Source organism: Lissotriton helveticus, chromosome 1_1 (assembly GCF_964261635.1).
Source record: "Lissotriton helveticus chromosome 1_1, aLisHel1.1, whole genome shotgun sequence".
In the NCBI taxonomy this organism is placed as follows: domain Eukaryota; kingdom Metazoa; phylum Chordata; class Amphibia; order Caudata; family Salamandridae; genus Lissotriton; species Lissotriton helveticus.
The window spans coordinates 312,960,144-313,032,232 of NC_136057.1; the positions used below are offsets into that span (position 1 = coordinate 312,960,144).

At 45.3% G+C, this 72,089-nt stretch overlaps 1 pseudogene; it reads right to left on the bottom strand.

Moving 5' to 3' along the window:
* Nucleotides 1–16,995: 16,995 nt before the first annotated feature.
* LOC144762156 (uncharacterized) lies at nucleotides 16,996–24,116 on the bottom strand (annotated as a pseudogene).
* Between the last annotated feature and the right edge of the window lie 47,973 nt (nucleotides 24,117–72,089).

Genomic DNA, 72,089 nt, shown 5'->3' on the forward strand with positions numbered 1-72,089 from the left:
AGAGGGTAAGTGCCCCCCCCCCCCAGCTATTTTTGGCCTTGGGGACCCGATTCCCTTGGGCCCACCTCTGTATTTATGGGGAGGGGAGCACGCAGCCCTCCTGCCGGGCCGATTTTATCCCCGGGTACCCATCCTCTGGGACCTAGCACATTTTGTGGGGGAGGGAGGTACGTGTACCCAAGGCCGATTTTGGTCCCAGGGACCCCACCCCTGGCTCACCAGGGTCTCAGGGCAGGTGACAGTAATCCCTTTCACTGGTGAGGGCCTTGGTTGAGCCACCATATAAGAACGAACAGTTGTGCATGAAACTGAAAGTTGTCCACTTCCACATGGCCACGTTGCTGGATATTTTCATAGAAATTTGAAATGATTGGTAATAGTTGGTAAAGCTAAAGCTTTAAATATTGAACTTATTAATAATTCCCTGCTGATATCGAGTCATTCATAGCTGAAATGTCTTGTGGATGCCTGTGTGGAAGCTTTCGAGACCTAACATTCCTTGCACAGTAAACAGGCAGGCTCCTCTCAACAAACTTTGAACACACACGCAGCACATTCCTACTGCTCTACTGAGCTTGTTGACTTGTTCCATGCCAGAAATTATGCTTAATTGGCCGCCTGCAAGTAAGATAAATTGGAAGTATAACTTCAGAGATGCGGAAATTAAGCTGACACAGTTATACAAAGTCTCTCACAGACTTAACGACACAGACCAACATACACATACATACACACACATCACAGAAACAAACAGGCACACAGACTCTCTTTCTCTGTCGATCTCTCTCTGCCTTTCCCCCCTCTCGATCTGAAGGAGGATACTTCTTGCTGTCACCCATAGATTTCTATGACGGAAAACAAACCATTTCTAACTACAGTTGACGGGCTAATATATTTAGAGAGTGTGCAAGGTGGCAGGCTTCCCACACATAAATTCCAACATCAAAGTGACATTGCAGTTCTTGAATGTGTTTTTGTAACTGCTGTAGCAACATTGCGACTCCTTGGTAGTTATAAACATGGCCACTGGAATAATGGGTTGGAGGACCACATTATGCGACAGGTTTGACTAAATTATGCAGCAAGAAAGGCAAATTTTGCGACATAATGCAGCACATTTTGTGATAGAGATGCTTCTTTATTTTGTCATTTTTACACAGGTAAATGCTATAAGGCATATTTACAAGGAGCTAGAGCCACCACAGTGTCATTTTGTTTTTTACACAGCGGTGGCGCAATCATTGCTCCACACAGGGCCATATTTACAAACTGACGCATTGGGCCAAATGTGTCAGTTTGTAGAGGCCTGGCGTCACGTTATGCCTGCGCCAGGTACAATGTATGCAGGCATTCCCAAGACAAATTGAAATTTACAAGTTTTCACTGTGTCACTCTGAGACTTGATTGTGTAAAAATGCCTTCACCTTCTCAATCTAGGTGTAAAGATAGACCTAGGGCTTTTATCATGGGACTCAACTCTGTGTTCTGATGCATTGCTGGAGTTGCGTCAGTCATACAACCAACTCCAGCAATGAGTCAAAAGATGCATCAGAATTTTTGATGCATCCATGAATCCTTGCGCCATGAAGCACTGTATTGTAAGTACAATGCATCCATCTGATGCATCAATGCCAGTACGTCAGTTCTTGTAAATATGCCTCTTTCTGGACAATGATTTCACCTCAGTACCGGTAACACCCAAAAACAGCAATAGGCATGAGAAAGGGGAGCACTCAACCTTTGCAAAGGGCCTTTAACTGTGCAGCAAGCAATACCTGCTGCTGCATTGTTAGTAACTTTTGATCTGTTTGAGCTAGAAACATTTTTTTGTTAACACCTTCAGCTTATGCAGCAGATGGTGGATTGTGTGGCAAATGTGGCAAAATCCATAATTATGCAGAAAATGCTGTGACCACAAAGTCACATATTTCCAGCGGCTCTGCTTACAAGGCTAAGAGTCCAGTAAAATAGCATCTGTATTTTTCTCACGAAACACTGAAAGATCACCAACTCCAAAGAGCAGCCACCAACGTCACTGTCGATGACAGCTTCCACTGTGCGAGTGCCAGCATAAGAAAAGAGCAGTCAGTGAACCCAATAATTGACGCATGCATCTTGATTGTCCCATTAACAAGGGGCCATTTCCTTTGGCAGTGATACCCCTATTCACTGCCAGCAAATTACAGAATGCAGAAATGTAAGCCTGTTGTAACTCACAGACCACCATGACAGTTTCAATGTTTTGCAAATTCAGTAAATTCCACTGCATTAATATTTATGAGACAGGAGTCCTGCAACTACTAGTCAATAGCTCTCACCATGTCCTAACGTTCTTACTTATGTCTACTACCCTGCAGTTAATCTTGAGGCCTCAGTGCCAGGTGTTTTTGCCTGTTTTTCCTGTTTCCTTGAGGGTTCCAGGTCAGGTCTTGCCTGGTGGTGTTTGATGGGCCTATCCAGCCCCAGTGTATTTTCATGATTTCTTCATGGGTAGGCAGTTGGAAAGTCTGCTGCCTTAGGTCGTTGATGCTGAAGGTGTTTGGACAATGATTTCGAGAATTTTCTTAGACAGGTGTTGATGAAGGTCTGGACTTTGATGGTGGGGGTCACTATAGTCCCACAAGTTTTTGCTCCAGACAGAAGGACAGATTTTACATTGATGTTAAAAAGCCTGGCCTTGGTTTTCAGCATTATGTACTAGGAACTTTGGATCTTCTTTAGCTGAATGAAGGCAGCCGTTGCTTTGCCGATTCGTGCCTTGACATCGGTGTCTGTGCTGCCTTGCTTGTCGATGACACTGCCCAGATAGGTGAAGGCAGCAAGAGTGACTGCAGTTGTGCTAGCCGTGTTAGCCTTCAAGATCTTATTTTTTCCCCTGTGGATGTTGAGGCCAGGATGTGCTGATGTGGCTGTCACATTGTCCGTCTTCTCTTGCAACTTCAAATGCGTATGGGAGAGTAGGGACAGTTTGTCTGCAAAGTCCAGGTAGTCGAGCTACATCCAAAGTGTCCACTGGATACCATTTTTAGGTCTCGTAGGCGTTAGCCGCGCGAAGCGCGGTCTCGCCAGAGACCCTATTGTCAGCGAGTCTTCGTTCCAGGAGAGGAGACAGGAGCTGGCCGCGCGCTCGCAATTGAGCGAGCCACGCGCACGTGAACGCGCTCGCTGTGGCCAGCTCCTGTCTCCTCTCCTGGAAAGCCGTACCACACAGCCACACCTCCCCTTGCTTACGCATGCGCAAAAACAGAGACACACACACAAGCACACCTACAAACACGCACGCACACACACATACAGAGACCCCCGCCCACCCCCGCCGCACACACACAGAGACACACACACGAGCGCACCTACACGCACGCACACACACATACAGAGACCCCCCCGCCGCACAAACGAGCGCGTACGCACACACACACACACAAGCGCACCCCCCACAAGTAAGGCCCACTTACCGCTACTCCGGAATTCAGCCGCCACCGCGGGGCTCTCCCTCGGGCATGGGAGCCCTGCGTCACCAGCACTGCTTCTCTCCATGGCACTCCGTGGGCGCGAGTGCGGGCTTCCGAAGACGGAAGTCCCGCCCCACGGAAGGTTTCGGTTTCGCTCACATGTTGTTGCAACTGTCACTGCTCCATGTGGTGGTGGGACAGCTCAGCGGGCGGCTTTGGGAGAACAGCTTTAAGGGTGTTTTTCTGCCGTGGGAAAGCTGCTCGCAGAGCGCGATGAATCGCGGAGATGCCGGTGCAGGGTCGTCTTCTGCTGACCATTTCACTGCTGAGCAACAGGCCAACAAACTAATGAGGAAGGCTGAGCTGAAAGTTCCTCTGGACTTTCCCTTAGAGGAGGCAGCTGCCTTTGACGGTAAGGGAAAACGTTCAGTGTTTTATGTCCCGACATGTCCGGCTTTCGCCGTGGGCGTGCCTAAATGTGCCTGCTTTGCACACTCGGACTGGTTTTTTTTTGCCTACGTTTCTTCCAAATACAACGATTTCACTTACCTTGTCTATGTGTGTGTGTTTCCTGTGTAACAACTGACACAACGCACACATGTAAATTGTCAATAGTAGAAGGAGACTGCAACTAATCCAATTGTCAATAGTAGAAGGAGACTGCAACTAATCCCTTTTCAGTCGGCATCTGTCACTTTTCCAAGTACAGTTGAAATGCCTGTGAATCCGTTGCCGGTGGCTTGTGAAGTGAAGTGTCTCATGGGTGCAGTTGATCACGTATGGAATTGTTGACCCATATAACTACTATTAAGAACGTTTAGTTGCTACCAGTTACTTTTTGTAACTGCCTATTTATGTTTATTATAATGCCTTTCACTCAGTTACATTAATTGTTTTTTTAGCCAGTAGAGTGTATATTGTTAATTGTGCAGCTGAGCATGTAGCCTAGTATAATAATAATAATAAAAACATAAAATACTTCAGAATGTCGTTGTACTGAGTTGGATAGTTTTAGCAATTACATTTGTTGAAAGTAGGGTCACCACACGTCCCAGGTTTACCCCAACAGTTCCGTTTTTTTGTTGACTGTCTCATCCTCCACACAGTTTTTTAAATTACACGTGATAAATATCCCTATTCCCAGTACATTGTTATCCTGGGTTCTTATGTCAACAAAAGCGGTCACTTGTAGTTTTTTTGTGCGCCTGTGTCTATTGTTCTACAATGCCATGTTAAGGCTGATTGTTTCTGCCCATACATGTCTAACAGCCTTCATCACGAGCCAAGATGATCACTAGGGTCTCTCCTTCCTTTTTTATTTATTTAAGAAATCTGCTCGAGGTTCTGATATCTGCATATAGTATCTACTTCATTCATGCATACAAACTGCAGTAGTTTTAGTAATTAGAACTGCCAGAGCCTGAACTTGATTCACATTGATAATGGTATCGATCTGCTAACCATACATACCCCTGGGCATTTCTGTATTAGTGTCAGCGTGTGTCAGTATTCGGACGTTTCTTCTCCTCCCCTAGGACATTTCTAGAGAGAATCCTTATACTACCCAGTATGTTGCTCAAGGCCCTCTGCGGATCAGTACCGAGTAGCTGAAGCATGGCTGCCTGTGTAGGGCTGAATATGAATTTCACGGCAACCTGTTTTTCAGTATTTAGATCTTTATGTGTTCTACTGATGTTAAGTGTTTTTGTAGTACCTTAACTGCTTGAGAACGGTTTTCTGAATTTTATACTCATATTGTTGGCATTGGATGCATGTGTTTTTGTTTCCGGCGTAAGTGCTCTGAGATTAAACATGTGGGAGTTTTCTAGGGGTCTTCATTCATTTTGACTTTCTATTTTTTAAATTGTTTCCATGAAACTCGGCGGATTTTTTTTTTTTCATTACAAAGAAGCTCTAACTTTACTAAAACAGTAACATGCAATTTAAAAGCACCTGCTGCAGAGTTCCTTGTAAATCCAGGTTTCAGGCAGCAATAAAAATGTCATGATAACTTGTGATTAATGTTCCTGATAGAGAGAGATCCGAGGTTTGTCTAATAGCAGGTTTGACCCACCATAAAGTAGTGCAGAGGGTTAATCTGCTGCAAAGAACAGATCGGTGTTTGGATGGATATCTGAGCGGATTCGTAAAGCCAGCCTTTACCAGCAATATAAAGCAAATGAAATGTATGTGAGAGAGGGCCTAAGGGAAGCTGAGGTCCACTTTTTACACGGTGGTAATGATGGAATCAGAGGAGGAGGTGGGGGAAGAGGGACGCGGGGGTGTCCAAAAAGTATGTCGCACCGGGCAGCACCACTGCTAAAACTGGCCCTGTTTCTAGCTCAAGCGGCACCAGCACCTGTAGTCTAAAGATAATACCTCTGCCTCAAGTGAAGTACTCTGGTACCCAAGGATGACTAGCAAACAATATTATTCACAACGTTGCTTACTATTCAGCAACATTTGACAGTTTGCAAATCATCTTTATACACCAATTCAGAGTTTGATAACAAATTAATGCAACACATTGTAATATACAATGCCAATAGCTCAAACTTTAATGCTGCGAGACCTATTGCATTGTAAATGCTTGTTTCTCTTTGCTAAGGATGTCTTCATGATCCTGTCTATGGCCATCAGGAAGAGAAAAGGTGAGAGCAAACAACCCAGGTGGACTCCGGTCCTCATTTCGAAGGTATCCATGTGTTGTCCTCCTTGGACTATCTTGTTTGTCATTCTGACATAAGAGTTCATCATGACACTTATGAGCTTATCTGGCACACCATAATGGCAGAGGACTTTCCAAAGGGTCTCTCTGCCCACGCTGTTGAATGTCTTCTCATGGTCGATGAAGTTGACATAGGGAGGAAAGTTCCAGTCTATCAATTGCTCAATGATTATGCACAGTGTTGCAATATGGTCTCTGCAGAATCTATCTTAGTGGATGCCAGCTTGCTGGTCTGGCAACTGAGCAGCAAATTGTTCCTACCTTCTGTTCAGGATGACTCTGATGAAAGTTTTCTCTGGGGTTGATAGAAGAGTTATGCCTCTGCAGTTTCTGCAGTTAGTCAGGTCCCCTTTCTCGGGGATCTTGATGATATATCCCTCCTTCCAGTCCAACGTCACCTTTTTCTCTTCCCACATGCTTCCAAACATGGGATAGAGTATGTCTACTGATGTTTCAATACCATTCATCACAAATAGTGAACCACAATGTCAATGCTCCAAAAGGTTCATAGAAGACTTTCTTGAAGACCCTCATCCACGTGTTCAACCTCAATGTGGTATTTTATCTCTGCTGGGGTGGTATGGTGGATAGCATCATCATAGGATCACTTTCACTTGAGTGTCCCAGTCTCCAAAATAAAAACTCTCCTCCTTTCTGAAGGCGAGCTGCCCAAGTGAAGACAGTGGTGACTTGTGACTGTGTTAAAATTATCTCCCATCCCAGAGAGAATATTTATTTGAATGATGATTTAAAAAGGGATCAAGATAAGGTTAAAAGAAAAGGCGATTTTGTAAGGAGGAATTACTGGTCCTGCGCATCTGGTGATAAGGTCAACATGTTTCAGCCATGTGCATCACTTACGGCTCTAAGGCTTACGTCAGGACCGAGTTGTTAGAAGGTGGCATATTATATGCTGTCCACTAATTAAAGTGGGCACCTTGTACCAGTCCACATGGCCCTTATGATGTATGAGGGTAAAGATAACCTTTATTGAAAGTTATCCTGGTGGTAGCTATGGAGAGCAGCATTCGGGCTTAATCTTGTAGGAATGTAAAGCAGCTTGTTTTACCAGAACATCAACTCCTAATTTACTAAATGAAAGGAGAACCACACAGTGTTTATATAAAAATATGTATTTATTAATATAACACTCTCTACTAGTCTCTATACGAGACTAGGGCACAAAGCACACAATACTGAATCAATAGAACATTAGTAAATAGCAAAATACACAGCAGGCTCCATGGCGAGACCGAACCATATACTAAAAAAATGGTATAACAACAACGACTTGGCTAGACACAGTGCCTAGAGCACGTAGAATTGCCGGGACGTGTGTAGTGATGAAACACAGATGCGTGCTCCATACAACTCTATGGGAAAGTCGCGGTTGAAAATGTACACGTTAAGGATGCTTCTAAGAGTACTTCGAGCAAACCCTTTGGAACTTAGGAGGTTCTAAGGCCAACCCACCAGTGAGTACCAAAGTACCAGTGTTACCTATCCCAGAGGAACCGGGTGCATAGGGGTCAAGTGTTGTCTGAAATCTTTGTCGTTTTCAATGAAGAGCTGCAAAGAAGTCCTGCTGCCAGGAGGGCGAAGAGTGTCCGGTGGAATCCAAGCCTGGATTTGAGGTGAGAAGAACCTGAAAGCAGAGGGGACAGAGTCTGGGTCACTTCAGGTGACCAGGGGCTCGGTAGTCGAATGACCACCGATGTCAAGTGCTTCAGGAGTGAAGAAGGGTTGCTTGACTCTGCAGCCATGGGGACCAGGAGATGTTGAGGACAACCAGAGTACAGAGGCGAGCTGTCCCACAAAGGATGTCAAGAGCTGAAGGGTCGATGTCCGGCTGGAGCACCAAGAACACATGGCCCTTATGATGTATGAGGGTAAAGATAACCTTTATTTAAAGTTATCCTAATGGTAGCTATGGAGAGCAGCTTTCGGGCTTAATCTTGTAGGAATGTAAAGCAGCTTGTTTTACCAGAACATCAACTCCTAAATGACTAAATGAAAGGAGAACCACACAGTGTTTATATAAAAATATGTATTTATTAATATAACACTCTCTACTAGTCTCTATACGAGACTAGGGCACAAAGCACACAATACTGAATCAATAGAACATTAGTAAATAGCAAAATACACAGCAGGCTTCATGGCGAGACAGAACCATATACTAAAAAAATGGTATAACAACAACGACTTGACTAGACACAGTGCCTAGAGCACGTAGAATTGCTGGGACGTGTGTAGTGATGAAACACAGACGCGTGCTCCATACAACTCTATGGGAAAGTCACGGTTGGAAATGTACAAGTTAAGGATGCTTCTAAGAGGACTTTGAGCAAACCCTTTGGAACTTAGGAGGTTCTAAGGGCAACCCACCAGTGAGTACCAAAGTACCAGTGTTACCTATCCCAGAGGAGCCGGGTGCATAGGGGTCAAGTGTAGTCGGAAACCTTTGTCGTTTTCATTGGAGAGCTGCAAAGAAGTCCTGCTGCCAGGAGGGCGGAGAGTGTCTAGTGGAATCCAAGCCTGGATTCGAGGTGAGAAGAACCTGAAAGCAGAGGGGACATAGTCTGGGTCACTTCAGGTGACCAGGGGCTCGGTAGTCGAATGCCCACCGATGTCAAGTGCTTCAGGAGTGAAGAAGGGTTGCTTGACTCTACAGCCATGGGGACCAGGAGATGTTGAGGACAACCAGAGTACAGAGGTGAGCATCACACAAAGGATGTCAAGAGCTGAAGGGTCGATGTCCGGCTGGAGCACCAAGAAGCCTTGGCAAATGCAACCCACACAGTCAGAGAAAACAGGTTACTGTGAAGACCAGCAAGGTCCAGAAGACTCTCCAAGGAATGAAGTGTCAGGGCACATCTGGAGCAACCAGGTAAGCCCAAGAATTAACAAGACGACCCTTGCCAGGACCCACAGGCCAACGGCCAGGAATCGCAAGGAGACCTCCAGCAAGTTTGCAAGTTACCAGCCCACAGGACACTACTGGAGTGGAGGCCAGAAATCTTCAGTGCAAATACTGCTTGGGGTCAGGACTACACAAAGTCCAATGCGTAAGCTTGGGAATTATCACTAAGCATATGCAACTGCAACTGTATGCGGTGCATAGGGGTTTGGGTTGCACAGTCCCGACAAGGCATACTGGACTCAGAATCGCTGAGAGGGCAGATCGACCTCAGAGACCTTCGGAAACCCACCTCCTGTGTTGCTGAAATCTTCAGAGTCCTCAGGAGCTTGGGAGAAGCAAACTGGTCAGATGCGTTTATGTGCCTGCTTTTGCAAGGGAGTAATTAATTTACTCCAAGGGAGATTCTTCAGTCGTCCCGCGTCATGCAGGCAGGGGAAGTACTTGGTTTCTTGTAAGCAGAATCTTGTCCAGGTAAAATCTAAAGTGCTGTAGTCAGATAACCCACTTTATGCCCATGGGAAGGGGTTGGAAAGATTGTGTGGACCCATCCTAGGTGAGGGGCAGGACAGAAGGGTGGCTACACCCATGTCCTTTGTCCAGTTTCACACCAGAGCAGGAGCAAATGGCTCCCAGAACTGGTTTGAGGTGGATTATGCACAGGGACACCAAATGTGCCCCCAGTGCTGACTTTCTGGCACTCTCAGAGTGCACCCACCCAGCCCCAACACACTAAACCCTGTCTGGGAGGTGCTCACACCTCCCTGTGACAGGATGCCTATTGTCATGCCTTCCTCTGCTCGAGCTTGGCTCAGCAGCAGGAGAGCAGAATCGGGTCTGTGGCTGGCAGCGTCCATTTTGTGCTGCCCAGGTCGAGAAAGCTGGTACCAGGTAGACCGGTGACCCATTCATGTCCCTTTAGAAGTGTGGAATCATACCTCCCATGCCAGTTACTGGTGTGGAGGTATAATTCCAAGGTGTATGACACCAAACATGACATGTTTCTAAGCAGCCGTTTTAAAGTTAGCATTTACTGCGAGGGTATAATGCACTTAAACATATATGTCTGGCTGCATCACCTACAACCCCGGGGAATGTTATGTTATGTTATGTTATGTTATGTTATGTTATGTTATGTTATGTTATGTTATTTATTGTTTTGTATAGCGCAACGGTTACTCAAAAAGAGTGTCCCGGCGCTTTAGGTAAGGGGAAGTAATACAGAATAACACAACACAGTTTAAAAGAAATGAACAACACACAGACCATAAAAGAAGAACTACCTAGAGGCCTACTGGGAGAACAGCCAGGTTTTGAGCCCTTTCCTAAACTCAAGAAGAGTAGTAGCCCCCCGAAGTGGGAGCGGCAACGAATTCCACATCTGTGGGGCCAATAGACCAAAAGAACGGCCACCCAGGCGGGCCCTCTTAACACGAGGGACCGCCGCCAAGAGTAGAGATTCAGACCTCAACGAACGAGCCGGATGGTAAAAGGCCAGTCTCTTTTGGAGATACTTCGCCCCCACCGCGTGGAGCGCCTTATAGGCCAGGGTCATAGCCTTGAAGGCGATCCGTTTGCGGATGGGTAGCCAATGCAGCGTCATCAGTAGCCCAGAGACGCTGGTACGTCTATTTAGACCAAAAATGGCCCTGGCCGCCGCATTCTGCGCAACTTGAAGCCGCTGTAGCAGGTACTCTGGTAGGCCCAGGTAAAGAATGTTGGCATAATCCAACCTGGAGCCTATCAGAGCCTGCACAGTCAGCCTCCTATGCTCCTCTGACAGAAGAGGCAGAAACCTCCGCAGCATTTTTAATAGGCCGAAGCAGGTGCCGGTCACCCCAAGGATCTGGGCTTTCAGCGTCAAACCCTTGTCCATCTTGACCCCCAATGTTTTAGCCATAGGGGAAGAGCCGGATGGTGGGAACATGTTGACGGGCCACCATGCCTGCCAGCTGGGCTCTGTGTCGCACCCGAAGAAGAGTACCTCCGATTTATCGGAATTGCACTTGAGGCTGTTCAGTTGGAACCATGTGAACACCGCCCCAAGGCAATTCCGGATACTCTCCCCGTCAAAGTCAGCCCCTCTCTCGCAAGAGAAAAGGAGCTGGGTGTCGTCGGCATACAACACGATCCGGGCACCAAATGACTCCGCCACCGCCGCCAAAGGGGTCATAAAGATGTTAAAAAGGGTCGGGCTCAAAATAGAGCCCTGAGGGACCCCGACTCCCAATGGCGGCATCACGGCGGAGTCAGGTGGTGTCCAGACCGTCTGCCGGCGGCCGGCTAAGAAGGACGAAAACCATTTGAGCACCGTCCCCCGAAGACCAATCTCAAAGAGTCTTGTGAGAAGGCCATCATGGGGGACGGTGTCAAAAGCCGCCGACAGATCCAACAACACCAGCATGACTTTGCCCCCGGTATCCAACACCCCTTTGATGGTTTCAAAAACCTCAAGGAGCGCGGTCTCGGTGCTACGATTAGAGCGAAAGCCTGACTGGGAGTCATGCAGAATCTCGTGGGACTCCAAAAAATTGGAGAGCACCGACTGAACGTGCTTCTCTGAAGGCTGCAGAGGAGATCTGCTCATGCAGGGGCACCCTCTCATGTAAAACCCAGCACCCTGCCTTCAGGATTGTTAAGGCCTGCCAAAGGGTGACTGATCTGTATTTAAGTGAAGTGATTTAGATAGATATAGTAAACCTATATCTTAAGTAAGTGGTGCGAGCACCAGCTTACACAGTCTGCTGTAGCAGGCTTATCGTGTCAATTTGGATGGCTTCTCAGGGGTGACACAATACATGCTTCAGCCCATGGGAGGCCCTGGGTACATGGATTAGCATATACTAGGAATTGATAAGAGTACCCCAGAATCCAATCTGGAGTGTACCTAAAGTACATGCATATCAATTTAAGGGAGAAAGCAGATAAACTGGGGTCCTGGATAGCTGGATCCCAGTCAGACTATGCCAAAAACATTGTGACATCAGCAAAAAGTGGGGGTAACCATAAGAAGTAGATACTACTTTCCTACAGGGGTGAGATGGCTAACCTCCGAATTTGAGGGAACCCCTGTGAGTGTAATAACTTACATGTACGTTGTCCAGGTGGCAGGCAGTTCCTCTCTGGACACATCTTTGTTAGAGGCACAATTTCTAGCCTAAAAGTAATAAGACAAAAAAGAATAAAGTGATCATTAAGAGAAAAGAGAGGATGTTATGATTAGCATCCTCCATTACTTTGTCATGGTGTTCTCCTATGAGCCAGTGAGAAGAAGCTAAAAAAAAGGGGCTGATGTATCAAGCTATTTTTTTTCGCAAACGCTGCGATTCGCAAAAATGCAGCATTTGCGACAAAAAAATAGAAGTTTCCGATGTATGTAATTTTTCGCATTGCAAAATAAGAAATCGCAATGTTTGCGAGTTCTTATTTGCGATTGCGTTCAATCTGCAAATTTTTTTGCGATTTCTAATTTTGCATGCTTCTTATTTTGCGATTTTTGCATATGTAGAATTCGCAAAAATAGAAATCGTTAATAGATGTAAGAAAAAATCGCAAATTGCGAAAACATTGAAATCGCAATTTAAGAAATCGCAATTAACACTAACACCAATCAGGTGGTAACCAAGTTTAAATTATATAAAGAACTCCACAAAGCAGTTTCAGCTGTCACAATGGCTGGACTGTTCCTGATTGCCCGGAGGATGCGCATTCAAGCCCTTGCACAGAGGAGACAGAGGCAGGAGAGAATATTCAGACTGCGTATTACGCTGTTTCAGCAAACTGAAGAGAAAATTTATGAGAAATACAGACTGCGTCCACACACAATTTTGGACCTAATTGATGAATTGAAGACTTATTTGGAACATGCAACAGCCTGGACACAATCAATTCCAACACATGTACAGGTATTGTGCTGCCTGCACCTTTTGGCCTCTGGTTAATTTCAAAGGGTCATTGCTGAGGTTGGAGGTGTCTCTCAGAGTGCCTTTTCTCGCTTTTGTAAGGTTTTCCTGGAAGCAATGATGAGTAGGCTTCAACATCATATCTACCTCTCCAGCAATCAGCAAGACATTCAAGAATTAAAATTGGAATTCTATCAAATTGCACATTTTCCACATGTTATAGGTTGTATAGATGGTACCCATGTTTCCATCATTCCACCTGCTGCCACAGAATATGTGTTTAGAAACAGAAAATGATACTATTCTATCAACATCCAATTGATGTGCAGTGCTAAGCATTTAATCACTGATATAGTGGCTAAGTACCCAAGGAGCACACATGACTCGTATATATTTAGGCACAGTGGACTTTACCGACGCTTGAGTGCTGGTGAATTTGGTGAGGGTTTCCTATTAGGTAAATATATTATTTTTAAAACAATTTTTAGCCTATAATTCACTATTGCTATGTTCTAAGCAGGCCTTCATTAATTCTCATTATGCAGGTGACAGTGCCTATGCTGTTCGTGATTTCATCATGACCCCATATCTTAATCCATCAAATGTACATGAAAGAAGATACAAGGCACACCGTTCAACACGTGGGGTAATAGAAAGGACTTTTGGAATTTTAAAAAGCCGGTTTAGAAGGATTCACAAGAGTGGAGGTGCATTACAATATAATCCAGCAATGTGCTGCAAAATTGTGACCTGCTGTGCCATGTTACACAACATGGCAATGAGAAAAGGAACTACTTTAGATGTGAGTGCTTCAGAAACTTCAGATGATGAAGAAATACCCCCCCCCCAAGAAGAGTTGCTGCTGGTTTTGGTGCTGCAGCTGGACGGCAAAGACGTACAGACATAACATATAATTACTTTTAGGTAAGAACTAAAAAGCACAAACAATGATGCATTGCTAAATATCATTTGTTTATTCAGTCTAACAAAAGGCATAATGAAATTCTGAGACATGACATGTTACTTCACTGGTCATTGCACTTAAACAACATAAATAATGCAACAGAGTTTTTTATATTTTAATTCTTATGTGATAGAAAGCATTACTTTCTGCACTGTCTATGTTTAGAGTGCTGTGCTGATTCCCTGCTAGTGCTAGCAGCAGTATGGCCTGCATGCCTTTCACTTCTGCGCTGACTACTGTCTGAAGTAGGAGTTGGATTACTGCTACTTCTACTGGTTAAGTCATCTGGGTCAGTAGCAGTTTAAAAAAATGCCCTTGCTCCAGAATTTACAGTTTGCTGCAATTCAACTGCACTTGTGATTTTGTCCAGTCCTTTTGCAACATTTCTTGTGCAGTCAGAGATCTTGCGCTGCATTGTTACACTTCGCCTGTTTAAATTTGTAGTGACACCACATAGCCTGTTAATGGCCTTACAGTACACAAGCATCCTTGTATGCATGCGGCGTCCAGCCCGGTTTCGTGCATCCTCAGAGCCCCCTATGGCCACTGCAAGTCTATCAACAGATGTTGCAATTTCCCTCATACCTTCAGCCATGCCTGCGTTGTTTCTATTCATTTTAACCAGCTGACTGTTAATGGACCTTAGGGACTTGTGCTGCAGGCGCTGCACGCTTAACATGTCCTTCTCTAAACCAGCAAACACAGTTGTTTGTTCAATTACTCCATCCCTGCTGCCCCTTGCTCTTTCCAATGTGTACGCTCTTCTTCTCTGTGCCTGTGTTTGCCCAGTATGTGATGGTCTAATGTTTTCATCATGTGCACTATCTCTAGAACCTCAGGCTCTACTTCATCTTCATCAAATAAAGGCAGAGGGGCCACACGTCTTCTTTTTTCCCTGACAATGGATTCAACTTCCTCAGAGGCACTGTCTTCAGCTGGTGAAACAAGTGGAATTTGTGCCTCAATAACTTCAGTATCCTCCTGGGAATGACCTGCATGTGCTGTGGATGTAGATTGAGAAATATGAGTTTGTGATGTGCAGTATTGTTTTGTTTCAATAAATTTAACAAATTGAAAAAATTTGAAAAAATATGGTGTCTGCATCTGTAATCAATAACATTGAATGCCAATTTATCTTACAGTTAAACTGGGCTTGGGAACCAAAATGAAATGCACATCAAAGTACTGAAAAAAATCCCCCTTGACTGAGACTCAGGGTTCCTCTCTTGCTTGGATTTACAACGTGCACAGCCACTACATTCTACAACATGCATAACCCAAAACAGCACTAATATAAAAACATTCTTCTTACCTTCTGCTCCTTGTCCATGTTCAGAGCTGTCAATTTGTGCCACACCACTGACACTCTCTGGCAAGATAGTTGACTCCACAAGTTCCTCATGAGGAGTGGGCTGCTCCAATGTGGAAATTCCCCCGCCTGTCTTGTTTGAGTCCTTTATCCTGGCTGCAAGCTTCTCTTTTGACCGGAGGCGCATATCGTACCACCTTTTCTTTAATTCATCAATGGTACGTGGCACAACTCCCACTTTCTCCTGGATTTCCAACCAGATTTTTCTTTTCCTTTCCTCAGGAACTTTAAGGGCTGCCTTTCCAAAAAGCAACTCATGATTGCTAGCCATCAATTCAATAACGGTTTCTTGTTCCTTGTCTTAAAAATTTTGTTTTCTTTTCCATTTTTCTCCAGAGGAACCTCCTGGAACATTTTCTGCCTCCATTCTGCAGCAAAGCAGGTCTTCACAGCTGCAAAACAAGCTTCCAACTGCCACTGGGTGTGGCTCAGGCAAGCAGGTGCAGGTAATCAGCAAGACTTCCTCACTGTGATGTCATCAGCTGGTTCCAGCATCAGCAGATTCACGTTTTTTGCGATTTCTTATTTTGCGAAATTAGCAAAATAAGAAATCGCAAAAAAAACGCAGAATATTCTGTGATTATTAAGGAATCACAGAATATTCGCAAAAAAGTACATACATCGCCTTTTGCGATTCCTTGTTTGAGAAACGCAAAATATCGCAAATAAGAAATCGCAAAAGGGAACAATGATACATCTGTCCCCTAATTTAGGTGCTTACATGTGAAGCAGTAAGGCCTACTATGTGGCATATTGGAAGAGACTATTTGTCAAAACTATAGGGAAGGTAAGAAGAGAGAAGAAGGAGACTTGAGCTAGTACATTTAGATGGTGTGTAGTGTTATCTCTTATCAAATGTATTCTTTAATAAGAGTATAGGGACATTGGATTGGAGAGGACCAGATAAAATCCATTCACTTCTAAATAGAGATGTAGAAAAACATGAGAACGCAAAAACATAACAGAGGAATCAGATCAAGGATAGTTGAAAAGGAAAGTGGAATTTCAAGTTTTCTGTACTGAGGATTATGTCACTTACTTGTGGGAATGCAGTACAGGGTAGCTCTCTGTGTCCTTCCCATCCTGAATGCAGAGTGGAGATGGAAGAGTATATATACAAACTAGCCCGCTTCAACTGGTCACAGGTGTGTCCCCCCACATAGGCATTCCTGATTGGAAAATGCCAGAGGATGTAGAAAGAGGACTCAATGTGAGACCATGATGAAAAAACGACTCCGAAGGTACGGTGTGTATCTTCATAAAGGTCGAGCTCCTGGGGGAAAGACTTTCTTTAGTGAAATAGCATCTTTCAGAAATTCTTTATACAAACATTGAATTTTGAAAATGAATTTTGAACAGCAGTCAGCCTGATGTCCGGTTCTAGATGGCTGTTATTTTCATAGGCAAGAAATAATAAAGATATTGAACGTGTCTTGGTACAAAAGGAAGAGTAAATAGTGGTAAATTTTGGATTGGGGATGGGTTGAGAGAAGAAGTGCTATTCTTTATTGATATAGATGCCTATTGGCATATATAGATGGTATATGGTCGAAGGGCCCATCAGAAGCTCATTGTGTGTTCAAGAAAGTCGTCTAAGAACCTTTTAGAGCATTGAGATTGCGGTTCAGTTTTTGTGATGGCGGGCACCAACGCTGGGAGGTTAAGTGAACCTGCTGACCTTAACTCTATCTCCCTCATTTTTTATTTTTAATACTGATGTTGCAATGTCTGCCTTCAGTACATCTGCAGGAATATTGTCAGTTCCTGATGCATTTCCATTTCTCAGATATTTGATGGCATGCCATATGTCTTCATTGGTTGGTCTGCTTCAATCATCTGGCTGTAAGTCTGGTGAAGACTGCGGCACAGGCTGGTTCAGAAGTTCTTCAAAGTGCTCCACTCCTTGGCCTTTATTACCCAAGAAGGTCTTCCCAGCTTTATCTTTAACAAGTCTTTCTGGCTTGCTGGATCTCCTGGAGAGTTTCTTTGTTATTTTGTCGAGTGCTTTCAAGTTTGCATGGCTTGCTGCTTTCTGGGTTTTTGTGGTAAGACCATCAATGAATCATCGCTTGTCTGCTCTTAAGCTTCTCTTTGCTTCCTTGTTGGTTTTGATGTATTCACCTTGAGCTTTCGCTTTTTCTGCTCTTGTTTAGCTGGTGTTGACTGTAGTTTTCTTTTCCTTCCTCTCTTGTATTTCAAAGAGAGTCTTGGTGAAGATCTATTCTTTATGCTAGTGTTGTTGGGACCCAGTGCCTGCTGGCAGGTTGATGTTATTGTTTCTTTGATCTTCTCCCACTGACATTCTACTGGGTCTCTGTCATCTTCTAGTTCTTGCAGGACTTGAAACTTGTTACTGACGGTGGCTGGGTATTCACTCTGTTTCCGTGCATCTTTGAGGAAGGTGGTGTTATATCACTGGCGTTGGTTTGTTGGTTCCATCCATGCTGTCTTCAGCTTCAGCTTTAGCCTGGCCATGACAAGGTAATGGTCCGGCGCCACATCTGCTCCTGTCATCTTTCTCATATCCTGCAGGGACCTCTGGAACTTCTTAGCAATGCAGACACGGTCGATCTGATTCTCTATTGAATGGTCTAGTGACACCCACGTTTCCTTGTGCATTCTTTTGTGTGAAAATACACTACCGCCTATGACCAGACTGTTCCGGGCACAGAGAACTGCAAGCCTTTCACACTTCTCATTCATATCACCAAGGCCATGGTTGCCCATGACTTCTTTGTGCCCATTGTTGTTGTGTACAATCTTGGTATTGAGGTTCCCCATCAGTATGGTGATGTCTCTCTTAAGGCATGTCTCCAGGATGGATTTGAGTCTGTTGTAAAACTGTTCTTTTTTTCTCTTCTTTGCCATTATTTGTAGGTGCATATAACTCGATAGCATTCATGTTGCTCCTTATTTTCTTTGTGCTGAAGTTTGCTGTGATGATTCTGGAGCTGTGGGCTTAACATCCAATCAGAGCTCTGTTGGCTGCTAGTGTTAGCATCGGTGCTATGCCCTGAGGATGTGGGGCATTCTCTTCCTCGTGTCCAAAATACAAGAGCATTTCCTCCTGGAGCTAGTCATTTCTGTATGGACTGTGCCAATCAGATCTCGCTGATTCCAAGGAGGGCAAGAGTGTAATTTGTCATCTCCGCTGCCACTTGAGTTGTACATGGACCTCATGCTCCATGTGCCGATGGTTTTGGTCAAAAGCAGGTGAATCGGCTTTGTTTCTTCAAGGAATCTCTGACTTTAACCACAAGACGTCATAGCTTTCTCTAAAGGAGATTGCTCTCTCCCCAAATCCGGGATGCCTTTTGGTATTTCTGCGGCTAGAATTTTTTACTTGGTTGGGTAGCTTTCCCCATGCGCAACCCTCCTCTTTTTGCAGCTGGGCTTGGGACCGGCCATAGCAGAGTTGTGTCCTAACATAGATACAGTTCAAAGATTGTCCCAGTGCTGGACTTGCCATTTATCTCATCGGCATTTCCTTGGGGGCTAGAAGCACTGGAAGCCAGTTTAAGATGGTTCACTAGCACCTCTGTCCCTCTCTGGAGCTAACCTGGATTTACTAAAGCAGGCACAGTGGTGTGTATAAGGTAAGAGACATAGGGCCTGATTCACAAAGGTTAACTTATACTTTTATATAAGATTACTTTTTTGGTATTCACAAACTATGAGTTGATAGCAAGTTTACGAATGTGGCGACACCATAGTCAGGGCATATAAGTTTGCTCATAAAAAGATAGACCTGTCCTATCTATTTATGTGCAGAGTTCTCCCCCTCCCTTGACTGCGGGGTCTCTGCTGTCTTGAACTTACCATTAACTCATAGTTTGTGATTACCAACAAACATTAAAGTTACATAAAAGAGTATGTTTTCCATTATGAATCAGTCCCATAAAGCTTGGGCCAGAGAGCAAAAGGGAAGACAGAGGAAGCAGAGAGGTCAGAGTTATTCACTGACTGAGATAGTGCCTTGCCTGAGTGACCTTCACAAAATTGACAATGTGTTCCCTCTGTTATCTGCTGCTGAATAATGGCCTCAAGGGATGAAGACACTCCCAGTGAGCTGGGTTGCAGATGAGACTACACCAGACTAAGTGAACATAAGCCATTCTATCACAAGTATTCACTGAGCTACGCCCATTGTCATGCACAATTCTCACTGTGACTGAAGTTTAGATTAATTTCAGTGTTCATTGTTAGCGTGAACCATGGTTGGTTGAAAAGTCTAGTGAATCTGTAAAATAAATAAAATTGTCCAAAAGGCATTGAAAATCCACCACAGTCCTTGCAATCAAAACCGCATAGTCGGCATACAGTAATGCGGGAATTAGTTTGGATCCAGCCCTAGGTATATTCCTACAAGCGGCTGAAAGCACCTCACACAATTTGTTAACGTTTAAGGTAGATAACAGGAGTGCCAAGATGCACACCTTTCTTACCCTCCTTTGAACTTGCAAGGGCCAGCCAGGCTACCGTCCTCATTGGCTGAGGGATTAGAATGAAGACTATGTAGAAAGGCCACCAAACCGACCTCTATGCCCAGATCTATTAGAAGGGGTCAAAGCTTAGATCTGTTTACTCGGTCAAAGGCCGAGGTGAGGTCCATAAAGGCCATGTGTTGACAGCCCCCCTTAGATATAGTGTATTTGCCCATAATCAACTGCAAATTTATGCCCTGTCCTAATCAATGTCCCTCTCCCCTGCCAAGAACCATATTGAAGCTCAGATATTATGCTTTTGTTATCAGACCAAGATATTAAACGCTCCAGCGCAGCCCTCCCCATGAATTTTGCAGCCAAAACTATAAGGGAGATGGTACATTAGCTTTGCACTCATTCCTTGCACCTTTTTATACACACAGGTCTGTTATTGTGTCAGTTGCATTTTTCTTCGGCCCACAACCAGACTCAGAACATGGAAATGGGTCAGCCACTTCACCAGCTGGCATCACTGTGAAGGATTGCTTTCTGCCCTTTCGATACTAACACTTACGCTCTACCATGTGAATGGGATTTTTTTTCCTCACACAAAGACAGGACTTCTTTGGGCTAAGACCCTTGAGTAAGTGGGAAACACTCGAGTAAGTGTTTTATTGTCTTATATCATAATTTGCTGTTGGAGGTTCTTGTTTAATTTTTTATACACTACATCTCTCTAAATTGTCCTCACTTCACTTTTATTTTTTGTCTACATTTAGGGGGGCAACTTCTACACCAGTGAGCTTTCCCTAAAATTTATAGCATGCTCCTTCTTGTACTCTATCTTTCCTATTAGATATGGCAGAGAAAGAAATTGGAAAAGCCTGGCTCCCCATTAAACACTGGTTTTTCTAGGTATTATTCAGATATTAGTTCATTATTGCTTGCTATTTGTGACTTGCTCCTCATATTCATGACAAATGGATGGAAGTTTTACTTTTCACTCATTTGCATAGGCATACAGACATACTGGGCCCGATTCACAGAATGAACTTAAGACTCAATCCTAAACTTACTACTATTTTGGTATTCACAGAATGCACTTACTACTTTTGGTATTCACAGAAGTTAGGATTTTGTCTTAAGTCTGTCTTAAGTCTGTCTTAAGTCTGTCTTAAGTTTGTCTTAAGACAAACTTAAGACAAAATCCTAACTTCTGTGAATACCAAAAGTAGTAAATTCATTCTGTGAATGCCAAAAGTAGTAAGTGCATTCTGTGAATACTAAAATAGTAGTAAGTTTAGGATTGAGTCTTAAGTTCATTCTGTGAATCGGGCCCACTGTGCCTGGAGGCCCTCAAAGGCCCCCATCCCTTGGTTTGTCCAGATGTTGCACAACTTTGGAAACGCCCAGCATATCACATTTTCTATGCCCTTCCTACCTCTGCAGGTGGGCTAAAGCCAATGTATCCCACATAGAAGTCTCTAGGTCAATTCACCATGCCTCCTGTCAGTTTAGTCTCTCTTTTCCATGTTACTACCACGGGAACTGGTAGGGCACTTGGACTCACCTTTCCATTTATTCATTTGATAAAACCCAGTGGGACCATGGCTCTCCCGTCTGCTATTAATCAGGGTTTTTTGTGGTCTGCAAATGACCAGCCTGTTAGTACCACCAGTTGGCCGGCCAGTAGGAAAGGCACAGGTCCAGTACGGTGAGACCTCCATCAGTGAGTTTTCTGGTTAGCATCCCAGAGCACCCTTTAAGATGCTGCAATTGGCATTGTAGGGTAGACGGCATTTCAACCTCTCTAACTTGAGGTTATCATCATGTCGATGGTTACACGATTCGGTTAAAGTGCTCTGTCAATCAATGAGGAGGGAGAGGTCCAGAGGGATTCTACCATCCACTGCTGATTTAATTTATTTCCACGAGCACTGATTCTCATCCTGCACGCTCGTCCCAGTAGGCGTTGGACCTCCCACCAATGATCACTCCCCAGCATATGATTGCCTTTTAAGCCACGCCGCATCGTGGGTCCCATACGTGGAAAAATCTCCCTCTGGACCTCTCCCTCCTCATTGTTTGACAGAGCTCCTTAACCGAATCGTGTAACCATCGTCCTGATGATGATCAAGTTAGAGAGGTTGAAACGCCATTGACCCTACAACGCCAATTGGGGCATCTTAATGGTCACTCAATAATAATGAATTTTTGTTTGTGAATGTAAATACTTTTGTTTGACCTTCACTGATTACCTCTTTAGTTTTTGCGCTGCCTCTTGTTGTTTCATAATCACGTGTCACTGCGCCGTTCACTCACTTATACACTGCCAGTACACATCTGGTTGTTCTGGGTACTGCAATTTAGTTGTATCTCTGTGCTTCTATATGCAAATAACAACCTATCTACTATCCAATGGTCTCCCCTGTTCTTTTTCCTGTGCTATGTGATTTACACTCGCCTTTGAACAGTCTTCCACATGATATTCTTGTTGAGACGTTGTTTCTTTGTTGCTATTATTACCCGGTCTCAACTGGGTAAACGGTTTTACTCCTGTTTCTTGTTTGTCCTGGTGGACCTGTAAGGCATAAAGCCAGCTCGATCCAGGGCTATGATGTTGTGGATTACCTGCATCAGTTGGTACGTCCAGCGGTGGCTGACACAGGTAAGCGCGGTGGGGTGGTGGTGCAGGCGTGGCAGGGACGAAAGTTGACAGACGACAGAATAGGTATTTTTTATTGATTTAATTATACCTACTCCGTCATCTGTTGACCTGTCCCCCTCTGCCCTTGCACCGGCCCTGCCGCAATGCCCCACCACCCCTCCGCGCTTACCTGTGCCGCCCACCGCTGGGTTCGCCAGTATTTTTTCTAGTAATTTTATTTCAACATTGAGGCGGGAGATGGGACAATATGAGAAGCATAACTCTTTGGGCTGTTGCAAGGATTTCTGCTCATACACAGAACTGTGCAAAGAGACCTAGGACATTGGTGAATTGTGGTGTACCAGAAACTCACCTCAGTACCTAGAAACCCCAACCAGCTAGCAATCAGTGTCACATTAGCTCTTCGTCCTATAGCAAAGTAACCAATTATTAGACGGCCTAGAACATGCGACTTAGGTGAGAACACTCTTTTGTTATACTCTCATACCAGTTCACAACAGGAGTCAAAAAGAGACACAGCAAGGTTAAAATATTTATTTTAATGACGTGATCTCATGCGCAGTATTTTAGTCAACATAAGCAGGCATATGATTAAGAATAATATGGGCAGCATGGTTACAATTCCATAAAATACAAAAGGAGGAATCATATTACAATGGTAGTGCAAACAGGTTATATAACACCTAGTTTTAACACCCTCCCTGTACAGGAACTATGTATTATAAACTAAGGAAGGTCTCTTGGGCTTGTTTTGGGGGAACCCCATTACCTTTCCGCTCAGTAAGTGTAAATTACATCTGGATCAGCAAGGCTCGCTGCATCCCTGGAATCTTCCAAGTGCGTGAAATTATGGCAAGTGTGATATGATAAAGGCGACAGAATCTTGCTTGGCTCGCAGCTGCCAAAATGTTGTGTCTAGAATGTGTTACATGGACATGCAGATAAACAAGCTCACATGTTATGATAACATTGACGGCTCAGCACCCACTGTACAGACTGTGGGCACGATGTAGGTCTAGAGATGCCGAAAAACAAACCTTTTCTCATGCGTTGACCTTCGTGAAGGTTAACGTACAAAAACAGCTATGCAGTGTTGTGTGCAAAAGCAGCAAAAGGTAAAATGGCGTTTAAACTTCTAATAAGCCATGCTAACATAACATGCATGCAAAAGTAGGCCCTAAACCATACTACAGGGCTTTCCCTGTCTCCCTTTTTTTTGGACTCCTAGGGCATTGTTCTGATAAGCTTCACCAGTTGGCTTTTTACACATTTAAAGAAATTTAGGGGGTAACTGTAGGGGCGTGGTGATTTGTAGCTTTTCATTTGGGTTAATGCTTCCAAAATCGTCCCCTCCTGTATCTCGCCCTTTAAGAGATCTGCCACTTACTTATCCAAGTGTTGGTGTCGGGATACCCCTAAGACATCTATCCAAGTCCTGACCCCTCTGATGTCCCTACGTGAAGTGTAGAGGTGCTGCAAGAAATCCACAAATGTCTGTGCTATTTTCGTCTGTGTGTCCACCTTTCACCCATTAAAGACTTTTTATATCCATCTCTGGGCCTTCTCTCCCCTTGTCAGTCAGAACAGCAGCTTTCCTGACTTATTACCCACCTCATATAATTTGTGTTCTTTGGACTTGCATAGCGTTCTGGCCTCCTGGAGCATCAGCCGTTGGTAGTCTTACCTCATGGTCTCTATTCAGAAAGCAATTTCTGTGTACCACAAAGTGTGCCTTCGAGGGCTAGCAACCTTCACTCATTTCTATGCCCGCCCTATTTTGCTCCCTCTTTTTTTCAGCCAAATGTGCTGTCATCTGGCCCTTTACCACTTTCTTGAATACCTCCTGCATGGTTGTCTCTGATGCCACCTAGCTCTTATCCTCTTAGAGGTATATCTTTGTGGCTTTCTGGGGGAAATGTCTAGTTGCTCAGTCTGTCAGCATCCAGGGGTCCGGCTTCCAATCCAGTGTAGTGCGGGGGGGGTAGGCTTCGTAGGCTTCGTTAGTTGCACAGGGAGAGGCAATGAAGTCTAGTCCCCCTGCCAGTATAAAAATTGGAAAAATCACCCAAAGCCATTACGCAGTCCTGATGTCATCTGACACTCAACCTAGTCACCCTCTGCCACAGATCACCTAGTGACTAGTAAGTCCCACTCTTCCGCGAGTAAGTAGTGACCCTCCCAAGGAGGGGATGTGAGAGAGGCCCATTATCCATGAGTTACAACACTCACAAACGACGGTCTGGTGGGCACCCACCCACTCTGACTCACTGGCATAACGAAACTCGAGGAGGCCTCCCTGCAAGGCACGTAAAGGTCACCCCTCCGGGCTCAATCAGGAGCTCTGCAGCCCAAGTGCTGTGCTGAGGGGGCCCCCTGGAGCTTGGGGCCCCCGGACCGTGGGGGCTGCGGGGGCCTGTGTTACACCCCTGCTCTGACTCTGACTGCAGTCGGTGAGGCAGAGGGCCTAATTGGTCAGTGCTGTGCTGCCAAATTTAACATGCCTCTGACACACTAACAGTGTACTGTCACACTCCACGGTTGCTGGTCTGCTTACTTATAACAGTTTCACACTACTTGATGATTCGGACTCCAGGATTGGCCGGCTCAGCAATATTGAATTTTCTCTGCGTGCGGCAGCCATAATTATAGATTACAGCCACAGTGACAGCATGTGCAGCCCTGCTGGTCTGCTGCGACATCTGCAGCGCTGCGAGCTGAGCACCACCATGATGGCGTGCTGGGTGGGTGCTGCCCGCAAACAGCCACCTGCTTGCAATTTAAACTCTCTGCAGTAGCCAAGACGTGGTGCCACGGCGTGAATCTCATCATGAGATACATTGTGGCAGAGCAGTGAGCCTGACAGCAGCCCATGGCACAGCTCTGCTCGGATCACCCCAAGCCTGAAGGAGCAGGAAGCACAGGCCATGGGCGAGCCATGACATGCTGCCAGCTGCCACACAGCGCTTCAGACACTAGATACATAATGTGGAATGCATCAGACATGCATGACAATGCATTTCAGTGAGGTGATGCGGAGCACCACGCCGAAATGCGTTAGTCTAATGACTATGAAAAATGTACACTTTTACATTAAAAAGCATTAGTTACTACAGGAGCAATCTGTTTCTTAGCACATCTAAAACAACTACACAGATTATAAAAACAGCAGCTAGACATGATATAAATAATGAGAACAAGAGGATCATTTCCAGCATTGTTAAAATGTTATATAAAATGTTATCTAGAACCTACCACCCTAATCCCTACTTCTAAGCGTTATGAGCGCAAGAAAGGCAGAGCAACTTGCATACTAGTTTCTTAGGTGAAAAGGGCCAATACATACCTTGTTGACAGCAAAGGCAGTCTTTATCAGCAGAACCATGAAGACAGTGTTCCCCACGAATGGCAAAAACCCACTGTGGCAACAGTCTGTTGGTCTTCCTCCGGGACGTGGCTTTATCAGCTTCAGGCGAGATGTATCATCTGCAAAGTGTGAAGTGCACTGGCAGCAGGAGAGACTGTTTGGCAGATTCTCGGGTGATAATGTGGGCGAAGGGCCTCTCCTGAGAAGTGGTCAATTGACAGTCCTTATATCTTAAATCTTTCCAGCGATTGTAATTTCTGTAATAAGTTGAGGAATGTCTGACATACTTTATGTGTATCTAGGTATACACTTCAGATGTCTCCCTATGGACATGTAAGGCTAATGGACGGCAATTCAGACTACATTTATATGGTTATATGTTTGTATGTGTTTTTAGTAAACCTTGACATGATGAGGAAGAGACACTTGAGCAAGGCGAATGTCGCCTTAAATGTTGTATCTAAGGGCCATATGTATCAAGCACATTCGCATTCGCAAACGCCGAAATTCGCAGAATTTCAGCGTTTGCGAATGCGAACTTGCCAAATGGTATGTAATCAGAAAAATCTGGAGCAAAACAAGGAATCGCAAAATTTGCGATTCCTTATTTTGCAATTGTATTTAAGGAATCGCAAATTTTGCGATTCCTTAAATGCAATGTATGAAGCAAAAAAAAATGCAAATTGTCCTTGTGGAATCGCAAATTACCACCAACTTGAAGTTGGTGGTAATTTGCGAAATCCTTGAAAAATGCACATTTTGGGGAGGAGCCGCGCCAGCGACCAAGATGGCCGCTTGAGCACCGGCTCCGCCGGCCGCCACATCCTGACCAGCCATCCGGCACATTATCCTGCACCCCGTCCCCGACATCTGTTGGGGGACCAGTACCTGAGTCACCAGGTGAAATTTCGGTTCGATTGGGTGACCCGGTGCCAAAATATCGTCGCCCGGAACTTTGGGGCCTACGAGTGTGGAAGCCGGGACCCCGAGTGAGACGCTGGCCGCGGTGGAGTGCAACAACATCGGCCTCCCGGACCGGAAGTCGCCGGTCGGAACCTGGCCCGCGGTGGGGAAGTCACATCGGAGCACCCTGGTCTGCCTATCCTGGCTTGAGGCTAAACTGCGGAGGAAATCGCCCAGATTTGCGTGATAGCGGTTAATTTCTCCTGATCAGGCGGTGGCAATGGCGTCGAAAGGCGACTCTGAGAAGCCCCAAACGAAAGTCAAGTCCTCCAGACAGGTCCAGTCGAATAAAATGGACAAATATGCTATCTCCAAGGGGTCCCCAATTGAAAATAAACGTCAACTGACTGAGAGCAGAGCTGGCGATTTGGTCAGGGAAGATCCCACTTTGAAAGATCTGATGGTGGCGGTCACTGGGATTCAAGCCTCCCTGGGCAAGATGGACACCAAATTAGACTCGGTATCAATCGAAGTGGGTCTTATAAGAGCTGACCTCACTAAAATGACCGAAAAAGTCAAGGACTTGGAGGCCAAGACGAAGAGTCTTATTGATGACGTGTCGGACCTTCAGAAGGAGGTCCAGGACTTAAGGGCTGCCCGGACTCAATTTGCTCGGAAGCTCGATGGCTATTAGGGACGGGCACGCCACAACAACGTCCGAATACTGGGAGTACCGGAGAGGTCCGAGGGGGCGACCCTGGACCTTTTTGTTGAGGAACTCATTCTGCAACATCTAAAGCCTAAAGGCCTCAGTAATTTTTTTACTGTGGATAGAGCCCATAGAGTCCCTGGAGGTCGTCCGAAGATGGGGGTGCCTCCTCGTACTTTTATTGCATGGGTCCTGAACTACAGAGACCGAGATGCCATCCTGCAAACGACACGGTCCTCTGGCCCGTTGGCCTACGAGAATGCATCGCTGCTGTTCTTTCTGGACTTCACTCAGATGGTACAGAAACAGCGGCAGAACTTTATGACTATTAAACGGCGATTGAGAGCCCGGGAAGTGAAGTACTCAATGATGTTTCCTGCTCGTCTTCGGATAGAACATGCCGGGAAAACGTGGATTTTCGACAACCCAGAGGTCGCCGCGGACTGGTTCGACAGGACCATGGGTCCAGATGCTGGGGATCAGACCGGGACCGATGGAGAAGATCAATGACTAGCCATTGTCTCTACACTGCACAAACGTGATTGGTGACTCCGTGGGGCTGGTTGGGACAGTCCCCTTTTTCCCCTCCCCCCCCTCTCCTTTGGACCATTTTTATCCGTGACTCTTTTTGCATGTCGGTGGGGGGGTGAGGAGGATTGTGGTTGGTTTAGGGTGGTGGGGCGGGCTACCTGTTGTAAGGTTCTCCCCCGTTATTTTCTACTTTTAGATACTCGTAGTTAGTTGGGGGTGACAGGCACACTGCGAGATGGAGATGTGCGTATGCTACATGCAGGGGTGCAGGGATGGGGGTTGGGTGTTGAGGGGTTTTGTTTGTTGTTTTATTTGTTTTTCATGGCCAGAACCCACTAAGAGTGTTTGTAGATATCCTGTTCTTTTTCGGAGAACTGAATGGCTTCCGCTAGGTTGGGTTTGGGGTTCACCGCCCTCAGCTAGAATGTGAATGGCTTGGGTGCTAAGGTTAAGCGCACTATGGTAAATCAACTGATCGGAAGACATTCGCCTGACGTGGCGTTGCTGCAGGAAACCCACCTCATGGGTAAACGTTGCATGGCGCTCCACCGTGGGGGCTATAAGCTGGTGGCTCACGCTGGCTTTACGTCAGGTTCTAGGGGTGTGGGGATCCTGGTGAAGAACTCCTTTCCCCTTACTATTCAGTCAACGTGGTCTGACAATAGAGGCCGCTATGTCGGCATATCGGGACTTTGGGAGGGTAGGACTGTCACGTTTTTGTCCATTTATGTCCCCCCGGCGCTGCAGGCAGATGCTTTTTTGGATTTGGGTTGTGTGTTCCTCACTCTGCCTGTAGGAACGTTAGTGCTGGGCGGAGACTTTAATGCCGTAATGGATGGTGAGTTAGACAGGACTCGCGTAGATGGCTGGCGGATTTCGTCGCCACGTCTGGATTGGTGGATGGGTGGCGTCTTCGGCACCCCAGTGATGTGGGTTATACTCATGCCTCTGCGGCACATCATTCGCTTTCTCGTATAGATCATGTACTATTACCGGCGGCTCAGGCTGCCTCTATACAGGAGGTGACCCATTTGGCGAGGGGAGTGCCTGACCACTCGCCGATTTGGCTCCGCTTGTGTGAGGGACTGGGAGATGTGGGTAGGGTCGCACCTATTAGCGCATGGTGCTTGAAGGACCCTGCTTTTAAGAAGGAGATTGTGCGTGCCACGGACAGTTATTTTCAGGAGAATGTGGGTTCCGTTGAGTCGAAGTGTTCCCTGTGGGAGACTTAAAAAACTGTTGCTCGGGGGGGGAGGTACTCTCCCTCATCTCCGTGCAGAAGAAGAAGAGCAGGGCGGAAATAGATAGAGTGGAGGCAGACCTTCTGGTCTTGGAGACTGCTGTCTCCACTGGGATTGACCCTGGGGCGGAGCTCCGTCTCGGGTTACTTTGTGATGAGTATAGAACCCTAACACGTGACAAAGCAAAGACGCAGCACCCAAACACACAAAGTAGAATATACGAACATGGCGATAAGGCCGGGAAATTGATAGCTTGGTTGGAAAAGGGTGATTGGGGCTCCCGGTTGGTACCGGAACTGCGTGTTGCAGGTGTTGTGTCTTTGGATCCTCAGGTGATTGCGGATGAATTTGCCCGGTATTTTGAGGAGGTGTATACTTCCGCGGGGAATTTCACAGAGGAGGAGAACGCGGACATGATTCGGGACATCCTGATGCCGGTCTTTCTCTTGAGCATAGGAACTTTCTGGATTCTCCCCTTACTAATGACGAGGTGGCGTTGGCAATTAGAGGGGTTTGTTCTGGTAGGGCTTCTGGCCCGAATGGCCTCCCCATTCAATTGTTTAAATTACATGCTGACCGTTTGGCCCCGTATTTGAAAGACATGTATCTTGAGAGTAGAGATCGCGGTGCGCTGCCTTATGATCAACGACTCGCTAATATTGTGGTCATTTATAAGGAAGGTAAGGCACGCCTCGATTGCTCATCATACCGTCCGATCTCCCTATTGAACGCGGAGCCTAAGGTGTTGGCCAAGTTGCTTGCCGCCCGCCTGGTGAAGGTCATTACGACGCTGGGGCATCCGGACCAGTCCGGTTTTATGCCGCGTCGGAATACTGCTCTTAATCTTCGTCGACTTCATGGAGTGGTGGCAAGTGCGCCCCACATCCATGAGCTGGCGGTGGTGTTATCCTTGGACGCCACTATGGCTTTTGACCGAGTGGAGTGGCCGTATCTTTTTGCGGTCCTGGAGAAGATGGGGTTTGGCCCTGAATTCATCGGCTGGATCCACCTTCTCTACACCTCCTCCCCGCTTTCCCGTGTGGTCGTAAACAATCACAAATCTAGTGACTTCCTACTTGGGAGAGGCGCTCGTCAGGGCTGCCCTCTTTCACCGCTTCTCTTTGCCCTGGCCCTTGAGCCGCTCGCGGCCTGGATACGATGGGACCGTTCAATCAGGGGATTGCGTTGGACTCTGGAATGGGAGGATAAGATCTCGCTAAACGCTGACGACATCCTGTTGTATTTGACCCATTCACGCAGTTCCCTGACAGTTTTCATGGATATTCTCGCAATTTTTGGGAGGTATTCTGGCTTCGCTATTAATTGGGCGAAGTCGGTCCTCTTCGTGTCGAGTGGTGAGCCTCCCAGGGTGCCTACAAATTGTCCGATAAGCTTGAATTGGTTAGCTTCCGATACTTGGGTATCCAGATATCGAGAGACCCGAAGGTCTGCTTTAGATTGAATTTGTTGCACCCGCTGGTCAGGTTGCGTGGAGATATTGCCAGGTGGAAGACGCTCCCACTCTCCTTGTTGGGCCGTGCGGTCCTTTTTAAGATGATGGCCCTCCCACGCTTTTTATATGCTTTACAAAACTCCTGTGACCCAGTACCCCCGTCGTACTTTAGAGAGATAGAATCGCTGCAGCGGGGCCTCCTGAGGGAGGGGAGGCCTCGCATCGCACTGTCCAAACTCATGTTGCCTTGGTACGACGGAGGTATCGGTCTGCCAACATCAGGAAATATTATTGGGCGTCCCAGTTGGCGCCTATCAATCAGGCTATCTATGGCTCGCCGATGGATCCGGGTTTCGCTATGGACCGTGGTCAGGTGCCAGGAGGAGAGTATACTAGGGTGTAATATGCGAAATGTGGTTGTTTTCCCTTAGTGGGTTCCCCACTGACGGCGACAAAGATATGGCACGAGGTTACAAGGGCCCTTAATTGGGCAGGGCGTATAACACTGGCTACTTCCTTAGCTCGGAGAAGTTGGGGATGCTGTGGAAGAAGAAAGGGTTTGACCGGTGGGATCTGAACGGAATTTCGCAGGTGCGTGATGTGTGGGGCAAAGATGGAATGTTGACTTTTGAGGAACTGCAGACCAAGTTTCAGCTGCATGACACTGAACGGTTTCGGTACCTTCAGATCCGTCATGCGCTAAGTGATTCCCCATGGAGAGAAACCTCCGGTGGCCTCTCCTCTTGAGGATAGATTGCTTGACGGCCACATGCCTACCAGAGCCATATCATTGACGTATAATAAGCTGATTAACCATACTGAAGATCCTCTGGTGAAGCTTAGAGATCAATGGGTCACAGATGGCTTTGTTTTGGATGAGGAAGACTGGAGGGAGACGGTGTCCTCCCCTAGAATAGTGGCGGTTCCAATGCGACTTCGATTGGTCCAGCTTAGGATTCTACACCGCTCCTATACAACGGGCCCTGGATTGTTAAGGATGGGGTTGGCAATATCTGCGGACTGCCGCAGAGGGTGTGGAGGTCCTGTAATGTTCCTACATATTATATGGGAGTGTGAAAAGGTCCGTGATTTTTGTACAAGAGTGCATCTGAAGATGAGTGAAGTGTGGGGTGTGAGGATTGAGTTGGAATCGCGTCGTTGTCTGCTGAATGTTTGGGAGCCCACCGATCTTTCTATTCATGGCAAAATATGGGTCACCCTCACTTGCGCAGTTGCCAAGCGCAATATCGCTCAACTCTGGGGTACGACTCGTGCACCTCGGGTTGGGAAATGGATGGAGGATATAGACTGGTGTATGTTCCGAGAGAGATCTGTGTATCTCTCTAGAGGGCGGCCTCGCAAGTGGGGTAAAATCTGGGATGCTTGGAATGCCTATCGTGGATATATTTGTGTCCCGCCTGAGATAGAACCTGCCAGTGTGGATCCGGAGGACACCTGAACCTGTTATTATATCTGCAATACTTGTCTACCTTTGGAAGTCTATATTCTCAATATGCATATGTAATATACTCATGCGCTCTGGTCAGTTTTTGAGTTTTGAATTGTACATTTGTTTGATAAAAAGATGTTTTAAAAAAAAAAAGAAAAATGCACATTTTTGCGTTTTTCAAAGTGCCATGAGACGCACATACATGCCCTTAGGGCATGTATGTGCGCCACATGTGCACCCATGCTTATTTCTGGGGTGCAACAGGGTGTCCTTTGGACACCGGTGCACCCTTGAAATTATTCTCAATTTGCGGTTATCAAATTGCGAATCGCAAATTGAGAATGACTTCCCATTCATTCCTATGGGCCTCCTGGCCCATAGACATGAATGGGAAAGTATCCCTTAATTGCGATTCGCAATTTGCTAATCGCAATTAAGGAATACTAAGAATTCGCAAGAAAAATCGAATTTGTACATACATCCCATTTTGCAATTCTGAAATAGCGATTTTAAAAAAATCGCTTTTTCAGAATCGCAAATCAGGTTGTCATTAAAAGAAAAATTTGACAATATCAAAAGTTCTTGAAAAGAAAGTCTGGCGACATCTGCGGTTAGAGGCAGACAATGATATGCATCAATCATTGACTATGACGGTATCTATTGTCTAAGTTGAGGAAGATGGTGACTTCCATGGCATAAGTTGGAGTCCGGGCCTACATAAAATGGAGTTAGACATGAGGGACTTTACATCAATCCACAGCTTTAATCTGCTGTTTGTCAATGGTCTTTCGGGAAGCTCTCGTCAGTGCGCCAGAGCGCTACTATGCCAGACGCTTCAGATTGTTCTCTTCAGAAATACTTTGGCACTTGTTATGTTATGCTATGTTATATTTAATTTGTAGAGCGCACGGCTACTTGGGAGTGTGTCTTTCCAAAATCCGATTGTCCATTCCCGTCACAACAAAGTAGGTGAAAAAAGAAGAAAAGTATGAGCTGGGAGATACTGGGGATCACAAGCAGTCAAGGTCATTGAATAGCACAAGCCAAGGTCGCCCTGACTGAAAAACATGTTTACCATCTGAAAGTTTTCTAGTGATAAAATCCTCATTTTTTTCCTCACGTTGTCAGAAAATGCCTTCAGTGCTGCATTTGTTCTCCTTAATTTGAAACAGATTGTTCCCTTCAGCCTCTGGTATTTCTTATTTTGATGTGGTGAGACCAGGGTCTCGTATAATGATGAAAACACTCTCCAGGATTTTGCAACATTCATGAGGCAGCTCGGAACTTCACACCCAGTTGCCAAGAAACGCACTGCACTGCCCAAAAGCAAGCAGAAGAGAGCATGTGGCAATACCAAATATTGAAGCACGCTTAATATTGATTAAAATAAAGCTTCTTCTTATAAAACACACAACTATGAATCCCTGATATACGAGTGACTATTGAAAGACAGAAACACGAATATAGAGCCCACAATTCAATAAATCAATGAAATGTATTTTAAAAACCTTGTTTTATGTATTTACAGGCCTCTCCCTCTCGGAGACAACCAAAAATGATGGATTGGAATGCTTCGTCAAGACAACTTAACCACTGGGAATTCATCTGTGCATCATTCCACTCCATTGTTTTTGGTTCCTCGGTGTCCATACACATGGGGCCCAACCATTAGAAAAGTAGTTTTGGCTCAGTGGAGCAATCATATTCAAACTGCTAGACCAGGCACAGGAAAGCAGGCCAACCATTTTCACGATTTAAGTTAAGATCTTGAAAGTACAGGACACATGCAACCGGGACAGCAGCAGCGCAAACCCCCTTAAATGGAGAAGAGATACAGCACAGCCCGCAATCGTGGGACTTCCTTACAATAGGCACATACTAGAGATAGAAGAAGTCCAACTGCCGTGATGCGCTTGTCATGATATAGGGCCCGATTCACAGAATGAACTTAAGACTCAATCCTAAACTTACTACTATTTTGGTATTCACGAAATGCACTTACTACTTTTGGCATTCACAGAATAAACTTACTACTTTTGGTATTCACAGAAGTTAGGATTTTGTCTTAAGTCTGTCTTAAGTCTGTCTTAAGTCTGTCCTAAGTTTGTCTTAGGACAAACTTAGGACAAAATCCTAACTTCTATGAATACCAAAAGTAGTAAATTCATTCTGTGAATGCCAAAAGTAGTAAGTGCATTCTGTGAATACCAAAATAGTGGTAAGTTTAGGATTGAGTCTTAAATTCATTCTGTGAATCGGGCCCTAGATCTGTATGTGTGAAAGAATGTTAAAGCACTCACACTCCAACTGTTTGTCTCTCTCATACCTGTTTTTCATTACAGACCCTTTTGAGTCAGGTTCAAAGGCTGCGCCTCTCTTCCGCTTACATCATTTCACTGTAAATAATGCTGTCCTTTCTTCGCATGCCAAGAATCCAGCTGGGCCGTGACCTCCGTCATGCTGGTTGGTCGGCCGAGAAGCAGGAGAGGCCCCGTAGAGCATGGGTGTGATGCACCGCCTTTAGAATAAAAGAGAAGACGGCTGCTTCCTGGCGCTGGACCTCTGGGGACATAGAAAATGGTTGTCACAAGTCTCAGGCCTCATTTTCAGGGTCGCTGATAGATTTCAATACCAACACAGTATATTATATTTACTAGGTACAGAATTTACACATCATTCTGGTAAAATGCGACAACTGAGTGCATTTCCCCATGTTCCGAGATCCAGAAATTCAGATTTCAGACAGTTAGTTTGCACGATTCTCACCAGGTTCAACAATCTCCACGGTACAAATTATGTGGGCAAACTCCCCCGGGCTGCAAGATTTACGCCTTAGTTAGAATCCAAATTCAAACGGAATGTTTGTGCCAAAATCATGACTGGCAGAGCCCTTAGGTTCAAGACTTCGGGGCATATTATCAAGGCCCTGTGATAATTATCGCTCAGCGCACTTAACGCGAGTATAATTATCGCCGGCTATCGCTGAATTATATTGCAGAGATAGCACGTTATTATCAATGGCTATCTCCAAAGCGATGTAAAATCCAGCGATAGCGGCAAAATGTGAGATTATCGCTAGGAAAACAGCGATAATCGCACAGCGATAGACAAATCCTTGTAGATAGGGCAGGGTGGTCTCATCTTAATATTCCCCCACCCATAGGCTTTAATGGCTTAGTGAGATTCAGAGCAGGAGTAATGAAACGTGCGATAAGCGTGGTTAGCGCTACTTTTATCGTTGCTACACAGGTTAGCGAAAAGATTTATAATTGGAGAAATGTCTGTTAGCGACATTTTCCACATTATTTCTGTCAGTTACGCCCACTTTGCATATCATTAACGATGCAAAGCTGGACGTTGAGGAAATGGGCTCAAAGGCATAAAAACATGCGCTAGCGTGTACTTACTGATAGTGCGATAAAATTATTGCCGCTTTTTGCCTGAAAACGGACGCTAAAGCAGCGATAATTTTATCGCGGGGCCTTGATAATATGCCCCTTCTTTGTCAATAACAATCTACAACGAGACTTACGGTAAGAGAAGCCATAAGAGGGATCATTAACTGGCAGAATATATGCGCCATGTTGTTTAATTATGGCGGATCTGCCAATGGTTATAAATAACATTCCTTAAAGAGTTTGAACATGCACTGCCTGGCTGTTTAATTGCTGAGAAAGTTGTAGCTTGCCACGGAGGTATCACTCTCTGACCATGGAGTGTTTGAAGAGTAACTGTGTTTAAGCGTTCTCTAAAATTAGGGAATGTCCCTCTGGGCGTTGTTATGGTGGGTCGCTGGCGCGATTTACACATTTTTATCCAAACATATGCAAGTCGTTTTAGCGTTGTAAATGGAATTCAACCGATTATTTATTCATGCAATAAAGGTTTCTTGACTTCATTCAACATTGAAGTTTCATCCTTATTGTTTGCAAAGCAATTTTTTTCAATGGTTCCAATGCATTTTGGGCTCCGAATGAGACCTTCATAAGGAGAAATCTAAACATAAACCAATGTGGGCAAAAATTAATTCAATGAGGATCCACATCCAGTGGATTTTAGCTGTTAGCATTGTGTGTGCACCAGTATCTTGTAAGCTGAGGTGGCCGTTAATAAATTGAATGACTGGTGTATTAGTATTGGAAGGGTGTGACCATGCTATCTGGGTACAGTGCCCGGAAAAGTTAAACTGAAATCAAGTAAAAGTGAACTTGAAAACGTGCTGGCGTGTGAACAGAACCTTGAGGAGGGTCTATACTAGAAACCGGGATACGTGCAAACATGCAGAAGATAACGGTGCTGTGACATAAACGGCGGTTTTAAAAGTCGGAGTGTTGTAGAAAACGGTGCTGTGACGTAGACGGCGATTTTTAAAGATCGACGTGTTGTAGATCCAGATTACGTGAATTCATTGTTAGCATAGTGAGACATAATGTGAATCCCTACGTGTCCCATACGTGATGAGAAATTAAACTTCTGTTATTGATCGGGGTGACAGACTCTTACCTCCCGCGTATGCGGTGGCGTGCGTGTTCGGTGTCCGTGAACTGCTGTAAGGTTAGAACGTTGGTGACGCTGCCGATTCAAACTAAAAGGTGCACGCAATGAACGAAGGGCTGTGTTGAGGCCCAACACAAAGAAGGGACTAAAGGTGTGTTTGATGCTATTGCAGGGAATAAGACGAGCACCATCTCGGCAAAGAGTGTGTAATCAATTGGTGTACCTCATTGTGATGGTGGAAGGTGCTATGTGTATATAATGGAGGTGCATACAATATAATAAAGAGAGTTATGTGACGTGCAAAACAAATTAACAGGTCAGTTACACAACAATAACTCATAGGTAACAAGCGAATTCCATCCGGTCATTCAGTCCTTTTGGTTTCATTGATTCCAAGAAATTAATCCAATGATTTTCTCTTTGTATGAGGAACTTGTTGTTATCTCTCCCTTGTTTTTTCTCAATTGTTTCCAGGATAGTGAATTTTAGTTGTGAAATGTCCATAAGGTCAGGATAGATGCATCATTATTACTTTTGTAGATTCAGACTGCTCACCTATAGTCCTGAAGATGATCTCAATGTCATGCGATCAAAACGTCATTGACCACCCACAACAGGAACTCCTTACATTTTGTTAATTCATGTGGAGTTCCATTTCTTGTTGTCAATGCAATGTCAAGATTTTAATTCACCCTCACTGTGTCACTTCACACTTTTTTCACTTGTGTGAGCACCTGAATATTATTTAAATATTTTCAATTATGTTTTGGTAATAAATACCCTACCTTACAAGTCAGCTTTGCCCCTGTACATTATTAGATACTCCCAACGTGATCAATTGTCAGAGTAAAAATATTGTCCGTAAGTGTCTCCCTTTGGGAGTACTACCTACATACATGGACCCTTAGGGCCACCTCTGAACCATTGTTTTCTCTAAACATACACCCACCCCAGGTTTGCGTATCGGGGTACCCTTGCTCTCCCACACTCTCTGAAGTATAAACATGGCAGCAGTACGTAGCTGAATAAGTTAGCATTCCCAATGTAAACCAATAAGTACTGAAAGTTATATAAGACACGGCACAACTTAGCCAAACTGAAGGATTTTGCAGAATGCACTCTGCATGATTCCGACCCAGAGGCTGAGTGCAAATAAACATTTGCTTCTTTAGATCACCATGACTGCGTATTGACTGCTATTTCATTTACAGAAAATGTATCTTTACAAAATCAATACTGAGCCTGCTCCTCCTAGGAGCAGTCCATTCCGAACTTCTAGACAAGGTCCCCTCCAGAAGGGAACACAATGCAACCCCAGACAAGTTTCAGCTTTGTTAGGCCTTGTTAGTGAGATGCTAGAACTTGATGCAGTGAGGTGCACCTGACTAAATAAGCCGAATCATGCTGAAACCTGTTCTTGGGTTGCTTGTGTTCCAGTTCAGAGAGTACCTGACTTGGTGGTTTGGTATGGACTATTCCTATTGAAGTAGAACCAAGGCTGATTTGAATATGGTTGGGTCTAAACTGAGGTGGCATGATGGGCAAAAGAACGATGGGTTGGAATGCGACCCCAAGCGATTGCCAGTGGTTAGACAAACATTCCTCCCATCACCTTTTTTGCCAATGGTGCTAATTGGACCCCATTAACTTTAATAAACGCATGCGGAGCGCTATAGATTACCAGAGACCATGTGAAGAATCAATGTCCATAGCCTACCCCAAGCAAAACCTATTGCTTGAAATTTCAATCCACTTTGCTGAACGCTTTCTCAGTATCGAACAAGAGTGGAATGGTATTGCTATGCTTTTTTGTGCTTGCTCTAAGATGTGAATTACTTTTTAGTGCCCTCACATTGATGGCTCTGGGATAAAGTCTGATTGATAGGAACTAATCATGTCTGGCATGAGCAGACTAAGACACAAGGCTAATATACTTGTAATGATTTTAATTCCATTAATCAAGAGAGAGATGGGTCTGTAAGATGAGCACATTTTGTGTCCTTGCTCTGTTTAGATATTACTACGATCAATGCGTGCCTCATTAAGAGTTCTACTTCACCCGTTTCCCAAAAGCTATTAAAGTGACTGGTCAGGATGGGAGCTAACCTATGACAAAACATCCTATAGAAGGCAGCTGTGTATCCATCTGGTCCTCGCGCTTTACCTCACTTCAATTTGGTGATTGTTGTCATAACTTCTTCAAGGGAAATAGGCTCTTCGATCTTAATCAATTCAACCTTTTTCCGGATCAGGCTTAGTTTGGAGTCTTCATAGGCCTTCACCTGTGAATCAAATATCTCTTCTTTGGTGTCAAGGACTTGGTAGAAATGTCAAAAGATGTTTGCTATTGCCCTGTCCTCTGTTACCAAGTCTCTTCCTGGGTGTGAATAGACCTTCACCCTTCCATTGTTAATTCGCGCTTTGAGCTGGGAGACTAGAAGTTTACCTGTTTTATTGCTCATTTTGTAATATTTTTGTTTAATTTGCAAGAGTATGTGTTCCACTTAGTCTAGTTTGAGGGCTTTCACTTGAGCACGTAGGGCCAACAGTTTGCACCATACTTATGTGAGGATGTCAATTTATGTTCTTTTTCTAAGTTTCCAAGCTGCAATTCTACATATACCCTTTTGTCCATTCTAACTTTTGTGATAGGTGGTGCTTCCGAGATGCAGATGCCCTTTAGGACTACTTTGAGTGCATCCCATACCATATCCAGCGGAGTCTCTGGTGTCTCGTTCTCAGATATGTCATTTGTGATTGCTTTCTCTGCCTGCTCTTTAATGGTAGGTCATACAAGAAGAATGAATTCAAAATTCAGGCATGACCTCTATTCAGAACTGTGGGATCAGAAGCATAAGCAATACCAGGGCATGATCAGAGAGGGCATGGAGTCTATGGAACCATCCATGTCTAATGTTAACAAACTAGTATTCAGGAGGAAAGGATCCAGGTGCATAACATTTGTAGGCATGAGAATAGTAAGCATAGTCCAGCCGTTAATATGTTGTACCCTGCAAAAGTTTACCATCCAATTATCCTTTGGCTAGTCCTTAAAGCCCCCACTGGCTGTTGCTCCCCCATCATATCTGTGGTGAGTTCAATCCCTCTGGTCATCCAGGACTACCAGAAATTTTCTTTCTGACAGGCTAGATTCTTACGATCCATTGATTATGGGTCACAATGTTATAGTTTAGAACCAAGAGGCAGAACCTAGCCTTAGCCTCTTCCTCCCTCTTTTTTGATTATTGTCTAACAGCGAAAGCTGCGCGAGTCTTTCCCTTTTCTTTGAGATCACACACTCACCCAACTGCACACCACATCAGACAACATGGCTGAAAAAACAGGACTGACTTTTACTGATGAGGAAATAGAAAGAATCATATTCTCTATGACTCCTCTAACTGAGACACCTAACAGAGACAGTAATGAAGCAACACAATGCTGGCATGAGCTCACTGAGCTCAAAAGGAACCAGATTAAAACCATAATACATGTTATCATGATGGCGAAGTACCTCAGAATCAATGCAGCTCCAAGGGGGCTTCTGGTACGCAATGAACTTTTATTTTTCAGCAGGATAAAGAGTTCAAGAGAGATTGGTCGCTAATCTCTTGGCATTGTACTAGGGATTGGCTAGTGTTGTTCATAAAGACAGCAACGCGCCTCTCAAACAAATTGAAAGACGAAATACATACACTTGAGGTAAAACTAAAAAGCTATCAGACTCCAGCAGAACTTAAGAAACGGTTAGAAGAACTTAACAAAACAATGACAGAGTTTGAAGTTTCACTGAAAGACACAAAGTACCAAAAATTCTAAAAGGATGGGAAGAACTTTAGCCACGAGAAAGCTTACCCTTACACCAGAGATGACTACCAACCATCTGGAAGGAATCCGGGATATAACACAGACACGGACGGATCTGACACCAGTTCCAATGACTCAGATAACAGCACAGGAGGGCGCAGAAATCAGAGAGGCAGACAAACCTTCAGGGGAAGGATAAGGAACAGGGGCCAAGGAGGGTATGGCTGGCCACCCTACCAACCCCCATTTCACAACCCACCATTTTTCTATGGTCCACCGCCATTCACCCAACAACAATACCCTTATTGGGAACCACAAAATGATTACGCCCAACCTCCTTTTTTTGGAAGGGGCAGAGGCCTACAAAGAGGAAAAACAAAGAGAGGGCAACAAGTGCAGTGGGCTCAACCTTTGGAAACAGCCAGGAGCCACACCCGGAGCATGGGCCCACCAGAACAACCGAGCACCAGTAACCACTGAGTCTAGTGGTCAACCTATTAAAACTCACCCTAACTGAAGTACAACTCAAAGTTCTTGAAAAAGGCCTTGGGTTCGTGCCCACACCAATGTTGGACAAATTCCAATTGAGCTGCGAATTAAACAAATTAATTAGAAAACTCAAACTAAGAGTTTTATTTGCAAATAAACAGAACACAGAAATGAATAAAGGGGACACTGGACTTCACCCAAAGTCCACTTTTACCCCGGCTTCAGCAACCCTACCAGTAAAAATGTTGACCTTCGAAAAAGCAGTACTTAAGGAAGTAGGTGACATTGACCCAACCTCTTTGAAGATGTTCCACAACACCTCAAGAATGGAACAAGAGGCAATAAAGACACTGGGCAACAATAAGACAATTACCATAAAGCCAGCAGACAAAGGGGGAGGCATTGTCTTACAGGACACAGGAGCTTTCCGATTGGAGTGCCTCAGATTACTAGATGACAAGAGGAATTACATACGAATCAAAGAAGATCCCACTGAAAGAATCAGGATTGGAATCACAGGTATGGTAGAACAAGCACTCTCCCATGACTGGATTACAAAGAAGGAGGGTGATTTCCTGAACAACAAAAAGCCCAGGATACCATATTTTTACACGATCTCAAAAATACACAAATCATTACACAATCCCCCTGGTAGACCCATTGTCTCTGGTACTGGATCCACCCTAGAACTACGTTCAAAATTTGCTGACGCATTCTTACGTCCCCTAATTCAATCAACCAACACCTACCTTAAAGACACTAAGGCAGTACTATGCCTATTAAAGGATGTCCCTTTTGACCCTAACAAACACATCATGATAGGGTTAGATGTGGAAAGCTTGTACACCAGCTTACCCCATAAAGAAACTTTGGACATCCTTGAAGAAATAATGTATAGTACAAACTGGCAATACCATACACCTCAACATGTGGTATTAGAATGTTGCAAGTGGGCATTGATAGAACATTTCTTCCCGTTAGAAGACCTCCTATTCAGACAACAGCATGGTACGAGCATGGGCAGGACTTTTGCTCCAAGTGTGGCAGGATTGTATAACCACCACTTGGAGGCCCATGCTATTTTATCACAACAGAACCCACACTGCAAAAGATGCTGGAATGGAAACGATATATCGATGGTATTCTTGTAATCTGGGAGGGTGAGGAGGCAGAAGCAGTAACTTTTATCAACTGGCTCAATACCCAAGACCCATTCCTAAAATTCACATATACAATGAGCAAATCGGAACTAGTGTTCCTTGATCTCAACATTTCTGCCAAAAATTGTATTTTAAAAACTACAACCCATTTTAAACCCACTGCCAAAAATTGCCTTCTGTTATACAATAGCTTTCATACGCGCCATCTTAAAGAGAACCTACCTTTTGGCCTGTTCCTCAGATTGAGAAGGAACTGTACAGACACTGCTGATTACGACACACAAGCCACAGATCTGGCTGAAAAACAGAAAATACGCCAATATCCCATCAAAATCATCATGATTGCAAAGAAAAGAGCAAGGAATAATCATAGAGACTCCCTGCTAGAAACCTATAACAAGCACTTACAATGCAATGGTTTCGCCTTTGGAAAAATTAGAGCTATTGGCATTGTAAATGACAAATTTTGTATTTATGAGTTGGTTTTGAAAACAGATAAATAAATGGCATTGTCATTTACATTGCCATTAGCTTAATCTCTCGCAAATGTGAGACCTATTGTACCCTACGGACGAGCTCAGAAGACAGCAATTACTACCACACACACACACCCAGAGCCACACACACACACCCAGAGCCACACACACACACACACACCCAGACCCACACTAAGAGCCACACACACACCCACACACCCAGAGCTACCCACACACCCAGAGCTACACACACACCCACACACCCAGAGCCACACACACCCAGAGCCACACACACCCACACACCCAGAGCCACCCACACACTCAGAGCCACACACCCACACACTCAGAGCCACACACCCACACACCCAGAGCCACACACACCCAGACCCACACACCCAGAGCCACACATACCTTCACACACACTTTCACACCACCAGAGAAGGGCACTGTGCCCAAAGCCTTCTAACATGAATGAAAGCAGACTCTTAAGCAGAGGTACTGGACCCAGGGCATTGTCCCAGGTGATACTGTGTCTAGTGCCTGATGGGCATACCCGAGCCCATCAATTACTGCAGGCAGGGGCACTAGCCGTAGGGAATTTATGAACTGCATGAACAGTTAATTAGGGGGTGCAAGGGTAGTAGCATAGCGAACTACAACTTAAGACAATCTGTGTGTTTTTAGTTTCAGATGATAATGATAGTGTTGCAGCAGCAGTATTTCACACCAATGATACTCTAAATATGAATTATTAGTTGTCCATAAATTGTGGAGCTAACATAAGCTGAGAAATAAGTATGGTACACTGCATTTTTACAAAACAATGTAAAAAATAAACTTGAAACGTGAAGCAGTTCTGTTGACATTTACAGTCCACTCAGCCTCATAGTTCATTATCATGTGACCATCACCCCGAATACATAATACACAATTGCCTGTTATATCCTATATGTCTAAAGGCACAAATATTATAGTGGCCAAATAAAAACGACAGATACGGTTATGTTGCACTTTCCTTAGAGAATACAGGAACCATATTTTGGCTACAATTATTTTATTATTTGATCTATGTTCGTCAATTTCACCTAAATTTCTAGAACTGATGTGCTTACATATGTGAAATCTGGTGAACAGTGATCACGGATTTCATAGTTTAGAAGTGCATTTTATAGCACAAATTGCACCAAACTATTCGTAAAAAATGTCAATAACGTGGACATTCACATATCTACTACGCTCATGTGTAAATAAAGAAATGATTAAATTGCCCCAGTAATTTGAGAACAATACTTTAAATGTGTTTAAGGCTCATCTATAGTTTGGTCGTGCACAGAAGCAGACATACTCAACTCACTGAGAATTTGTAAATCATTAAGTATATCGTACTCCACAAACCCAAGGAACTACTTTTTAGCCATTTGTATTGACCACAATTTTCTGGAAGGGGCGCGGGGTTAGCTGACTAGGAAACAAATAAGGAATACCAATAATATGAAACAAGCGGTGCGGGAACGGGCACACGGAGAGCGGGAGGGGGGGTCGGGAACGGGACAGCGGGAGGGGGGCGGGCAGGCACACGGACAGCGGGAGGGGGGCAGGCAGGCACACGGACAGCGGGAGGGGGGCAGGCAGGCACACGGACAGCGGGAGGGGGGGCAGGCACACGGACAGCGGGAGGGGGGCGGGCAGGCACACGGACAGCGGGAGGGGGCCCGTAACAGACTGGAGAGAACACATTAATCACAACAAAAATGTTGCCGGTGTGATAAACTAAGAGTAGTTTCAATTAAGTTTGCAAATCTAATACTTGGTCTTCGTGTTTTTGTTAATAACCAAGCAGACGTCATCAAACACAACACGCTGCTGGTGACTGGTAGAGATGTACGGAAGGGTAGCTTTGCAAATATGCGTGGGCACCAACCGGGTGGTACTGAAGTTGCTCTGTCATAACACTTCCAAACCCGCAGCAAGCATGTCGTGTTATGGACAGTCTCACGCATGCATCACTCTCTGTTTACCTCGTCTACTTGATATCCTTAAAACACTCAACTAATAATGCACCCCGGAAGAATTATCCAGCTGAACAAATGTATTCTACGTAGCCATGCATACATTGATAGCACATATGTAGTACTCAGTGAAAGCACAGACATGCAAACAGTATCCACCTTCCTGTGTCAGTCTATGGCAGGCGCAGAGGCTGTGTTGTTACAGACAAACATGCCGGTTGGTGTACAACACACGCTGGATGCTTGCACGGGTGGTTCTCATAAACGCGATCCAGAAATAGCTGGGAACATTGAAGCGTCGCCAGCTCCCCGCCGCAGAAGCCACAGCCGGCCAAATCCTCAAGTGCCCCAAAATGCGTCACTCTCAAAAGCAGGCACCAGAGGTCCTGGAAGGGGTGCCACGCCCCGCCCATCGGTGCACCCCTCTTCTGTCATGGGAACTCCGACATGGACTCCGCCGCCGACACCAAACCCCGCCACGGCACACGGTGTCAGCCGCGGGCTCCGGCGAAACACCTCTGAGCCTAGATGTTTTCATTCGGAGCTGAGCGTGAGTGTGCCAGGAGGGACGTGTTGTCTCAGCTAAGCTCAGAGACAGACAATGACTGTTTATATGAACACACACACCAACCTTCCAGCCAAGCAGCATTTCCTACTTCAACTGGTAGTTGAAATGTATGTAATATATAACTTCCTTCAATTGGCCTGCCGCCATTGATAGAAAACAAAACAGTAAAACAAACAAAAAGTGGTGCGGGAACGGGCACACGGAGAGCGGGAGGGAGGGTCGGGAACGGGACAGTGGGAGGGGGCGGGCAGGCACACGGACAGCGGGAGGGGGGGCCAGGCACACGGACAGCGGGAGGGGAGAGGGAACGGCAAGAAAGGCACTAACCTGGACTTCCTCCGGCGGCGGTCGGCCACGGAATGAGCAAATGAAACCTCGACGTCGGAAAAAATAAACCCCGCCCACCGCCGCATGAGGAGCAAAAAGGGGCCGGATGAGAAAAAGATCACAGGAACGCCCACGAGCCGCCTCGTAGGATGACGGACGTCTCTGTTTGCCAATGGCTAGCGTCCATTTATGGAGCTAGCCAATGGGAAACAGAGGCGGTGCCGAACATCCATACTATAACTCAAAAGATTTCGGCCTGGGCAGAGCACTGCGTGCTCTCGCCAGGTCGAAACCTAATAAGGGAAGACAAAGAAAAGGAAACCAAACCAATATGTATCACTACATTTAATATTGCATCAACCCAAGTCGCCAAATTTGTTAAGAAACACTGGCAAATAGTAAACAGCGGGAAATTGAACATACCAACCCCTATGTTTTCCCACAGGCGAGCCAAAACCTAAGAGATTTATTGGTACACACCCGCCCAAGAGCAAATGACAAGGACACTCAACAGACCATCAGTACTTTACCAACAAGCGACCATCCCTGTGGCAACTGCAGTGTTTGCCACCTAACAAACACCACTTAAAAGGTAGTCTTCAACACAGGCCAAACATGGGAACTGCGCAAGTTCACAAATTGCAATATAGTGGGAGTAGTATACCTAATTACCTGTATCTGCAACTTACACTATGTAGGAATGACGACAAGGAAAGCAAGTATCAGAATCTGTGAGCACCGCAGCAGCATTTGTTGCCACAGAGCCAGCACTAAGATGGCGGCTCATTTTAATGAAAAACAACACACTCCAAACGATCTACGATGGGTGATCCTGGAACATTTGAAACCATGTGATAACATTGAACAAGCACTACTAGAGAAAGAACAAAGATGGTTGTTTAAATAAATTGCAGACAGATAGCATGGGAGTAAATGACAACATACCATGGGGCCAATTCTTTAGATAATTACCATCTTTCTTAAACTTTTGTGCTGATAGAAACTTCTGTGCTGATAGAGATAACCAGTAGATACCGCTTTAATGCAAATACCGGGATGTGAAAAAGAATCCAACCAATCTTTACCGAAATGGAAACCACTCATATTTTAATATAGTGTAAAAAAAGAGCTCATACTAAGTAATGAGGCCCTTTACCATAACCAGCGCCTTAACTTTATTTAATTGTAAATTATTGTATTCCTTTTTGACCCGATTCCTTGTAAAAACATCATGGACACATAAAATCACATTCCCAGTTATGCCCAATCCAAAATGGTGCCCAATACAGGACCAGAGTTCGATCCCAGCTGTCGGAGGCACAGACTCTGTTAATTACAATTTTTAATATAAACATAGCCATCTCCACGTTCAAAAAATTCATAAATTGTAAACTGAATTTTGCCCTGAGATTAAGACGTTAAAAATTATTCAAATAATGGCGTCCGATACGTGCTAAAATGTAGAAGGACACACGGTCTAGTCATTGTGCAACACGTGATCGGCGCAAGACCACATCCGAAAATAAAAACAGTCCGTCACGGGGTCTCAGTAAGATACGGACGCCCGAGGGACTGATAGGCACAACGCCGGAGGGTTGCTGAGCTAATGTAAGTAAACATTTCTCATTGTAACCGCTGTGGACAAAGGCAGTTTAACCGCGTGCCCTTTCCACACGCACGCCTCGTCAAAGTGCATGTGGGTTGTCAATTCAACCGCATCTAATTTTATGCGTTTAAGACAACCGGGGCTGTAAATAAATAAAAATTAACTTGTGGGTTGCCGCAACGAATATGAAAATAGCATAAAGTGAGCCTTGCCACGAGATGCATAGTGGGTAGAACGCTGATTAATGGAATACAGTTTCACGATCGATGCTTTAGAAATTATTAAAAACAAACTACCGAGAAGTTAATAGAACGTGTAAATGAACCCTGCAAGAATCCTATATATGACATACCCGATACCCTAACGAATCGCGTTTTTTGAAAAACTGGCAAACAATTGTTTTCTGCTCCCACAGGGTATACAGGCCCCTCCACCCAGGCGGACCATGGGCATATCACTGCTAATATCTAAGTATGTCCATCTACTGTCACAATATCCACAACGGGTTGAAATTATATGTTATATGTAATTTTTTGTCTTTTTTGTCCATTTGTCTGTGTGCCTCATGAACGAGTATGCTCAAAATGTACGTATAAATGTATATAGATATATATTTTGAATCCTACAAACAGGGAGACTGAACACAGATATGAATGACGGACCAACCACATTCTGTCCTGTTTTCCCTTTTAGGTGCACTTTTTTCAAACACTGAGGGCCAGATGTAGGTAAATCTCATTTACCGATTCTTAAATACCGAATTTTACCGATTCGGTATTCATGAATCTGTAAATGACATGTAGAAAAAAAATCTTTATTTTTTACCGAATCGGTAAAAATCGGAATCGGACTTTCAGAATTTACCGAATCGGTATTTACCGAATCGCTATTTACCGAATCGGTATTTCCCATTCATTCCTATGGGCCATAGGAATGAATGGGAAATACTGATTCGGTAAATACCGATTCAGTAAATACTGATTCGGTAAATTCCGAATCGGAAAGCAAGCAAAAGTGAAACTTAAGAAAACAGCCAATCAGGTGCTACCACCCTCCCTACCAGGAAGTGGCTACCCAGGCAGCTGCTACTAATTAGAAGGTTCTGGAGAGGCAGTCAGAGCTGAGCAGAGTCACAGAGCAGCAGGGAAAGTTTTACAGAAACTTTACCAACTGAAAAATGGCAAGCAGCAGTGAAAGCCAGAAGGCAGAAAGAAAGAGGAAAATAAAGTTCAGCAGCATGGAGTTGCAGGTACTTGTGGAGGAGGTAGTGAGGGTGCACAACAAACTTTTTGGCAGGCACTCCCTCACTGTTCCTGAGTCTGCCAAAAGAAAAATCTGGCAAGCAATTGTTGAAAAAGTGAATGCTGTGGGAGTCACAACCAGGAATACTGAGGATCTCAAAAAAAGATTCTATGACCTCAGGAGCCTCACCAAGAAAAAAATGGCTGAAATCCACAAGCAGGCAGGCCTAACCGGTGGAGGCAGGAACCCAGCGCCCCCCCTGACTGACCTGGAGGAGTTGGTGGCCTCAACCATTGAGGCAGACAGCGTCAGCGGACTGGGAGATGTGGACAGCTCAGCCAGAGTTGCAACAAAAAAAGGTAAGACGCATGCGCTGCATTACACCCCATATCAACCTGCTTCCCTTTACCCTTTGTGGACAAGCAAACCCCAGTCCAGTACTGCTATCACTATACAGGAGCAATGCATTATGGGAAATGTAGTCAGCAAATGTAAGACCATGTGTAACAGCGCAGACATCAGCAAGTTAGTGAAATGAATGCAGATAAATGAAAGTGAAATGTGTAAAGCATTTATTGTAGTGACTGTGACACAGTAGCACTCAGTTGATATACGCTTATTTATACCTAGGGGCCAAATCAGGCAGTCGACCCACTGACACAGAAGGGACTGCACCAGCGAGGGAGGAGAGTGAGGAAGCAGGTCCAAGCCAAGTGCAAGCCTCGCAGGAGGAAGGTGACACGACTGGCATCTCCCATGAAGATGACACTGTACAGACCCAAGAGTTGCTGCACTCCCCACATCTTTCCCAATCCCCTCCCTTGGTATTCTCACCAGAAACTTCACCATCACTGCTCCAGTCCACTCCTGCAACCCCACCAGCCAGGAGGTGTGTCTTGGCCCCACTACCAATAATGGAGGCAGCAGAGGGTGAGGGGGAGGCTCAAGTCACCGTAGATGTGAGTTCAGCAGCACTGCAGTCCACAAATGAGACAGTCACTGCTCGCAGAACACAACGCAGACCCAGCAGTGCAGGTGGACGTGGTGAGGGCACTGTGTTCCGTGGGCTGGAGGGGAGCATGGTGCGCATTCAAAGGATGCAGGGCAAATCCATCCAAGCCTGCCAACACCAACTCAGAGCCCTGAATGTGCAAATAGGAGACATGGGGAAGGGCATGAGAGACATTGTGGAGGCGAATAAAGAGGTTGCCAAAACAAATACGGACATTGCAGCAGGTATGCAGCAGATGAGCAACTCAATTACGCAGCTATGCTCCAAACTTGACAGTCTGTCACACACAAGGCGCAGAGATGCCCGTGCCGACAATACGGCCATCAATCGCTTGGCCACTGCCACATCCCATATGCAGGAGGCTTTGACACAGAATACAGCTGAGGTCACCAGGGGCATGGCCAGAATGACGAGTGCACTTGAGTCAATGTTGATTTCCCACACAGCACATAATCCTGCCCTGGACGTGGCAGAGGCTGATGACACTAGTAGCCGGAGCAGCATAGCAAGCACTAATGTGGAGACACGGAGGAGTACCAGGCGCCAAGCTGAGGCTGCAGGGCACGCTGAACAAAGCGAACAACATCCTAGTGGCTCAGGGAAGCGCGGGCGCAAGTGACATTACCGGTCATGGGTGAAGTAACCCGGGACATACAGTCCCCACGTTTATAATGTTTATTTTGTTGCACTTAAGTGCTTGAACGTTGTGGCACCATTAAAATACGTTGGTCCCATACCCAACCTGTCTGTGTCTCATTACTTACTCAGAAATAGTTGCGTGTAATCTCCTCACGTCTGTATCTGCCATCACTTGGTGTTGACACTCCAGCAGGTTGTGTTTCAGGCACAGCAATCTCGTCGTCATGATCCTCAAAGTCTGACAACTCCACCGCAGTGCCCTTCTGCACAGCAAGGTTGTGCAACATGGCACAGGCAGCAATGATTTTACAGCAGGTGATGGGGGTATACTGCCGGGCACCTCCACTCTTCTGCAGGCACCTGAACCTGCTCTTCCATATACCAAAGGTACGCTCCGCAATATTTCTTGTGCTCTTGTGGGCCCTGTTATATCTCCTTTGGCTGGGTGTTGAGGGGCTGAGGTAGGGGGTGAGTATGAAGGAGGGGAGGGCATATGCACTGTCTCCTAAAAGGAAATGGGAATACATTACTCACATGCATACATGTACTTCTTACTACAATAGGTGTTAATGGGGTCGCACACTGTCTTACCTAGGAGGTATCCTTCACCAAATTCCCCTGCTGTCAGCCGTGCATAGATACCGCTGTTTTGAAATATGAAGGAGTTGTGGGTACTCCCAGGAAATGTTGCCACAAGGTCAGTGATGGCGCACTTGGCATTGCAGATCACCTGCACATTGATGGTGTGGGTGGACTTTCTATTCCTATATATGTATTCGGTGGCAGCAGGGGGACAAATGGGAATGTGGGTGCCATCAATGCAGCCAATGATATTGGGGAAACGCGCCATCAGATAAAAGTCAGTTTTTGTTTGGAGCAGTTCAGCATGGGTTGCAGGGAAAGATATATAATGGTCCATCCTCTGTAACATGGCGTCAAGGAAATAGTGGAAAAAGCGTGAAAGGCTGCTCTGGGTCACCCCACCTACCACAGCAACCACACTCTGGTAGCTCCCAGACACAAGCAGGTGTAGGCTGCACAGCACCTGCACGTGGGTTGGAATGGCATGCGCCCTTGGGGTAGTGTGCTCCAACAGTGGGTGGAGGTCCCTGATGAGGTCCAAGATGGTATCTGGGGCCAACCTGTACCTCTGGAGAATCTCTGGCTCTGTGAGCATGAACAAGGTGATCCTCTGTCTGTAGACCTGCTCCTGTCTCTGCCATTCCCTCTCTCCTTCCTCTCGTAGCCGTAGCCGCCTCGCTATGACATAGAATGCCGCCATTGTGTAGAAAGTATTGCATTTTGGGTCCTTTTTTATAGTCTGCTCCTAGTTACCACCTGATTTCAATCCATGGTAAATACAGACTCTTAAATACCGAATTTCAAGCAAATTCGGTATTTAAGAGCTTACCTACATCTCAATATTCAATTTTACCACTTCTTATTTACCGATTCGGTATATTTACCGATTCGGTAAATTTACCGATTCGCAAACCGTTGCGATTCGGTAAAATTACCGATTCGGTAATTTTTCCAATTCGGAATGTTTACCGATTCGGTAACTTTACCGAATCGGTAAATTTACCGATTCGGACGCTTTTATGTCCCCTACGTCCCAAATGCTCAATACCGGTCGGAAACGGCCGAAAATCTGTATTTTCGGCCGTTTCCGACCGGTAAAGGGCTACCTACATCTGGCCCTAGATGTATATTTCACTTCCTAGGCACAGCCCATGAGAAACAACGATTGCAATGGGATATGGCCTGCCCCTGTGGGCAGGCACCATGGACTAATGCTATTTTTTGTTTCCAACAGACAGATACTACGGATTCATCACTAACCGTATGTATACATGAAAGATACACACATTAGGTGCATCTTTCCATTTATTTACAAAAACCTTATTATAGGTTCAGAATCGGAGTGGCAAACCTGGGGCTGGCCCCCAAGTCGTCCTGAGGAAAAGGTGTAGGGGACACCTTGAAACATGTCGACGAGATAGCTAGGTTTTTGACCACATTACAGATCTAATTCCTACATCTAACCCCTTTTTACTATACCAACTAGAGGCAAGAATAAATGTGTTGGCTTACTAGCTAGGTATTTTTAAACTCACAATTAAACACCACTCCACCATACACTACACCACACATAGTTTCACTGAAAGTGCTCCTACGTATCCTTCGCAAGTCGGCGCACGCCCCAAGCAGTAAATGCTTGGGAAGCCCCAATGATGAAGCATGTCACCTAAGGGCTCTGTTGAGTGAGGGGACTAAAGAAAAGAATTTTCTTTTCCAAACAGGTACATCCAATTGGGAAGACCTGCTATTTTCTTTCTGACAGGCTAGATTCTTATGATCCATTGATTATGGTATACAACCTTTACCACGCAACTTTTACAACGACCTACCTTTACCACGCAATTTTTACAACGCAGAATCCATTACAACGAAGTACCATTACAACGCATGTATTTACAACGCAGGTACCTTTACAACGCATACCATTACAACGTAAGTATTGGTAAGTATATCATTTTATCAAAAATATTATAAGTTTGGGTTTTTGGGTAAAGGGGTATTTTTAGGGTTCAGGGTCAGTTTTGGGTTTTTGGGTAAAGGCGTATTTTTAGGGTTCAGGGTCAGTTTTGGGTAAAGGGGTATTTTTAGGGTTCAGGGTCAGTTTTGGGTTTTTGGGTAAAGGGGTATTTTTAGGGTTCAGGGTCAGTTTGGGGTTTTTGGGTAAAGGGGTATTTTTAGGGTTCAGGGTCAGTTTTGGGTTTTTGGGTAAAGGGGTATTTTTAGGGTTCAGGGTCAGTTTGGGGTTTTTGGGTAAAGGGGTATTTTTAGGGTTCAGGGTCAGTTTTGGGTTTTTAGGTAAAGGGGTAATTTTAGGGTTCAGGGTCAGTTTTGGGTTTTTGGGTAAAGGGGTATTTTTAGGGTTCAGGGTCAGTTTTGGGTTTTTGGGTAAAGGGGTATTTTTAGGGTTCAGGGTCAGTTTTGGGTTTTTGGGTAAAGGGGTATTTTTAGGGTTCAGGGTCAGTTTTGTGTTTTTGGGTAAAGGGGTATTTTTAGGGTTCAGGGTCAGTTTTGGGTTTTTGGGTAAAGGGGTATTTTTAGGGTTCAGGGTCAGTTTTGGGTTTTTGGGTAAAGGGGTATTTTTAGGGTTCAGGGTCAGTTTTGGTTTTTGGGTAAAGGGGTATTTTTAGGGTTCAGGGCCAGTTTGGGGTAAAGGGGTATTTTTAGGGTTCAGGGTCAGTTTTGGGTTTTTGGGTAAAGAGGTATTTTTAGGGTTCAGGGTCAGTTTTGGGTTTTTGGGTAAAGGGGTGTGGGGCTTCCACATCTGCATTGATTGGATGTATCCCCTGTAGCTTCTTCACTTTCACTGTGGCAGCTTTTCTTGCCCTCTTTTCTTGACTCTTTTTCAGTAAGGGTGTCACTGTGTCTACTTCAGCACTGTTTGCCATGAGATTTCTTTCAGGGCTCCTCCAGTCTCCAGTGGCATTTCCTCCTCTGCATAAGCCTCCAACCATCTGCCAAGGATCTAGTTGACTTTTGCCACTGATTTGACAAGATGTTCTGTACGGTTACTTGCACAGATCTGATGAAAAGGATATCCTCACTGATAGCAGGTAATTTGTTTACTAAGATGGTTAGTAGCTTGACGAAACTTTGGATGTCCGAACCCTCTGCTCTCGAGGTAGGCAACTGGTCCTAATGCTGTTGTAACTTGGTCGATTTTAAAAATCTTTCTGGTTAAACAAGAGGTTGTTGTATAAGTCCTTCAGGCGCATAATGCTGTTGACAATCTAATGTATTGCCTCCATCCTCTCATCTAAAGTCTGTTCTTTTGTCAACCCTGTGACCTAGTTCACTTATATCCTGCTAGATTTCACGCACATGGTCCTTTAGGTCATCTTTGAAAATGCAAATTTCCTCTTTGATTTCATTGAGGAAGATCTGTAGATATTCCTGAGAGACTGTACAGGTAAGTCCTCCACCCCCTCCCTATCTACTGAAGACAAGGTAGATCTCTGGTCTTACTCACCTTTATCACTTCTGCTACCCTTTGCGTTCAGCATTTCCTTAATGTTGTGATCCAGTTGACCCATGCCAGAAGCCATGGTGGTGGTGCAAAGTGTCCGGTGTTCACAGAGGTTAGTTTTCGCCCTTATTTACTATGTGTACGCAAGGCCCAATATCCTCGCAGGGATCATAGTCCTGCATCCCAGGCCCTTTGTGTCAACCATGTCTTCAGGTGAGTCTATGGGGTCCATTAGGATGGCGGGCGGATTGCCCCCGCCAGGCAGGCGGTAGCCACCGCCGGCCTGGCGGGGGCAATCCGCCCGCCATCCTGACACAAAACACCCCCCGCCATATTAGGATGGCATGTTTGGCCGCGGCGGACGGAAAGACCGTCCGCCGCTTTTCCGCCCCGGTCGCTTGCGGCCGGGGCGGAAAAGGGTTTATATGGTGGCGGTGTCTATTAGACACCGCCGGCCATATTAGGATAGGCATTTGTGAATGCCTTTCCGTGGCGGCAATGCCGCCACGGAAAGGCATGCGGAGTCCCCCTGCGGGGGCCCGTTGCGGGCCCCCAGGGACTCCATGGCCATGGGGGGTGCACATGGGGGGTACCTACGGTACCCCCTGCATTTCAATGCACAACATGACAGGCACCGCATTGAAATGCACAACGTCCATTTTTTGCATTGTGTCGGGCGGTGCTTTCAGCACCGCCCGCTGCAATGCTACAAATGCGGGAAGCGCCCGCCACTGTGGCGGGCGCATCATAATAGGTAGGACGGGACCCCCGCCCTTATGGCGGGTGGTCCCATATACCGGTAGGATGACGGGCGGACAAAGTCTGCCCGTCATCCTAATGGACCCCTTTGTGTCTGTGGGAGCCAACAGCACCAGCCAACTAGGCCCCTCAAAGGGAAGTAAACTAAGTGTTTGGAGAAAATTAAGAGTCTAGCAATCCCAGAGTTCTAATGAGATCTCCATTTTAGGGGCCTCCTGCCTAGGTCCCTCCCAGGCTCCTCTTATTTTGTGTGGGGATCTCAAATTGAGGGTTGTTGCTCAGTTAAGGCACTGCGCTGTTTGGATGCATGTGCTGCGGCTCCCCAGAATGGAGGTAATTAATTACACAGGCCTTTTCCTTATGGCTGTACTTTAGAAGGTATACTGTGCTCCCCACATTGCACCGCTGGCTCTTTCAGTGATCTCTGAGCGCCCTCAGTGGGTTCACAATAGATACTATTTAGAGTGGAGGGGTTGCTCCAGAATTATAAAAGATGCACCAGCTGTCCTGCCAGGGTTGAAACTTTTATTTGGAGCTGGTTTGTAAATATTCATATATAGGGTGATATGGTGTCAAATTTATTACACATCACCTGTCCCCACCGATGAATGGAATTAAAAGGACGACCCATAAATGTACTTTTGACACAGTTGTCTTGGGATAGAGAGTGCCATTCTGAAGCATGCCTGTGATGTCTGAACAGCTGCAAGCTGAAGGGTGCATGAGTGGCTGGAAGAGTGGGTGGATGAGAGGGAGACTACATGAGAAGAGAATGATGTCAGGGGTGAGGTACCTGTGCGAGTTTTGAAGGCACAAAGGACAATCAAAAGCTAGGAAAAATGCATTTGCAAGATGTAGAAAGGGCGGTGATGTAAAGACAGCGGTGTTGGGGCTATGGATGAGTAGAACCTTTCTTTGGATCTTACCACAGTACTTACTGCACAGTGTACTTGAATAAAGCTTTATTGTCCTTGTGACATCCTTATACCACGACATCAGCAATACAACTCCAGCAGGCAGGCCCTGAGCCCTGAGAGATTATTGTAGCCAGACCTTAGGAAGCCCAGTCGGCCAGTAGTGTTATGGTGGAAACCCAAACAATGTTTTGTTTCCACAGCTTGTTGATTACTCACTTAATTGTATGACTGGCACAGCCAGAAGCATTTTTTCAGAGAATGGAGTTTCGTCAGTCTAACAAAAATGGCAATAAGTTATGGGCCAATATTCTAGGACACATTGCTGTGATTATTATGAGAGAATTTGTTGAAAAGGTTTGATTTATGACCAATCACTACCTCACTAAAAATTACAGATTGCAACATCCAGCAAAGGGTGTAGCTCTCGTTTTTTCTGAGACTGACATACTCTGGTGCAAGTTTTGTACTCCAACGCACACAAATTAAACATGATTGAAGGGAGAATAATCAATTCCACAGACTGGATTTCTGGCGTATTGCAACATATTATCTTAATGAAATAGAGCCAGGAAAGCTGCCTTCTGCATCACCAGTTTATTTTGAGACGCTGAAGATGATTTCTTTAGCAGAATATCTAAACTGATGGTAAAGATATACATGACTGCCACATAGCTCTTACTGCAGGGGGTTGTGTTAACCCTGATGAAGATTCCAATTCGCAAGTTACAAATAGTTTCTAAAAGAGCTCTGTACATTTCTAGGACTTTGCATCCAGATGCTTCAGGAAAATGAGCTAAAACCATTGCAAATTCGATGCACTGTCAGTGCAACACCTGATTGCAGCCCTCTAGAGGAGGGAAAGGAGGTCCTATGGACCCCCCAGACATTCCCTTGCAGGTGTGTGCAGTCACTCACTGCACCCACCTCCAAGGGGATCTCTCTCCCATCTTTACAGTTGCCCCCTGCACAATAAAACACGGAGCGGCTGCTTGAAAGCCGCTCTGTATTTCACTTACATTCATGAAAAGGACAACATTAATAGTTTATTCGTCAATTAAAACCATAAACAAGATCCATACAGCGCATAAAGTTAAAAAATACATGCAAAAAGGATTAAAAAAAGGGTTTTGTCATACATCTAGTATGACCGCTGGGCATCATGTAATGAGTCCTTCACTTTCTTCAACTTTTTTTCCTAGGTTTTTAAATAGAGGTGCCAACTATGGATATAGATTGTGTAAAAGTTCCTGATTGCAGCCCTTTGGAGGAGGGAAAGGGGGTTCAATGAACCTACCAGACATTCCTTTGCAGGCGGGTGCAGTCACTCATTGCACCCGCCTGCAAGGGGATCTCTCTCCTCTCTTAAAAGTGCAGGTGGGTTGCCGTCTGCACAGTGCAACACAGAGCAGTTGTTTCAAAGCCACTCCATTTTTCACTTTTTTTTTTTGAAATATATTTTTATTGCAGAATCAGAAGTAAAACCATTCAATAGGCCAACCTACACATTGACGGCCCCCAACATTCAGTATGATGGAAATTCAATACACAGCCATTTAGCCCACATCCCGGAGGCTGGGCGGCGCTTCGATGAACCAGTTTGCTGGAGGTGCCTCAGTGCATGCCCTGTCCGTGCCATAGGTCAGTTATATCGTATCGTATCCGCTTTTACCCCATAACAACCAACCCTCCCCCACTCCTCCCAGCCCCAGGCCGCACCACTGTCGCTGCTCACAAATCCCTTCTACGACCTCCCAGGGCCACCCGGGTCAGGAAAGCTGCCTCACGGTGTCAATCCACCCCCTCTACTAATTCCCCCCCATCCCCCCCCCCCCACCAACTGCTGCTAATGCGGGTCCCAGGACCCCCTCCCTGCTCTGAGATATGTCATCCACCAGGAAGTACAGACAACCATGTAGTCCCCATGGAATCCCTTCCTATTCCTGATCTTCCTCCGCGCCTTCAGTTATATAATCCCTTAAAGCCTGTACTACCAGCTCCCAGGACCGCGCCAGTTCCAAACTCTTCTCATTACCAGTTCTAGTCGCCTGACGCATCCTAAGCACACTCTCACATCCCGACCACTTCAACAGTTCATTCCTCCATCTCCGTACTGACGGGCCCTCCTTAGATTTCCAATGCCAAGTGATTTCACGCTGTGCCAGTATTAATCCCAAATCAATGAATTTACTCGTCACTTTAGTCTTTTTGGTGTGCGGGAACCAGAGGAGCAGACATGCTGCCATATCAAAGTCTACCTCTCTATCCGTGACAGCGTTCAGGAGTTCTCCCACTTCCGGCCAGTATACCCCTAACTTCGGGCAGCCCCACAGCATGTGGTCCAGATCTACCTCTGGCTCCAGACATCTCGGGCACATGGCATTAAGCACCTGGAAGTGTCGTCGCAACCTCTCCGGGGTCAAATACGCCCGATGGATAATAAAAAAATGCAACTGCTGAAACCGTGCATTCCTCGTCCCTTTCCAGGTCCTATGCAATACCTGGCCCCATATGGTGTCCGGGATTTGCTTACCTATGCTGGCCTCCCATCGCGATTTCAGCTCTACCAAAGGCACTAGTCCCTCATTTAGCATTCTGGCGTGGAGGCAAGTCACAGCCTTGACGGTGCCCGCGGCCATCACCACATACTGGCATGCCATCGTCACCTCCGGCTCCACCAATCCTCCCCCCCAATGCCGCTGCATCGCTGTCACGACCGCCGCATGCAGCAAGAAGGTTCCACTTGGCAGGCCGAATTGTTCCTGTAAAGTCCGGTACGGGACTAGCGTCCCATCCATATAGAGGTCTCCCACCATCTGCAAGCCCACACTCCATTTTTCACTTGAATGCACTTCCCCCATGGCATCACAAGTTCAGGACTTCCCTGGGGGCTGCGCATTGAATGTAATAGGGCACACATTTCCTGTTTGCGTGCAGCACACCTATCGCGAGATGTGCTTGGCGCAAACAGGGAAAGTGTGCCTTATCCATAATACGGCCCCTGGAAGTAAGGTGGTCAACCTAGCTGGTACATTTAATTATCCTTTAGAATGTACATTATTTATTTCAATAAATTTGTACAGAGTTAGGCTAAAAAAAAACAGTGCTGCAACAGGGCACTGTAGAAAGTTCGTAATTGATCAATTGAAGTTTTCATCACAGAGTATATAAGAGAAATTTTCACATTGGGAAAATAAATTGTGATTTTTAAACCTGTCGCAAGAGCTTTTTGAAAGTTTGCAGTCCCTGTCTAGAGGCTAGGAGTTACTTGAAAGGGGAGAGGGCAGTGAGACTGAAGGCTGATTCACAAGTGATATCACCCACCTTTTGACCATCAATGACAGCACAAGCTTTACCACGTTTACCACCCTTAGAACCTCAACAAGTCTCAGAAAAATGTTTCTTTCTATTTCTCTGACTGCCTCCACAAGTCCTGATATCAGGACTAGCAATGGCAGGGCATGGGCTACCACAGAAGAAGACAAGGCTAGCAGCTGCTAGAATTGACTACTTCTAACTGATATAAATGCACAGGAAGGAGCAGAGTTAATTACAAATGGTACACTTTAGGAACAGAGAAAGAGGTTACTGCAAATGGTAGAAGTTGCATATTTTCATACAAAATTGACACAGAATTCAAAATCAGCGCCAATAAATGTATCCAGGATCAAAATATTTGGGCGAAAGGGAAAGCCTTTAGACTCAGGTCTCTTGGTGCTGAAATCTTCAACTTAGCTCTTGATTTGGAACTGATTGGTAATCAAACATTTTCCAGTTAGTGAAATCACTTTTTCCGACGGCTCCATGCAGGATGCTTCCAAGTTTAGGAGCGGCCTGGCTGCTGTCGTGGATTGGATGACCACCAACTGCCTCCAGCTTAACGCTAATAAAACGGAGGTGTTGCTGTTAGGGAAGGATAGGACACTATGGAGCGAGCAATGATGGCCTACCACTCTTGGTAGTGCTACTACCCCTAAGATGGTGGTTAAGAACCTGGGGGTATGGAGGGATTCTACCCTCAGTTTCCAGGATCACACTAAGAAAGGGGCCGGCACTTGCTTCGGCCTTCTTCGGGGACTTAGACCCCTACTGGGGTTCTTTGATCCTCCTACCCGTTGTCCAATCGGCCATTCTATCTAGATTTGACTGTGCAAGCTCGCTCCTCCTAAGGGCTAATCAAGCAGAAGTTTTGCGCATGCAGCGTGCCCAAAATGCTGCCGCCAGAGCCCTCTGGGGGCTCTCGCGTAGCTGCTCCTCTACCAGTGCTATCCGGCGGTTAAACCGGTTGCCCATGGTCAAGCAGATCGAATTTAAGGCCCTTTGTTTGTCCCTTAAAATCCTGATGCTTGCATTCCCTGGGCTCTTAGCTAATTTGCTGGTCCCTTATGTGCCGAGAAGTCAGCTGCGTTCTCTTAGACAACATTTGGTTGTGGTCCCCCAAGTTAACCGTCTCCGGGCTGGGGCCAGTCCTTCCTCTGTCTAGCAACCAAGCTGTGGAACTCCCTGCCCTTCCAGATTCGTAGCTTGGACCGTTTGCTGGACTTTAGGAAAGCCATTAAAACATTCCTCTTCCTCTCTGCTTAGTCTTCTTCTTTCTCCTTTTTTTCCCTTTGCTTTTGCTCTGACCTGTCCAGTCTCTTAGCCTCCATGCGTATCTGCTGTCAATTTTCAATTTATAAGCTTTATTCGACATTTTGTCATAAAAGCATTCACCTAACCCTATACAATAAATACTACTTCTAAAAATACTTCTAAAAATACATATTAAACATTAAATGCCGGATAGTACATAATAAAAGTTCATAAAATTATAACACATTATTACAGTTTAAATAATCACATTCCATAGGTTAAAAAGTAAAAAACATGATCTATGACGCAAAAATACAATTTACGGATATACATAATTTCATTATAATACAGTAGCCATTAGTGATCTGGTACGAATTAGCCACGACCACGCCAAATATTTTGCTACACCGACCACATATAATGTTGTACAGTCTGATGCAAGTATCCTAAGGGCTTCAGATTGGCTTCGGGTTCCTAACTTTAAGCACACCGGTTTTAACCACTTACGTCTGGGGGTCAAATATAGTGGACAACAAAACAGGAAATGGGAGATATGTTCAATTTCCTCATTACAATGGTGACAATGTTCATCCCATGTCTGGGACCAATGCTTCTTAAACGCATTTAAGGGTAATGTGCCAATGCGGAATTGAAAATAAAGTTTTCTATCATGAGGTTTTTCAATTAGGTCCCAAAAAGGTTCATATGAGGGATACATTTTTAAATTTAGAAAACGAGATGTTAGATTTACGTTTGTACTGTCACTAAACATTGCAAAGTATATCATTTCCCAATATAAATCTTTTAGTTTTTCCTTAGAAGGGAAGCAAGTTGGGTCTTTGTTGTCCCATAAGTGGTCCAATTTCAATTTTGTAAGTAGTCCCCGCAACTCCCTTAGCCATGGGATAGTATGGAAACGATCGAATTTGATGACATCCATCAATGCTGCTGCATAGTGGCCTAGTTCTGGGGTCACCATAATTCGCCTCCAATATAGGAGGGGCCGAAGCCTCGCTATATCCACAACCGATTTTCTACCCAGGTCTAGTTTTAATGGAATTGTTGGTGTGCTTTGGGGGACCATTACGACCCCTCTTAGGAACCTATTTTCAGCACGGCCCAATTCACTCAAATTTGAGAAACCCCATAGTTCAGAACCATATAAACAAGCCCCCAGTACTTTCATAGAATAGATTTCCATAACACAATTCACAGGTTTAGTCAGTGAGGTTCGGTGTTTTAGCGAGATTGCACCTGCTAGCTGTCTAAATTTCAGTAGAGTTGTGGTTATGTGATGCTTCCAGCTCATGTTTTCTTGCAGAGTGATACCTAGGTATGTAAAAGAGTCCACTCTTTCTAGGGTTGTTCCTTTGTATTTTATTACACCCTTGAAGGAGGACTGCTGATTGAGGCACATAAATTTCGTTTTGGTGGTGTTTAATTCTAGGCCCCTTTCATCACAATAAACACCAAAGGCATCAACTACTTTTTGTAACCCACTAGGGGTGCGGGAAAGTAATAACGTATCGTCCGCAAACATGAGAACTGGTACACGAGAGCCGGCTATTACAGGGGCGTCACTAGCAATCTTCTCTAGATGTTTAACGATACCATTTATATAGATAGAGAAGAGAGTTGGCGCTAGGACACACCCTTGCCTTACCCCACGTTCTACCGGGAAGGAATCAGTTACATCTCCTTGATTGCCCCATCGTATCCTAGCAAAATTGTTTTCGTGTAGGCGAACAAGGAGTGTGAGCAATTCCTGTTTTATGCCAGCATCTATCAAAGTCTGCCAAAGTTTTTCCCTGGGGACCAGATCGAAAGCGGCTTTTAAATCTACAAAAACTGCATATAATGTCCCCTTTTTCAAGGTGACATTTCTCCAATAAATTGTTAGAAAATGGAGGACTTGGTCGACGCTGCTAGTTAAGGGCCTGAACCCAGCTTGATACGATGACAGGATGTTATTCTCGTCGATCCATTGCTGCAGTTTATTTTGCACTAATCGGCCCATTAGCTTTTGAGCTGTGTCGATCAAACTAATGGGTCTGTAGTTTTTAGCCAGAGATCTGTCGCCTTTTTTATATATGGGAATTATTTCGGCTCCCTTCCATGAGGCAGGCACTTTCCCTCCCATGGCCACTGCATTGGCCAACATTGTAAAGTAGGTGCACCAGGACTTCCGGTCAGATAAAAAAATATCAGCCGGAATTCCATCCATGCCTGGGGCTTTCCCCCCTGCTACACAGTCCAGTACAACGCTCACGTCCCTCTCAACAAATAATGGTGCTTTGTAGTAAACTTGTCGAGGAAGGCTAACATTTTTAAACATAGGATTACGAGCATACTGTGGTTGAAAGTATTCTATCCAACTGTTCTTTGCGACATTATTAGCAGGCTGGGGTGCTATGCCACCCTTTGCCCATTTTACTGAAGCCCAGAAGCGCTTAGAATCCTTGGAGGCGCATACCTCCTTGAGTTCTTGCCAACATTCCTCGTCCCAACGCTTCTTAGCTAATTTTTGGGCCTGCCTATACTGGTTTCTCGCCAGCCTTACTGCATCTGGCCTCCCTAGTCTTAGTACCTTGCTGAGGTTGTCTCGAGCTGCCCTACAGCTCTTGTCATACCACCCTCTATATTCTTGCGTTTTATTCGTTTTATTAGTGGACATTTTTTTGCTGTCAGCACCGGGACACCTCTTTGCTGAGGCAGCTGCGAGCTATATAAGCCTAATTAACATTAACATTAACAAAGGTATCATCAGTCCAATGATCTATGATCCTGAATGGAGTACTAGTAGCCGAACATACACTTCTGTTTTGCTGAAAGACCCTCACCTACTTTATTAAAGGCATGATTCATCATCAGGTCTCCTCCTGGTACCTTAGAAACCAGGATGCACCCAAACTCAGTGGAAGGCAGACTTCTATATTTCTTTTTGGGGAGAGTGAAAGAATAAAAATACCTAAGGGCTATCTCAGTGTCACTTTAATTATATTAACAGTCATGAGCACTATGCATGTTCTGCCTGGGTGTAGAACATGCCCAGGCCCCCATTCCCCGTCTGAGCGCTGAACCACTGCGCTCAGACAAATCACAACGCCGATTTGCAGTGTTGTGATTGGCTAAGGGAGTCAGGAGCCTGGATTCTTCCTGGTCCCTGCTTCCGAGGAGCGAGAGGCGAGCAGACTATGGCCGGCCTGAAGGTAAGTTTTTTTAAAATTAATTATTTCTTATTTTAATTTACAAACCCCCCTCCCCCGCCTACTCCTCCCTGCCTCTCCACCCCTGGTAAATAGCGGCCGCCACTGGCTTGTTTATATGTTGGTGGTAAGGATATTCTGTTGTAACCAAGAAGCGAAGGGGTGGCAGCATGTCAATTGTTTTTAAAATTATTTTCACTAGAACCACTGAAGATCTATTGGTCCCTGACTGTGAAGAGACTAATAACTTTTCTTTCTCTGGCTCCCTCATTTATTGCCCACTGGGGGGTAGATTTACCAACATTTTGTACTAGGTTAGTGTCACAAAAGTGACAATAACCAGCACAAAATGTTTTTTTCCTAATTTACTTTCCAGTGCAAAACTTATTTTGAGCTGGAAAGTACCCTAAAAGTAACACAAAGCAACACAAAGCACTGTTTTTCATTACTTAGGGCCAAGGGGTCGTTGCATGGGTGAGACATGGTGCATCCCATGCAATCACTCATGACTTTTGACGCTAAACCCTACAAACAGTAGACAGGTTTTAGCGCCAAAAGTTAACGCCATTTGAAAGGAGGCATTAAAAGGAGAAATGTTTTTATTTCTCCATTTTTTCCTACTTTGCGTGCGTGCTGCACTGTGCAGCACACATACAAAGTAGGAAACGTTTTAAAGTGTGTCTAAACATAGTATTTTGTACTACTGTCTTCCAGTACAAAACCTTTGGTAGACTCACGCACACACCCTAGCGCTAAGGTGTGTACTAGGGAGAGGAGAGAGCCATATTTATGTAGCTTTGGCACTTTCCTGCTCCCTCCCTGTCACGCACAGCAGCACAGCAATTTTAGCTGCTGCACTTTATTACTTGACTGTTTTGAAAATCTGAGCCTAGATGCCATCGCTAAAACGATCATTCCCTTCACGCTCAAATTATCACATTTTAATATTCTTGGGGATCTCAGTCTTCGTGTTGAAGGCAAAAATTGCACTTCTACATGCAAGTTGATTAAATTCTTTGAATCCCTACAGCTTGTACAATTGGTTAAATCACCCAAGCATCCTGCAGGGTGTACACTTGATCCCATCTTTTCTAGTCTGTTCATGCTAAAAGTGAATTCATCTTTCTCTGTAGTTTGGACAGATAACTTTGCTAATTTGCAAGACTCTCACGTATAGGATACTGATATGAAAATTAACACCACAGGTCATATTATGGAAAGTGCCCCGGGGGCGCAACAGGCATATGCGCCCGCTTTGCGCACCCGAGGCACTTTGGTATTACAGAAAGGCTTGTGCAGTCCATTCTGTAATACTGATAGCGCTAGCACACATATAGTGCCAGCGCTATCACCAGAGGGTGTTCCCTCATTTGCATGGGAGTGTGGCCCCATGCAAATGAGAGAATCCCTTTGTCTCAGCGTCTGCGCCATATAATATACGCGGACGCAAAGGAAAGAAGCTGTCAGGAGGCACACTGACAGTGCGCCACCTAAAAAGTGGCACACGGTCAATGCGCCCCTTAATAACAACCCTCTGGAGGGAGGAAGTGGCGGTCCTATGGGCCCCCAGACATCCATTTGCAAGCAGGTACAGTCACTAACGGCACCCACCCGCAGAGGGATCACTCTCTCCTCTTAAAAGTGCAGGCGGGTTGCCGTCTGCACTGCAAAACACGTAGCGGCTGCTTCAAAGCCATTCCGTATTTCACTTACATTTATGAAACGACAACAATAATATTCCATTTGTCAATTAAAACCATAAACAAGATCATACAGTCCATAAAGTTTAAAAATACATGAAAAAAGGTTTTAAAAAAAGGGATTTGTCATACGTCCATTATGACCACCAGGCATTGCGTCACGAGTCCTTCACTTTCTTCAGCTTTTTTTCCTAGGTTTTTAAATAGAGGTGCCAACTACAGATATAGATTGGGTACAAGTAGCTGATCAGAGATGGGTCTTTTCCCTAGTGTATAAAGTGCAAAATTACCATACGGGCGACTAACGTTCCCTTAAGTAAATTAATATAGGCAAATAAAGTGCTTATGTGCAGGACTGGGGCAGGATTATGTACAATGCCAGAATGGGCTATGGTTCCCCCTCTAAAGGTGCAAGCGTGCAAGACTTTGTATCATTAAAATGCCAGGATAAACAAGGTAGTTGCTTGAGCCTAACGGGATAGGGAACAGCTAAATATAGCAATCCCTAATAACCTGTCCTTGAAGATTATCTGCTCATATTAGATTTCCCTTAACACGTTTACAGCGGCCGCGATTTTGTGGAAGTGCGGCACTTCCACAAAATGGGCGGCGCCACGGCGGCCAATGGCCGACGGCAGCACTGGGGCGGTAGTGCTGCCGTCGGTCAATTGCCGACGGCAGCATGGAAGGGGTTAAGAGCTACTGATTTATCACATTTTAAAAGGCCGAATTGGGAACCCATCCAGATAACTTATCGTCCAACCTGTAACCTGATAATCTTACTAAAAATATTAAACAATTGTGTTAGTCTAATGTTTAGCATTGTATTGCAAGGGTCCATAGACTCCAGCAGTGCAGGTCTGCATGACCTAATTCCCCGTTGAAGGATAGCATTGTTTTCCAGAATGAAGTTAAACATTGAGGCTAAAAAGGTCACCGATGGTGGAGTGATGTGTTTAAATAATGCCTGTGGTACCCCGTTTGGGCCAGGGTTGCAGTCTGCACAGGACTTTTTGATTACCTCCTCTACCTCTGTAATTATCCGCTGTGCTACAGTGGTTTTATTAGGGCAGTAGGGGCTAGCTGTAAGCATCAAACTGCTCTTGAAGTATGATTTTAGATAATGTACCCATTCCATCTCACTAATATTTGCATTATTTGCAGCTGCAGGACCTTTCACATTCCTATTGATTATCTACCAGAATCTTTTCGAGCCGTGTGTTTTTGAGGCATGTAGTAACTGGGCCCACAGCGTTTCTTGTTTGTATTGTTCATACATCCAGGTATCTTTTTTTAGCCGCCGTCTCTCATTGTGAGGTTGTAGTAGATCTGGGTCTCCTGGGTATTGACGTGATTGCCGGAAAAGTTTGCCTGTTTCCTTTGCTATGTTTCAAATGTGGGCTGGCATAATTGATGGTTTGCAATGGTCAAGTTGAGATCCCTTTTTTTGGCTGTTCTTATTTTAGTTTTCAGTCATATTATTGGCAAAAGCCTCCCATGTCGCTATTGGATTGGGATCAAGTTGGACTAAGACCTGTAAACTAGAAACTGCATCCTCTGCTATTGCGTCAATGGAATCGGAAGTCCACTTCAGGCGGTTCAGATTTTCTGAGTGTGTTTCTCTCGACAACGTACGAAATGCCACAAGTTTACACAGAGCTGATGACCTGTGGATTGTGGTCGCTCCCCACACGATGGCTTATGCTGTAGTCGCAAACCTGGTTATAAAGGGGCATTGAGACCAGGGTGTAGTGTATGATGGAAACCGCGTTACCCCAGAACCTTGTTCAGGCAGGTGGAATGCCAAATATTTTTCGACCATTTAGGGCCAGCAGCCCCAACAATTTGCAGGCCTTTATGAACTCTTCTCCTGGTTTGTTCCTCCGTGTTTCAATGGCATAACTTGCTCAGGGAGGCGGCCAACTGCATCTGTGTGTTAGTGAAAAAACTGAGGTTGAAGTCTCTGGAAACTAGCCACTGTGACTTGTTATGGCTATCTTTCAACTGAGATAAGTGTGCTGCCACTCTTTTAAATGATGCCGCTTTTTGCTTTAGATTGATGACAACAATTGGATCTTTAGAATTCTTAGCCCAAACTTCCAGTTTTAATACCAGCATGTTTGGGTCATCCACAAACACTTCCATCATTTCACTTAATATATTGGTATTTATATAAATTGCCAAGCCCCCTTTCACCCTTCCAAAGGGCTCTTTCCTTCTGCTGGTTTCATGCATTCTTTGTAGCCACAGAGAGGGATACTAGTCTGCGCACAGGTTTCCTGGAACATTAAGATGTCAAAAGATCTCAGGAATCCTGTAAATTCTGGACCCAAGCATTTTGTCTGTAGACCATTGATGTTCCAAGAACAGACCTATAGGCCTCCCTGAACATTTTCTGGTGGCCTTTCCTCGTCTCAATCCTAAATGCTGCTTATTCGATACAGGGCTGGCGGTAACCAGCCCCATGTGGTTTGTTGCTCATCTTTGTTACCAGTCTTCGCAGCTGGCAGATGACTTTTTCGTTGGTTACTTTGATTATCATCTTAGTGAGATCTGAGTCAGATTTATGATGGGCCGCAGGAGGAGAACTTCCGCTAGCTCCTCTCAGTACAGACCTATTGGAAGCCAATTGGAAACCAATTGCTCACCTGTTAGGGATCCTGCTAGGAGCACATGGGGGTATATATCCCCATGATAGGTTATTACTTCAATGCCCCAGTCTTTTAAATGCTTTTTCTTTGCCAGAATCTGACGCGGAAGCACCAAGGATGAAAAGGTGACCAGAGTGGGATCCACAAGATGTCGTCTTCTAGGCGCTAGGAACTTGACTGAAAAAATGTCATCAGACTTGACATGGGCCAGGCTCGGCAGGGCTTTGATCAACTTTAGGATGGTTTAACGTATTAAGATGTCTTGCGAGTCCCTCGAATAAAATTCTGGGATCCATAGCAGCATCTGACCAATGTTGTTTACACTACTGGGGTGTTCATCAAAACTGACCTGATCCCTTGAAGTCAATAGATTGTGATTAATTACCGCCTGCAACTGAGGTTCTCATGAAATGGGCCACGCTGGAATCATGTATGTTTGGGTCCTTTTGAGTCATCCCTAGACAATCCTGGTCTTGCCGTTGAGCAATTAGAGAAGGGTAAATGATCTCCAAACTACCCAGGTGGGTTTCATTCCTTCTTTTCCTGGCTCGTTTCCTTTCCCTTTCGGATTGTCGGGGTAACACAGGAGCATTCGTTTTTGTGCTTCCTTCAATAAGAAGTTCATAGTGGACCCTGGAAGGAGTTCAAGGTTATCACCCACTATTTCCACAGACTCTTACTCTGCAGGTCTATTATTGGGGACTACTTGACTCCATAGGTTTGCCATCTTTGGACTGCATATTTCCTCTTTCAATGTTGTACCTGGCTGAACTCGGGGTCGGTGTTGTTTTTAACTTTACCTAATATAGATTGCTTGATTGCCGGGAGTTGCACTAATTTGTCGATTACCTCCAGAGCACATTTTAAAGTCATTTAAATGGTTTGACTGGGACCTTGTGACTAATGCGTTTAGTGTTTCGAGCTTCTAGTCAATTCCACACACAAAAATCACCATGGTGTTAAGTAAGTCCACCTGGATATCCATTTTGTTAGAGTGGTGAGTTAGGGCCACTACTGTTGCTTGCATTGAGATCAATATAGTGGACCATATATTAGAGCGGGGTTTCTCCAGGTATCACCGTCCTTACTCTCTTGGTTAACTCCTCCTCTATCTTTGCTCCCTGGTTGATTATATTTGCCCTCTCCCCTCCTCGGGGACTAGCAGAAGAGGATCCTCGTCGTTGTTTAATTTAAATTCAGGAAATGCAAAAAATTGAGGAGCTCCTTTCGGCACCCTTTTTGGCGCTCACCCATCTGCGCCTGCTTTGCTGTATCCATAAACATCCCATCTTCAGGGGCATGCACGGACCACCGGCTTGATGGTTGCAAGTTTGGGAGAAATGCTGAGTTAGGAAGTGGGGAGGTGTAAACATGACTAAAAGCGTCCATCCTTTTTTCTGGTCGAAATGTGTCGTCCATATTTGGTTTTTCAGTAGTGTCATGTTTGCCTGTTGGCCAGGAATAATCTGTTATTTTTGATAGATTATGCTGATCCAATAATTTTATATCTACTTTATCTTTGACTTTGTCAGCAAACTGGCCTGGAGTCATGCCCACTATGCAGTCTGAGGTAGTCGAAACCTTGGAGTTAACTTCTAAGTGTATTTCTAAGTGAAGCTCCGGGTCCATGTCCAGGTCTTAGTCATGTATGGTGCTACAGTTCCTCAAAACAAGGGTTCATTGACAGCAGACCCACTCAATTGGATTCATGGTTTCCTTTTAGCGGTAATGTCTCCCAGAGCGGCGTCTCGTTCTCGTTTCCTTTTAATCGGGGATTGCACCTTACACCACACCTTACCAGATCTCATCCTTGTTAGTCTTCTTGTTGGTTTCAAGTTATTGATCTCAAAACGAATTGTGGCTGTTGCCTTGCTATATTAACTCAACGAATAGATGCTCCAAGAAATATACCCAGGTGCCCTCTCCACTAGAATGGCACCCTTTTCACGTGATTGCTTTACCTTGAGGAGCAATGGAACTTTTTGCTGGGCAGTTACAGTTGCAGGTTGACTCCCTAGCCTGGCGGCGCTGCCTGCTAGCCTGCTTGATTTTTTGTACTATCTTCACTGGACCTAATTCAAGTTCATAGGGCTGGGGTAATAGGTGAATGCAGGCTGCAAGCCTGGCTGAATACCTACTGCCAGATAATACCCCAAGTATTTTCCCAAGGCCATGGAATGTGAGGTTCTACCGGAAGCCAAATCACGTAGGGGGGGAAAGCTGAGGAGCTGAGGAGCTTCAGGAGCTTGGGAGGGGCTGGCTACCACCCAGGGGTGGGCTTATCAAACCTAGCTGGGTCGCTTCCGCAGGGTCCTGGGCTCACACTCTGCGACAGCTGCTAAAAGCTGCCATGCTCAGTGTATAGGCAGACTCCTACACAGTCTCTCACTTAGACCCACTTAGTCTCTCTCTCTTGGTCTTTCACTGCGGGTTGCCAAACATTTGCCGTTGCCACTGGGGTGCTGCTGCTGAGGTGGCCTTTTAACTTGCATTGTCCTATGACAAACTATAGTGGCAAAGTAAGGAAAAAGAGGGGGAAAGATCTGTCGAGCCCCATGATCACCCCTAGTTCTTAGTCTTGATCTTAGTCTTATACCACCTCAAGGTACCTCCAGGCACCAGGCACACCAGACACAACTGACTTATCACCTCTGTTGCTGAGGCCGCTATGATATGGCCTGTGCAGATGTAAAATCAAGGATGAAAGGTGAAAAATTGGGGCTGGGTCCCTGAGTGGTGGACTTCCCGGTCTCCCAGGCAGCTCACGGATGAAGCCAACTCCCAGGACTCAGCGCCCCCGCCTGTCTCCATCTTATCACCACCGCTTTTCTCCGCTTGCCCACTTGTCTCTGCTGCCGTGCTTGTCTCCGCTGCTTTGCCTGCGGCTTCCTGCAACCTCAACCGTAAGCTTGCAGAGACACAGCGCATCCAGACTCGATCAGCTGCTTCCCTCAATCCCTCAATCAAGGTTCAGTGCAAACTCTTTGTGTATTTCACTTGAATGCGCTGCCCCAGGGCAGCACGTTCATTAGAATACGGCAAATTAACTTTGTGAGAGTCGAGTGCTCCTTTTGAAAGGTACGCCCAGTGCTAACAAGGATAATGCACTGCATAATGTAATACGGCCTCTGGAGTCCTTCTGCTTTGTATAGTTTAAGCCCTATGATTGCTTCTTTGACTAGCTGAGCCAAAAAACGGGCTGTAAATACCTGGAGCGAGCTTGGTACAAAGTGTATGATCCCGCTGCTAAGGCAAAATACATGGCCACCAAACTAACAGGGTTAGCATCTTGATTTTTATGTAGAGAAAACTGAGAACACCCATAATTCAGCAAAGGAAATATTTTCCATTGTCAAAACCTTAACTGACCCTACTCAGAAGGTGCCTACCCCATGGGTCTCTGAGCAGAGACGTAATGAACTGGCCACTAAAGATGTATAAACTACATTCTCCCCAAATGTCTTGAATGACAAGACGTCCTCCACACCAATGGGTGAGCCTGTCTTGTTTCACTGCTATTTGTGTGGTATACTTTGAGGACCTGGTAAATTCCATCAAATCAGGTTCTTTGTCAGCTCCTGGTGCCAGTTTTGGTATTCAAAGAGGGAAAACATATACTGTACCCAACTCTGGTTGAGCTCCTTAATATCTCTATCATCTCGGCCAAGGTACTGCAGGCTGGACGCATGCAATAGTAATACTACTGCTAAAGATGCCATCCCTGGACTCCACTAAACAGGAGAACTATTTTCCCCATTTCTCACTGGTGAAAGCCCTTAAGAACCACATTAATTAGCAACTCTCTAGGTATCTCAAATGACAATATTCTGAATCTCTTGCAGTCGGCCTTCTACCCACCAGCAAAACACTGACTCTGCTCTTTTAGCGGTAACTGAAGAACTTACCAGGGCTCAGGGTGGCACAGCAGCACTTATACTGCTGGATCTGAGTGCCGCCTTGAACACAGTGTGCCGTAGCGTACTAAGGAGTGGTGGCACCTGCAACAAGACCCTGAAGTAGTTTAGCTCTTTACTGGAGCAGCACTCTTTCCAGGTGGCCTCTAAACCTTTCTCATCTTAGCCTTCGGCATCCCTCAGGGATCACCATTGAGTCCTGTGCTTTTTAAACATTTATGCCGGCCCGCTAGCTGATATTGTAGAAGAGAGTTGACTCACCTTAGTCTCCTAAGCGGATGATACTCAGACTGTCATTCCCCTCACCCCCAACAAAGGCAGTAATCCCTCACAATTGAAATCTTGCCTATCATTAGTGGCAAAATGGATGGGCTCGAATTGGCTGAAACTTAATGGCAGCAAAATGAACATATTGGTG